This window comes from Camelus bactrianus, chromosome 27, assembly GCF_048773025.1.
Source record: "Camelus bactrianus isolate YW-2024 breed Bactrian camel chromosome 27, ASM4877302v1, whole genome shotgun sequence".
NCBI lineage: Eukaryota > Metazoa > Chordata > Mammalia > Artiodactyla > Camelidae > Camelus > Camelus bactrianus.
Genome location: NC_133565.1, coordinates 19,433,271 through 19,505,359, shown reverse-complemented (window position 1 = coordinate 19,505,359; position 72,089 = coordinate 19,433,271). Strand labels below are relative to the sequence as shown.

At 39.1% G+C, this 72,089-nt stretch overlaps 1 long non-coding RNA gene across 4 annotated transcripts; it reads left to right on the top strand.

Moving 5' to 3' along the window:
• The first annotated feature begins 48,048 nt into the window (after window positions 1-48,048).
• On the top strand, window positions 48,049-70,804 carry LOC123619086 (uncharacterized). 4 transcript variants are annotated; one of them, XR_006727624.2, is made up of 4 exons: window positions 48,049-48,143; window positions 56,110-56,177; window positions 56,531-56,617; window positions 57,693-70,804. It is a non-coding gene; the product is annotated as an uncharacterized LOC123619086 (long non-coding RNA). The 4 variants fall into 4 exon arrangements; XR_012502689.1 differs by having other exon boundaries at window positions 56,110-56,181; XR_012502686.1 differs by having other exon boundaries at window positions 56,531-70,804.
• The last annotated feature ends 1,285 nt before the right edge of the window (window positions 70,805-72,089 follow it).

Genomic DNA, 72,089 nt, shown 5'->3' with positions numbered 1-72,089 from the left:
CGTGGAGGGAAGGGGGAGCCTTCATGTAAATTTCTTTTCCATGGGGTTCCGCTGTAGAGACTTTCAACAGAGCACGCGTGTCTTTGGCACCAGATGTGTTATAGGTCAATCTGGTTATTTACCTGGAATTAAGTCTACTTTGTCTTTAGATTTACTTTTAAATCATCTCATTTTCTCCCTTCCCCCTTCCATTTTTTCCCCGCCTTGGGCCAAAAAGTTTGTTTTTTTCCATATATCTGCAAAGGTCTGTATCTTTATATGGGTTATCAGAAAAAAAAAAAGCAATTGTGTGGCTCAGTTTTTCACAGAGCAGTACTTGGAGACTCTTTGTAAAGGAAAGGAAAGGAGGGGAATTTGGATTAACCATCAACAGACACAAAGGGCTTATCACTTTGGAAAGAAAACATGGCAACAAGTTGTGATGGTTTGTTCTGTGGTTCTGTCCCAGGAGGCTGGCTCTACTTGTGAAGGAAGGTGGATGGCGAGATCATGATGCAGTGAGACAAGGCTCGTGGCCCTTGGGATGTGGTGAGAGGAAGAAATCAGGAGATCTAGAGAGAAAGATAAGAGCCTTCAGCTTCCACTTGAATAAGGACCATTACCTTCAAGCCCTTTTTTCCACACCGCAGGCCACATATCATTTGGACAGCAGCCTGAGAAATGTGTTCCGGCTGCTCAGGGTGAAAGTGGAGGACATAACTGAGGCCACCCATCTTTCTCTCAGTTTCTGTCCGAATTCTGCGCAAATTGATTTCTCAAGAATTTGTCTTGCACAGTCTTAAGCAGTTGCTTCTAGACATTCTTCATGGCAATGCAATCTTTTCTATTTTTTTTTTTTTTTTTTTTTTTTTTGCCAAAGCAAAAGAAGTAACTATGGATTCAAGGAGCACCAACACATAACCTTTGCTGGCTAATGGCTGGGCAAACATTGCTTACCTACATAGAATACAATTAAGAGAATATCATTAATCCAACACAGACAATTATTTATTGTCCCTTTAATATCAAACTTTTCCTCCAAAGAATCCTCCATATTATTTCATTGAAATTTTTACTTTTCAACCAGTAATTACAACAAGATATGAAAACAAAGTCCCCATTCACTTATAAACGAGAATACTTACCCAAGAATTAAAACTGTAGATAATGAAAAGGAAAATGCTTTTAATGTATTGATCATTTTAAAAACAAATTATAAAATAAAATGTGACATGATTCTATTTTGTGTTCATAAATTTACACATTTATATATGATTATATATATATGCATACATATATGTTTATATTTTACCACACTATGAATAAGTGAATGACTAAATGTTTAACTTTTGTCACCTTCAAAGAGATGAAATATTAGAAGTTGAAATAAGGGGAAAGTTATAGATATTTTTGTTAATTTTTGATGTCACAATAAGTCATCATTACTTTTAAAATAAAATAGAAAGTATTTACATCTTGTCTCTCATTGCTTTACAAAAGTGAACAATAAATATAAAAAGAACCTTTTAAACAGTGTTTGAAAAGTGCTTACTTTTTCAGACCCATTTGTAAAATTTTCCTTCCCAGAGCATTTCTTGATATTCAAAGATTGTCAAGTAATAAAAAGTGGTTCTTTAAAATGACAATAAGAGCACATTGTGGTAAAAAATGTATCTGAGCTAAACTTAAGGGATGGGAAAATCTAACAAACATGCTATTTTGCTTTTTATATCTATTATTGCAATTTACCTTTTTACTTTGCCCCTATAAATATATTATTTGAGATTTTTATTCTTAATATTTTTCTCTACAAAAGGAGAGTTTTTTTAATTTTATTATTTTGTAAATAAAATCCATACTATCCGAATTTGAAAAAAACCCAAATTGCACTTAGAATACTAAATGCATTTAACAGGAAATGACTCTTGTAACTCAAATGCCTGCTAAGGATACATTCATGTATATTCTCCAGATTTTTTAAAATTAGAATTCACTCATATTGGCCTGAAATGCTCAGTGTTCAGCCTCCTTGAAGGTATAATGAGAGCTACTCCCATTTGAGAAATCAAGTTGCATCCTAGGAATTAGGAGGAAGTCTTAAAGGAAAAGGTTTGAAATCTTCAAACTGAGAATAAATGTAACTAACATTCCTAATCTCCAAGTAGAGGAGGTAGAATTTTTTTATGATCCATGATGTTTCATGACATTGAGCAGTGTGGAACCCCTCAGCCCAGAAGTCAGTTTACAACACATCCGCACATCCACACCATACATCAAAGCAGGGTGAGGGGCAGACTTGATCCATTTAGTTCACATTCTAAAGTGGCATTAATAGGGTTTCCAAAGGAACCTAAATATTGCTTAATCAACTGGGATGTCTATTTCATTTTTGCTTATCAAATCAAACTGTTCACATTAATTAAAATAAACTCTTTATAATTAAGCTTATATAAGTTAATGTGTACAAATCTTTCTAAACTAGATTTTCACCAATTAATTTGATGAATTTTAGGAAATCCAGAGGATGAGTTTTGAGGGATAGATGAGGAAAAGGGGACAAATATCTTGATCCTGCTAAATTTGAATGGAGCCCTCGAAGGGTTCAATTTCTGCCGTGTTCCTGCTTTCAAATTTAAAACTATTTAATGAGTATTTTCTTATATGTTTGGCATTCCTCACATAGTAATACCATATTTATTTTTAATTACCCAAAGTATATTAGAAAAACAGAAATGAGATTGTATAAAAAGATGTTCAGTGTAGCATTATTTATCCTGGCATTTGTTTGTAAAGCATCCAAACATCTGAAAGGTTTGATTAAACTTTGTTACATTCATCTGAGAGAATATTAGGTATTTATCTATATCTGTATCTATCAACCTATATCTATTTATAGTATTTAATGAGAAAAAGGATAAGAGAAATAAATAAAAGCATACATGCACTTAACTTCAATTTCATAAAAAACGAACACAGAGATTAAGAACTAGGGAAAGGAGTGATCATCCTCAGCTGTGAGGATTAAGATATCATTTTTTTCTTTTTGAAATACATTTCTGCATTCACATATTACTTTTATAAATTAAAAAAAATAGCTAATTGTTACTCTGTGCTGGATACTGTTTTAAATACTTTACCTAAACTAACTCATCTAATTCTCACAACTTTCCTTTGAGATAAGCATTATTTTCACTCGATTTTAGAAATGAGAGAATTAATTCTCACAGAGGTTAAGTCATTTGCTCAAGGTCACAGAGCTGGTTCATGATGGCACCAGGATTTGAAACCAGGCCGCCTGACTCCAAAGTCCATGCTTTTAATACACTTTCTAAATAAAACGTTGTCCAAAAAATTTGTGGTTACATAGTTCTTTAAATTGTTATTACCCAGGAGGATAGTGTGAACTCAGGCAAACCCAAGTATAAGATATCTAAATTTGAATAACAACAAGCACATTAACATACATCTGATGTCAAGGTTCAGAGCTGTTTAATTTCATATAATTGAATTTTCTTTATTCTAATTGTAGACTTTGTTAATAAGTTTCGTAGGCAATTTTGACCTTCTGTTTCCATGCTCAATGAGGGCATAATATTAAAGACTGGTCTCTTGGAAGTATGTCTATATGTTATCATATAAAGTGGTGGTCTTCTGGTTAACAGACCATTGATAGACTAAATATTCCAACAGTCCAGAGGAAACAATTTCTCAGCTAATGTCCTCAAACAGATTACATAGCTGTTGAATCTCCACTTCAGTTTGAAACGTGTATATTCATGATAAAAAAATAATAACCTGCTTTAAATATGTTTCTTATTAAAAAAGAAAAAAGCTTGGTTCAAAGAATAAAAGTTGTTTTCCCTTGGCAGCTTCCCGTAAAGCTCTAAAATTCTAGAATTAAATATGCCCCCACCAGAAAATTTACTCCGTCATCCAGGGTTCAAAGCAGACACAACAGGGAATAGTTGCAAATCAGGCTCTCACCTGCTCCATAACCCAAGACTCTGCTCTTCCCTGCCCCCTTCCCTAATCAGAGCCTCCCTTCACCCATCTCTTTGTTGGACCTTTGATCATCAAATGGCCATGAAGCGCTCCTGAGCCCTGAATACTCTGGGAAATTCTCCAGGCTTGCTCTTTGACCCAGTCTTGCTTCCCAGCTCCCTGCCCAGAGGATGGGAAAGGGAACTCAGCCTGTTCTCTGTCTTTCGTTTTTCCCAGTAAGGTCATTCCACCCAAGGTTATTTTGTTCTCACTTCTGTCCTCCTCATCTCATTCCTTCTCTACTTGCCTCTAGATCACATCCATTTATACCTCCGTCCCATTTTCCTTCCCCTTGGGGAGAGAAAAGTCAATATATATATATTAAAAAAAAAACCCCACCATTTATGCCTGGTGAGCATGCATGCAGTTCTCTTCTGTATCCAGTGAAAAAGAAAGCCCTGAATCTTAAAATTAACCATGACCAATATCAGCAAACAATGAGTTCTTAAAAATGTCCTCAAAGAGCCCTTAAAAATCTCCATCACAGCTTTCCCCTTCCTAATTTGACTTGTTTTCTTTAAATAGCAAATACATACATGTCTACATACATAGTTCTTATTAAGAATGTTTTATCAATGTTGCAGCAAAATGGCTCAGCATTTCAACCAGTTTAAAGGTTTTGTTTTGAATTAGTCTGGGAGCGTAGGTAACATTTCAGCATTTTTCTATGCAATGCTCTGTTCGAGATTTCAAAGGCACAGATACATTCTTTTGAGCCCTACCTAAATCTTCAGCAATAAATTCACAGCTTCATGACTCTCTTATGGGTTCTGGTCGAGAATGTATGTCTTTACATATTTGCAGATTCGTGGGTGAAACTTAAGATGCGCCTTCGGGAGCTGTGCGTTAATTATAAAAGGGAAATCAATGGGCCTGTGAATCTGCCTTTTCCTGGGGTTGATTAAAATTCTAGAAAAATTATGACCAAGTTAAACAGAAAAACTACATAGGTGGGAGAAATATTTACCCTCTACACATCGCTCTCTCTCAAGCACATACAAAATATATTATTTTTGTTTTCTTTCATGGAAGAAGAAAGATATTAAAAAATCCGGTGACTGATTTTGCTTCTTGAACCAAATCAAATATTTTCTTGTCAGAGCGCTCATAACTGCAGCCTGCAGAGGTCACGGCCTTAACTTTCTCCTTCAGATGGTCTGTGAGTGGAATGTTCTTGCGATTAAGGCGCCTTTTGTTTTCCTTGGGACGGTTTTGCTTACCCTGGCAAGCGCCTGAGACGCACCAAGGTTCTCTAGACTCTGTTTATTAGATTTTTATCTTCTTATCAGAGTCTTCCTTCTTAAATCATGTCAGCATTTTACCCCTCTTCAGGGATTCCTGGTGTTTTATTGTCTATGAACTGCTTGTGGGGTGGTCGGGGAGCGAACTAGCTTAGCAAATACAGCATTTATGTAATAGTAGGAATGAGGAAGATGCGACACGCTCTCATTATCCCACGCTCCCCGGGAGCCCCCCGGGAAGTCCATCACCGCCCCTTCCCCTTCTTCTTGGTCAGCGGAGTGACCCGGCTTCTCGGTGGACAGCCCACTTTTACAGTCATTTTGAGTGGCTCTCTAAACCCATGTGGACTTGCTTCAGCCACTTTCAATCATCCAGAGAGACCAGTGGGTGAGTGGGTGATTGCTTTGAACCTAAGCGGGTGATTGGACTTCAGTCACAGGTGGATCTGGGTGCAGGTCCATTCGCCCATGCCTCCCCTTTCTGACCACAGAGGACTGAAACTTTCAAACAACCTCGTGAGGAAGCATCCAAACTTCGTAGTCTTAAGTAGGAAAACTTGCCCGCCTTCACTGAGGGTGGGGTTTTGTGGGACAGTGGAGGGAGGTGGTGGGAAAGCAGGAAACCCAGAGGAAGTCTCACTGCTGGGAAAGTGAACCAGCCCCTTTCCCCTTCACCGAGTACTCACATGACTCAGAGGATTTTTTTCTTTCAAACAATACTCACAGTATCATTATTTGTTTAACCATTAGGTGATCTTTCTTAAGTCACCTGTGCTTCGTTTTCTTTTGTTTTCAATGTAAGTTTCAACCAATAAGGTTAACTAGGGGGAAAAAAAAAAAGAACACCTTGGCAGAGAGAAGATTCATCTCTTTTCATTGGGGTCCTGAAGCACGGTTACTGTGTTTTTGCATATTGCTTTCAGAATTGGTTAAAATTTGCAAGACTATTAGAATAAAATGTTAACATCTAAAGAGGGTCTAAGGCAGGTTAGGCTGATACGCAAATCCTCTTGAATGTGAGTTGATTTTATTTCCCGTACACTTGTACAAGGTGAGAATTTGATCAACCTTGGGGGAATGAAGTCATCAGAGAATATTCATGTTTTTTCTAATGTTCATCTAAGCTTTTGAAAAATATTTATTGAGTGCTTACCTGCATGAAGCATTGCTGATCTTGGAATCTCCAGTCCACTGGGGAGTTGGAATAACTGCTGGGTGTCCAGGCAATGAGTGTGTACTCTGGTCTTGCTCTGCTGTGCCTGTGAACAAAAAAATAATCTTTCTCCATAGATAAGTAGCTGCTCTGCTCCAACCCTTTGGTGAGACCTCAGGGCACAAGTGCTGAATTCCGTGGTACAGGAAGTGTGAATTCCATGGACAACCAAGTAGTTTATTTTTTTTTTTTTTCCTCTAATGCATCTTCAATGATTATTTTCTTTTTTTCCTTAAGAGCAGGTTTCCAACTTATTAAAGCCATAAGTCCCTGTGGAAGTGCTTAGCATAACAGTTTCATGGCCAGCTTTCCCTTCCAGCTGATAACATTGCAGCAAAGGAGAAGCACAAAGCTTGGAAATTTGGGACTAAATACAACAAACATATTTTTTTAAGATAAAAACAAATAGCGATGAAAGATGTTTGAAATTATACCATGAAGATTTATGTCCACTTTTCAGCTGATTCTACTTAATTTTTTTCTCAATTCTCTCTCTCTCTCTCTTTTTTTTTTTTTTTTTTTTACTTGTTATTTTTTGTAGTTAGGAGAAAGTAATTAGGTTTACTTATTTTTTAGAGGAAGTACTGGGGATTGAACCCAGGACCTTATGCATGCTAAGCATGTGCTCTACCACTTGAGCTATACACCCCCCCTACTCTCTTTTCACTCTAACTCAAATTTGAGGATACTCACTCTGTTAACAAATCTACACACTCAGACTTCTTCTGCAAAACTTTCTACAATTTGAGTATTCTGACTATTTAGGAGTTTCCTTATTTCTTCAGCATCATATAGTTTTCACCTTCATAACTGATTTACCTCTTACGGAAAAAAAAAATCTTTTGAATAAGAAGCCTGTTTTTAAATGGGATGTAATACATCATTGCTAACACAATACAGTGGAGCAGGAGATAAGACCATTGGTCTCCACAAAGCCTCAGCTGCGGACTTTCTAAAACCAGTGAAATTATATTAGTTATCTCCTTCCTGGTGTCATTTTAATCATCTTTCACAGATACTGTGGTTGATACAAGGCCATTCATTCATTCATCATTCTTTCAGACAACATTTACTTATTATTACCTTCCCTACCTAGTGGTAGGCAGGAGAGGAAGGAAGAATTAAACATTATGATTGTTTTTGTTATAAACTCCTCCTTGAATGCCTTCAAGTTGCCCTGAACTGTAAGCAAATATTTACCATACAATAGATAAGTTCTGTTGGCATCACAAAGGAGGGAACCGCTGGTGGCCTGGAGGATACCCAGACAAGCTCCGAGTTAGGGTTGCTAAGGAAGCGTAGGAATTCAGGCGAGGGATTTTTACTGCAGGGAGAAAAGCGTTAGGCTGGGACAAAGGGAACGGACTAAGCATGCATACCCAGGGGAAACACACAGCTCCCCGCCTAAGGGCACAGAGCAGCGATGGGAGGTGATCAAAGTTAAAATAGGATTTTCTCCTGAAATGCTTCTGTGTCATCCTGAGGAGCTGAGTGATGCTTGCCCCATCCCCTGTCCCCTCGTTAATGGAAGGAAAATTAAGTTTCAGACAATAGGTGATCACTTAGCCGTGTTAGTCCTACCCTAAGTAGTATTACCCTTATGAACTGCAAACATTTTAGTATATTTTGTGATTTCAGCAGGAGACATTAGAATATCCATTTTATCGGTGACTATCTTGTCAAACGGTTCATCTATATTATAAGAAGAACACAGCCAGCTCCACCTCTACAACCAGCCAGGAATCACGTCAACCTCACTCCCCTGACACAGATGTTCTGGCAACGTTTTAAAATATTCACCTCTTGGAACAATCATATAAACGCATGGAAAAACAACAACAAAAACATAGATGACTTAGTCAACAGACCACAAATGTCTGATTTTCTACTTCAGATTATCCAGCTTATGGTAAAGTTCTTGGCCCTGTTAAGAGACAAATTGCTGCACAAACTTCTGTGTGTGTACGTGTGTGTGAGCTACAGTTTGTGATGTTTTTGGCATTTATTTAATTTATTTCAAATGTCATTTTCCTTTGAAGCTAGAGGTGGACCTACTTCAAAATGATACCTGCACCCCAGTGTTCACAGCAGCACTGTTTACAACAGCCAAGACATGGAAACAGCCTAAATGTCCATCAACAGATGACTGGATAAAGAAGATGTGGTATATTTATACAATGGAATACTATTCAGCCATAAAAACTGACAACATAATGCCATTTGCAGCAACATGGATGCTCCTGGAGAATGTCATTCTAAGTGAAGTAAGCCAGAAAGAGAAAGAAAAATACCATATGAGATTGCTCATATGTGGAATCTAAAAAAACAAACAAACAAGACAGAAATACAAAACAGAAACAGACTCAGACAGAATACAAACTTGTGGTTGCCAAGGGAGCGGGGGGTGGGAAGGGATAGACTGGGATTTCAAAATCTAGAATAGATAAACAAGATTATACTGTATAGCACAGGGAAGTATACACAAGATCTTATGTTAGTTCACAGAGAAAAAAATGTGACAATGAATATATATATGGTCATCTATAACTGAAAACTTGTGCTCTACACTGGAATTTGACACAACATTGTAAAATGATTATAAATCAATAAAAAATATTTTTTAAAAAAAGAAACTACAGGTGGACCCACACTCAAATCATCATTTATTTTAGGGGCTAAAGATCAAATGTAATATTTTAGATAGTGTGAAAGCAAACTATAAGATAGAAGCAACTTAAGACCCAGAAAACAGTGCAGAATGCAGTGCACTAAGGAGCTGGGGGCTCATAAGAAAAACAGCTCAAGGCATGAACGTCTAGATTTTGAAATATCAGACAGATAGACCCATGCCTGAAAGTCACAGAAACGCTTTGGTGACATGATGTTCTTCACATGTGCCCTGAATGCAGCTAACTCACAAGGTATTATGATTCTAAGTAAGATTAAGAAAAAATGAAAATGTATGATTAACTAGAAATGCAATTATTTTAAAATTTATGACAAAAAGTCAGTGGTGACGGACTAGCCTTTAAGAGACTAGATTCAAGGGGAACTTGCGTTTATTTCACAGTTCAAGGTAAACAATTCCATGATTTTTCTTTACTAATGAGCATGTACACGCCGTCAGCTGTATTTAGGTAGCTTTTCTGCCCAGATCTTCAAACGGCCATATCTTTCTGTTTTTAACTGCACACATAATTATGCAAACTTGGTTAAATGACTCTCCTCAAAAATAGAATCTATTTGGAGGAAAGACTTTATGGAAAGGCAAATGGAGTAACAAGTATTATTACTTTAGACCTACTGCAGTCAAATTCGGTGTTTAAACTAATTTCCAAGTGATCACACACTGTATCTTCAGATTAAATAACGTCTGTGCCTCATCTCTGGTCTGTTTTTCTCTCTTTCTTTCTTTCTCTCTTTCTTTCTTTCTCTCTTTCTTTCTCTCTTTCTTTCTTTCTCTCTTTCTTTCTCTCTTTCTTTCTTTCTCTCTTTCTTTCTCTCTTTCTTTCTCTCTTTCTCTCTCTCTTTCTCTCTCTCTCTTTCTCTCTCTCTTTCTTTCTTTCTTTCTTTCTTTCTTTCTTTCTTTCTTTCTTTCTTTCTTTCTTTCTTTCTTTCTTTCTTTCTTTCTTTCCTTCCTTCCTTCCTTCCTTCCTTCCTTCCATCCTTCCTTCCTTCCTTCCTTCCTTCTTTCTTTCCTTTCCTTTCCTTTCCTTTTCTTATTTTTTGGTCTCAAACTCTTCAGATTGCTTGAATGATTTTTTTTCTTTTATTTCTCCTACTTTTCCACCTCTTTCCCAGTAACTCTGTATCACCCACACTCACGCCTTCAGACACACACATGCACCATTTCACACACGTGTATACAAACACAGACACCCTCATGCTCCATCCCACACCCCATCACCCCTACCTTTTTAATGTTTTGTTTTTTTTTACTAGTTTCTCTACTCCCTCAGCATTAGGGCAATGGCTATTACTAGTGTTTGAAACTGGAAGTATGTGGAGCAGGAAATCATGAGGGAAACAGTGAAGCTGAAGAGTGAAATTACTGACAGCATGTGCCATGTGACCCTCCCTCTTTCCTTCCACGCTTGATGATTTCACAGAGGCTGGTCGGACCTAGGAACACTTCCCCAGAGAGATTCATGCCAAGCACTCCCTGAGTCCAGCCTGGAAACCAAAGCAAAGGCAAGAGGATGATGAAAGGAGAGGATGCACGGACTGAGGACCATATGTAGAAACTGGTCCTTTAATTGTAGCGTCTCTACAAGTTGGCACATTGGAGCTTCTGTATTGAGCATTTTGTTGTTGTTTTTAATTCTAGACTTAGAAAATAAAACTTAGAGACTAAAGGAGACAAATAACTAGTATGAATGTCAGCTGACACATGCTTTTTTATAAGGCAAATTGACAATCTGTATCGGAAGTCTTTAAAATAGGATGCCCACCGTACCAGGAATTTGAGTTTTTAAAATACTTTTAGAAGACTTTCTTTGGACCAAGAAGGTTACCTGGAGCAAAGAAAGAAAGTTTCACGCCTGAAGTCCCATCATGATCAATATCATGTCATTTATAGTGACAAAAATCTGAGTATAAAAAAATATCCAAAAGGGAAATGGTTAGTACATTATGAAATATCCTTATAGTGGAATGAGAAAGTAAATTTCTGTTTATGAATTGTTCCTAGTAACAGGGAAAATATACATGGTAAATTGGCAAGTGATAAAGCAGAATTGAAAATTCTCTCCTGAATGACATTAATGATGAAACAGAGGCTAAATAAATAAATTTTAAAGATTGATATCAAAATACCAGTAGAAATCATCTGTAAGTAATATGGTTGTGGATAAGTTTTCTTTGATACTTTAAACTATTTTTCAAATTTTTCACAATGAAAATTGTGATTTATAGTAAAGTAAATGAAATAAACTTTATTTTTAAGAGGCAATGTCATTGATTAGCTCTATGTTATTATCTCTATCAGTTTCCATTTTCCTAGTGGTTTTATTATTTAAATTATATTATGCATTGAATGGAATTCAAGTGCCCTTGATACATTTCAAAAAAAGTATTTCTTAAAAAAGTATGGACGCTAGGAAAAAGTATATTTAAAACTTGTGAATATTTAATATTTATTTAAATAGAAATATTTCTTATAATATTCAATATCTGTATTTCTGAGAGCTGGCATCTCATTTCTGGAAAATGTGGGATGCTTCCATTGCTATTTTTTCAAACTTCAGATCATCTGGGATATTATCAAAGTTACTCAAACTTCAATACTAGTAGAAAATTAAAGTGAACTATTATTGAATTTGCATTTCTTATCAAATTTGAAATATGGAAAATGAGAGTGGATTAATCACCTATTTATAAATCACTAACATGAACAGAAGATTTTATCCCATTGATTGGAGGAGACAAAAATTTATTAAGTGCCTGGTATTTCAGGACATGTTAGAGCTGCTTTATTTATTCTTTAAAAAACATTTTTTAATTGAAATATAGTTTATTTATTTATTTATTTTTGGTTTGTTTTGGGGGGAGGTAATTAGGTTGGCTTACTTACTTATTTCTTGATAGATGTACTAGGAATTGAACCCCGGACCTCATGGTTGCTAAGCATGCACTCTACCATTAAGCTATACCCACCCTTTGAGCTGCTTTAAATCAGAGGCTGGATGTATCCCTGAGATGAAGAGCTCATGCCTACAGTGAGACAAACGAGTTTAACTCTCAACTCCGGCACTTACTGTGTGACCTTGGGTAATCCACGTATCCACACATCATATGTCTCATCTACAAAAGGGGCATAATAATGACAGTGATTTCATTCGAGACTGAGGAAGTAGTTGGTACAAAGCTCCCCTAGAAACATAGTGTGGCCTGTTCCTGGGCCTGTGAATTACCCAGTGAGACTGGAGGCTCAGGTACAGGTGGGAACAGCAGACACAGGTAGGCGAGGTTAAGTTGTCCAGAGGCCAGAAAGCACTGGATTTACTGCCTACAGGTTTTGACTTTATCCTAAGGGCAATAGGGAGCCACTGACTGAAGGGAGTAAAAAGGAATACACTTTTTAAGCATTTCTGGAATTCCAGGACAGGGTGTTAAAAACCACTCTGCCTCAATGGCCGGTAACTCATGCATCTCCTCAGTCATGTTGGCATAGCCTGGCATGGTTCATAAAAGGTAGAGGACATCTTCAAGGCAGCCTTGTCTGACCTCCTGGGTTTTGGCAGCAAGGGGGAAAGGGTCCTATCTCTGGTTTTCCTGTGGAAGGAAGGTCCCAGTGGCCAAACTATCCAGTCCCCTCCCCCGCTCCCTTCCCACCAGGGATGAAGCAGACTTACATGGTGGATGGATTTGGAAGGAGGAACTGAGCCCACATGGTTTGGTTACTTTCTGCCTGCCCTCAAAGACTGCAGTATCTTCTTAAATCTCACAGTTGGCTTAGCAAAGAAGGCTTAGCCCACCTGACTGGGAGCCCCCTAGTTCCCAGTGCTGTCGGTCACAGGGTATCGAATTGAGTTCAAGAATGCACTATGGAAAAAACCATTTGGCTCCCAGACCTAAAGCAATACTTCCCAATCTACCCTGAATAACCATCATGTTTTGATCTCTAATTATGCAATTCCTATCTTTTTCAGCTAGCTCAGAATTAGCCCCCTACAAGCCCCAACAATGCTTCTAGGAGGAAGCTGTTTGTCTGCAACTTGCATTCATAGGGTACTCAGTGCAGAATGAACATGTTTAGCCAGTAAAATAGAACAGCTTTATAATATTGGTTAGGGAGAACTGAACAGCTGCCTCATATGGTGGACAGATTACAGTATGGTCATGTAATTGTATTTCAAGGGACACGATAGAATTCTTTTTCCATCTAAATCCATGTAATGAGGAGCGACGTTAGCATACGGTTCTTCTGGACATAGGAAAATACTAGTGGGCAGAGCTATCGTGTTCTCGCCTGCCATTAAAATGCTATCCGTTTGTAACAACAGGATTGCTAAAAGCCCCTGATGTCATCAGACAGCACGCTAGCGTCAGCCAAGGAATCTCACAATTTTGGCCATAATGGCCGCAGTGTGTTTGCTGCTGTAAAAACAAAAAACAAAAAACAAAAACCAACAACAACAAACATGCTAGAGCTTGTGGAATTTTCACTAATATAATTATGCTGTTTGCTCCGAATTAATACCCAGCGGATGAACAAAAGACCAAGTTACTGCGCCAAATTCGTAATCAGCAATGAAAAAGTTGCCACTACTTTGAAACTGTTACCAAAGTTGCTCGGCAAAGCGTGACATTAGTGCTTAATATTGTTTCAACCATACGATATTTCACCCACGTCAGAAGGTGATGTCCATTTTACAAAGTTACGCTGCAGTCCTCGTCATAAAGTATTTGGGGGTCATTTAGAGAACTGAAAATCACTGAAGGGAGTTTGGTCTGTAGAATGAGTTTAGCGGCATTGGAGGAATAAATGGACCGAATAAATCACTTTGAGAACAGGACACTTACACCAAATTTCTAAACTATTTGCAATTATCACATTGAATTTCTATGCTAAATAGCAAACAAACAAACCAACCAGTAAGATTTCAGTGACTCAGGGACATTCTAATTCCCTAACCTTTCACGAGAGATTTTTTTTTTTTCTTTTTCTTTTCTTTTTTTTTTCACGTCAGTGGGTTTTATATTTCTACGTGACATGGTGTACCACATTAAATTGTCATTATGTTCCTGGCTTCAATCCACCAAAATTAGGGAGAAGAAATTCTATGCCTTTTTTTTTCTGCCTGTTTAACTTAGGGATTTCTGAAAAAAGTCCGTTGGTCTTCTATTAAAAGATACAATAATACATGCATACATAATTTAAACACATACATGCTCATGAAAAGACACATTTAAAAAAAAAAAAAAAACAGAAAAGTTATCTTTTTACCCATCTCTATCAATTGTTGAATTTTGCCATTACTATAACATTTCATAATAAAAAACAGTCTCAAAACAGCTGCAAAAGACAGGGACACCTACAATAACATAAGACTGTGTTTCAGTAATTCATCAAGGGTATGATTAATTCAGTAGTGGCACTACCAAAAGAAAATGAGCAACAATTACTCTTTTATTACAAATACAAATGGTTGTCTGTCATCCTTATTAATTATTGTTATTATATTATAATAAGAATATCTGATGGGGACTAGATGGTTAGACAATGAGCTGTACTTTTTCCCTCATTCAAATACAGCTGCCTTCTTTCTCTGATAGATAACGTGCATAGAGCTTATCGCGACAAAATCCTTTTGTGTACCTCTTTTACAATAAATACACTTGCTTATACGTAGAAAAATTTTCACTGCTATCCATGTAGTCCACACATTTTGGAAGAAGCTATTGGATTCTTTGCATTTCCCCTAGATGATGACCGTTCTTCCTTGTAATTTTGCACATTTGGTTCCGTCACCCTAAAACACTTTCCTTCTATCTAATTTCTTTTGGACTAAATAACTTCTAACCTCCCTTTAGGTATTAGCTTAGGTATTAATTTCTCTTCTTTCAATTGATTGCATTAATGTGCCTTCATATTTGGTCTCAGAGCATCACTGCTGTGGGATTTGCACAGTAATTGTAGTTTTTGTTGCTGTTGTTGTTCTTGGTACTCATATCTAACCATCACTCTCCCTGGAAGAAGACCCTTCTCATGGTTTTCTTAGCATATGTGTCAGATCCGAACAGCCTCACCCGTGTCCTGGGCCTTTGGCTGTTTTTCTCGTCTCGGCTAACACTGGGAAGCCCAGTTCTAGGAAGACTCCGCCCAGCATCACAGAGGCACAGCCCCAAAGCGCTTCACCTCTTACTCATCATTTTCCAAGGCGTCGCGATTGTGGCTGACGCATGCGCAATCCAGGAAGTGAACGCGCAGTGTGTGTGGCAAGTCTCGGACCAATAGGAGACCAGAGCAAGTGGATGAAGCCTTATTCCTTCCTCCTTCAGGATGGACTGTGATGAGTCCCAGCCGTTTAAACGATCTCTTCGAAAGCAGTGATGCAAGATCTGTTATAACATGGTCGATGGCTCAGTGAGAAACCTCACTGGGGCTCTTCCTTTTCCCTCCCTTGGTCTTCGTTCCCCTCCTTTTTGCTTTCCTGGGATCGTGCTCCCAACCAGAGAAGGAGCACAGCAGCTGTTGTCTCAGGCTTTGCCTCCTGGCGAACCCAGAATGAGTCAGACGCTAACTAGCTCGTAGTAGTTGTTTAATAAATTGTTATTAGTTGAATCAATAAGAACTTTTTCAATCAAAAATGTTAAAGACATACCCTCTTCAATAGTTTCCTGCCAGTTTAAAATCTTACATACACCGGGGGAAAAAATTTCAGACTTACAGTTAGTGAACATCAGATCTGTAAATGTTACAACTAAATTTCATATGAAACTACCGTGTAACTAGAGAGAGTGTTTTCTCCACTGGCGATTTACATGGGAAAAGTAGTTAATTCTGAGCTTCCTCTGATATTGTCCCCAAAGGCTTGAAGCGCTGGTTAGCATAACACTTGGCTATCACACATATGATAGAGAGCAGTTTATTGGCAAGAGAAGAGGCTGGGAAGCAAATAATCAAATTTTAGTCACATGTTAACTCCTTACCAGCATGAACTTGACATGCTGGTAAGCCAAGTCAACAGAGTATTTTGTTGAAATGTGGTGTCCTCGTTGACACAGTGAGAAACACAACTCTCCGGTGTACTTATGAAGTAAATGCACTACCAAAATCAAATCCCAAACCTGGGGTAAGAAGGAGAGAAAGATGGGATACGAATGACTGAGCTGTAAATTTCCAAGAGGAGTAGTCAGATAAGAGAATAGTTACAGAGCAGGACACACTGGCCTCACCAGATATTTGCTTGGAAATATCAGACAGGAGGATGACATGGGTTCCTTTCAGATTCAAAGTTCCTCAATTCATTGGAATACTTCAAAGAAAAAAAATGTGCTATGTACAGGCATACTTCAGAGAAAGTTCTGACCACAATTGACTTTTCCTTTCATGAATGATTTCCATTCAGCATGCATTGCTGTTCAGTAGCTATTTACCAAGGGTAGACTTCTTTCAAAATTGGAATCAATCCTCTCAAACTTGGCTGCTGCTTTACAGCTAAGTTTATGTCACATTCTAAATGCTTTGTTGTCATTTCAACAATCTTCACAGCATCTTCACCAAGAGTAGTTTCGATCTCAAAAAAATGTCTGTCTTTTGTCATCCATCAGAAGCAACTCCTTACCCCTTAAAGTCTTGTGATGAAATTGCAGCAATTCAGTCACATCTTCAGGCTCCACTTCTAACTCTACTTCTCTTGCTATTTGCACCACTTCTGTGGTTACTTCCTCCACTAAAGTCTTGGACCATTCATGTTATCTATAAGCGTTGGAATCAACTTCTTCCAAACTCTTGTGAATGTTGATATTTTGACCTCTTCCCATGAATCATGAACGTTCTTAATGGCATCAAGGATGAGGAATCCTTTCCAGAAGGGTTTCCTGTCACTTTGCCCAGATCCATCAGAGGAGCCACTATGGTTGCCATAGACTTATGAACTATATTTCTTAAATAATGAGGCTTAAAAGTCAAAATAACTCTTTGATCCATAGGCTGCAAATGGATCTTATGTTAACAGGCATAAAACAACCTTGATCTTCTGGTCCATCTCCATCAAAGCTCTTGGATGACCAAGGGCATATTGTCAATGAGCAGTCATAGTTTGAAAGGCATCTTTTTACTGAGCAGTAGATCTCAACAGTGTGCTTAAAGTGTTCAGTAAACCATGTTGTAAACAGATGTGCTGGCATCCAGCCTTTCCACTTGTAAAGCACAGGCAGAGTAGATTTAGCATCATTGTTAAGGGCCCTAGGATTTTGAGAATGGTAAATGAGACTTGGCTTCAACTTAAAGTCACCAGCTGCATTAGACAAGAGTCAGCTTGTCCTTTGCAGCTTTGCAACCAGGCAGGCATAGACTTCTCCTCTCTAGCTATGAAAGTCCGAGATGGCATCTTCCTCCAATATAAGGCTATTTCATTTACACTGAAAATCTGTTGTTAGTGAAGCCACCTTCATTAATGATCTGAGCTAGACCTTCCGGACAACTTGCTGCAGCTTTTACATCAGCACTTGTTTCACCTTGCACTTTGATGTTATGGAAAAATCTTCTTGCCTGAAACCTCATGAACCAACCTCAGCTAGCTTGAAAATTTTTTTTTGTTTTTTGTTTTATTTTTTTTTCCTGCAAATTCTTAGCCTTTCTCAGACTTCATGGAATGGAGGAGAGTTAGAGCCTTGCTTTGGATGAGGCTTTGGCTTAAGGGAATGTTATGGCTGGTTTGTTCTTGTATCCAGACCACTCAAACTTTCTACATGCAATAAGGCTATTTTGCTTTCTTATCATTCTTGTGTTCACTGGAATGGTATTTTTAATTTCCTTCCAGCACTTTTCCTTTACACACAACATGGCTAACTGTTTGGTGCAAGAAGGCTAGCTTTAGGTCTATTCCAGCTTTTGACATGCCTTCCTCATTAAACAATGATAGTTCTAGCTTTTGATTTAAAGTAAGAGACATGCAGCTCTTCTTTTCACCTGAAAAATTAGAGGCCATTGTAGATTATTAACTTGCCGTATTTCAGTATTGTGTGTTTCAATGTTCATGGCCTGAGTTCATGGGAGAATGTCCATTCAGTCGGTGGAGTAGCCAGAATACACACATTTATCAATTAAGTGTATAATCTTATACAAGTGCAGCTGGTGGCACCTCCAAACAATTATAATAGTAATATCAAAGATCACTGATTACAGATCACCATAAAAAATATAACAGTAATGAAAAAGTTTGGAATATGGTAACGACCAAAATGTGACATAGAGACACAACGTGAGTAAACGCTATTGGGAAAATGGCACCAACAGACTTACCGGAGGCAGGGTTGTCACAAACCTAAATTTGTAAAATATGTAATTATGTGCAAGCACAATAAAGCAAAATGCCAAAAACAAAGTATGCCTGTACTTTAATTGGAAAGAGTCAATTTATATAAGTAAAAAAGAAGTACAGAAAGGAAACAGTCAAAATAAATGTAAAAGGAGAAGAGAATGCAAACCAAAAAAGTCTAGTACACCACAAAGACTGTTTCAAGTGCTTAGCACACAATCAAACGCACACACAACACACACGTGCACATTCTTACAAGAGCTGATGTTCTTACCAAGTCCTTGTAAGAAACGAAACCCCCAAAGGTGGTTGGAAGAGTAGATTAGACACTGTAGAAAAGAAAATTTTAAAATTGGAAGGTAGAAAGAAAAATATCACAGAGGCATAAAGTGATGGAAATTATGAATGGGGAACTAAGAGTCTTTGGAAGAAGAAGAAGAAACCCAATGTCATTTGAGAGCAGTCCCAGCAGTAGAAGCTAGAAAGAAGAGTAGAAAGTCAATATTCAAAGAGATAAAAGGAGGTATTTTCAGAAAAGAGAAAGACTTCAAGTATTTAAAAGTTCTGCTAAATACTAAATAGGATAACTTAAGTAAGTTCACACTCAGATATTTTATAGCAACTTTGCAAAATCTCGAGGATAAAGGAAAAGGTAGATCAATTCTAAAGGCATGACAGATCACCAGCATAGTTCGGACATATCCCTAGTAGTTATGGTGGGCTGAAGTCACTGAGGATCCAATTTTTTTTTTTCTTTTTTAAGTGGGAATATAGCTTCTTCCTGCAGTAGAAGGGCTGTCTTAGCAGTTAGAGAGCGTGCGGTCTAGTTTCAATTCAGCCCCTACTGGAGATCAGTACTCCTGATACTGCTTCCATGTTTGTTTTCCAGAGGGTGGGAGTACGACGTTGCAAGTCAAGGGTCCTGCAACTTTGTGGTTTCCTGGACTCCTTTCTTAATGTGTATCTTTTTCAGTTGACACCCTCTGCCTCCCAGATCTTCCTCCATCGCATCTTGCTGGTCTTATGTCTTCCATTCACATCCTCCAAGAGCTCTAGGCTCCTCTATGCTTTCCCTTATCTGGACCATGGCAGGAAATATAGGAACGTTTGACGTACCAGAGCAGGAGCAAGTGTTGGTCTTTAAACTACTTCCAAAGTGTTTGCATCCCTTGCCCCATCATCACTAACAAAATAAAAGCATTTAGCATTTCACAAATAAAAATGTATTCACAAATTGGACTTACCTAAAAAGTGAAAAATTCAGTTTGATATCTTAGATACCCATTATGAAAAGGCCTAGAAATAAACACATACACAGGCACAAATAAACACTGATAGAACTAATTCTAAAGTCAAAGGATTTAGTGTGTCTAAAATTTGGTATAAGTGTATATGGACACATGTTAATTTATGGATTTTTCTGGTGGAATCATCTATAGATTTCATCAGGCAGCCAAGACAATATATTGGTTATATCCAAATATATATAATATCCAAAGTATCTCTATTTGTACAACTAATGGATACTTTTGCAATTAATTTTTATAATTCTCATTCAATGTCTCCCAAATGCAATCAGACTATCCGGTTTCCTACATATTTTGTTACAGCATAAATATCATCTAAATTTTCGTACTAATGAAAAGTTCATCATCAGCAGGAAAGGGTTCACATTTTTCTTTCTTTACCTATACTAGAAATCTTCAGCTTTCACAAAAAAGAAAAAAAAACGGAGCTTAAACTACAAGCTGTTGGTTAGCATCACAGAATAATAGCCATTGTTATTTCTTTTTAAATATCAAATGATTAAAAACTTCCAACTAAATAAATGAGGATTTTTAAGATATTAAGTAAATTGTTGTTACGGGAATTTTAAAAGTCTTATGCAGCGTGAAAATTCATCAGGAGTGCAGAAGCCTGCAGTCTCACTCTGCAAAAGTTAGGCGACCAGAAAACAGAAGTCTTGGATGCCAGAGTTCTAGTAACTGCCATGAGTCTTACCACCTCCCAGCAAGGGCTTCGCAACCTACCTCAGAGCTGCGGGCTTCTCATTTTCCTAAACAGCTTGTGTGTGAGGAAAGTAAGAAAATCAGACTCCTCAACAACATAGTAAACTGTTGGCTTGTTTGTTTAAACCCGCTTTCTGGGATTAGCTCTATCTTACTTTGTGTGTTTTGGGCTGAAGGTTAGACGAGGGTCAAGTAGGAGATTTCAACACATCTGATAGAGGCTTGTTCTTCACGAGAAGAGGAAAGCTTTTCACCAGTCTGGCCCAGTGCCCCCCTTCTTAAATTCTGTACTATTTGTATGTGTAAGGAGTCTCAGGGTGGCACAGGGCAATTTAAAATCCCAATGCACAAACCCATGACATTCATCATTATCTATCTTTCGGAACTATTAATACAGCCTTAAAGCTCACTGTTCCAATATGGCCGTTGCACTGACATTTAGCAGGTCACACTGGGTTGCATGAGTGGATTAGAAAACAAGTGAAGTCATTTTTTTTTTTAACAGAAATTATCACAGCTAAATAATTGCGAAAGCAAAACAGACGAGTATTCTCAGATATTTAAATGCCATGTTTACTCGCTATTCTCTTAAAAAAGTCTGCAATAATTCTAAATATTTTTCTCACAGATGACTGTTCATTCTTTAAACATATTACTGTTTGTGTACGGGAGTAGATCCCAGTTTCAAGTACTTTTATAAATTGCCAAGAATGGTACTAAAAGTTTCACCTTCCTTAGTGCCATCACTGTTTCCACAACTGTAGCAGAGAGAGAGAGAGAGGGAAGAAGAAGAAGAAGAAAAGTTGTAAAGATGGAGGATGCCTGACCCCTGACTCACACCCTCAAAGTTCACAGTGTGAACTGTAGCCACACCAAGGAAATTGGGGAATGGGAGAGGGTGGGGAGACGTCCCCATGTCCCCATCCCCAGGCCTTTGCGTTGACCTCTACTCTTGCCTCCCAGTCTTGGTTAAGAGACTTTTTCTGAATGTCTACTGCATATTTTTAACATGCACTTATAACTCTATGCTGAATCATCTGTTTCTTGTCCTGTCTCCCTTGTTGGCTACAGTCAACTTCTGTTTCATTGGCCTCCCTGTCCTTAGAGCTTGACACGGTTTCAAGAACAGAGTATGTGCTCAGTAAATATTTAACAAATAAATAAATGAACACCCAAGTCACACCTATTTGATGGTGAAAGATGAACCCTTCACCTCGCTACACACACTTATAAATACATAATATTCAGTGTCCATACAACTGAATTTCACATATTGAACTAGTAGCGTTGACTTTTAGACACAACACTCCTGTCCTTCAACTGTGTCATGGTTGAGTGCTACCCAGCCCTGCTTTTATAACTTCTGTTACTTATCCTGAATTGTAAAATCCATGTTAAACAGCTGGCAATAAAATCTTTATATTCTTTCTTGTATTCCTTACACGAGAGCCATAAGTGAAAGAGGAAACTATTTTTAAAATAATGCAACAATATCACAAATAAGGTCAAATAGCATCCTATGGACTAAATAGATGGTAAATAAAATCAAGGTAGCCACTGAAGTTGTCCAAGCCCCAATATAGAAAGAAAACAAGACAAAAGTGTTTGAATTACATGACAAGTCAAATTTAATGCAACTGTATTATAATTTCATAATGAAGCATTTTCTTTTACATTACATTCTAATTAAATCCCAAAGCCTATCACATTTTAAATAATCTTCCACCAGTGTGCCATAGCATGGAGCCTTGCCCTAGAAAACAGTTCATGATGTTCTTAACCCCTTACATTGTGTTTTATTTTAAAGTTGAAAGATCAATGTTAATACTGCACATTGAATTTTTCTCACACACTGTGATTTTAGTAGATAATTATTTGGAATTAACCATGTAATTAAAATTATAGCAGCCAACTTATTCTATTAAAGAATAGTTACAAAAAAGGACCTGAAAGAAATATGAGACACAGTGGGTATGCTCCTATAGTTTTTTTTTTTTTACCTTAGGATACTGTCACCTTCTTACCTTATATTGTCAATAAATAATCTTGTTGCTCATTATACTTTTGTCAGTCATTTTCCATCCTTGAATGCAGGATTAACTGTTTCAGTGGCATTGAGCACAGATCTTTTATTTCTTAGCCCTTCTTACCTTGATCTTAATTTTACTTTTAAATTTCACATTTTCTCTTCTCAGTGTTCTCCTTTTATTCTTAAAGATCAGAGTCAGAATGGAAGACAATGCATTTACCTGTGATATTTTAAATAAACTAGACTTTTCCCTTATTGCAGTTCACAAATACCTCTTTTGGGAGCCTCATTCTTCCTAAATCAGATTCCACCTTTGTTCCCCATGGCTTCCCAAACTGAAATATTCTTCCCACTACTCTACATCCATTCAACTTTCACTGTCTTTTACTTTATTGAAGTATAGTTGATGTACAATGTTCTATCAGTTTCCAGTGCACCTCATACTGTATTCCTCTTCATATTCCTTATCACTGCAGGCTACCACAAGATCCCGAATATAGCTTCCCATGCTTAACAACAGGACCCACTGTTTATCTATTTCATATACAGTAGTTTGTATCTGCTAATCCCAAACTCCTAATTTATCCTCCCTTTCTCCTACACCCCAGTAACCATAAGTTTGTTTTTTTGTCTGTGAGTCTCTTTCTCTTTTGTAAATAAGTGCATTTGTGCCATTCTTTTAGATTCCACATAAGTGATATCATATGATATTTGTCTCTCTCTGTCTGGCTTACTTCACTTAGTGTGACAATCTCCAGGTCCATCCATGTTGCTGCAAATGACATTATTTTATTCATTTTCATGGCTGAGTAATATTCCATTGTGTGTGTGTGTGTGTGTGTGTGTGTGTGTGTGTGTGTGTGTGTGTATGTATTTATACCACATCTTCTTTATCCAGTCATCTGTTGACGGACATTTAGATTGCTTCCATGTCTTGGCTATTGTAAATAGTGCTATTATTAACATTGGAGTGCATGTATCTTTTCAAATTAGAGCTTCCTCAGGATATATGCCCAGGAATGAGATTCCTGGATCATATGGTAACTCTAGTTTTAGTTTTTTAAGGATTCTCCGTACTGTTTCCTGTAGTGGCTGCACCAAACTACATTCCCACCAGCAGTGTAGGAGGGTTCCCTTTTCTCCACACCCTCTCCAGCATTTATCATTTGTGGACTTTTGAACGATGGCCACTCTGACCAGTGTGAAGTGGTACCTCATTGTAGCTTTGACTTGTATTTCTCTGATAATTAGTGGTATTGAGCATCTTTTCATGTGCCTATTGAGCATCTATATGTCTTCATTGGAGAAATGTCTATTTAGATCTTCTGCCCATTTTTTTGATTTGTTTGTTTTTGTTATTGAATTGTATGAGCTGTTTGTATATCCTAGAAATTGAGCCCTTGTCAGTTGCAGCATTTGCAAATATTTTTCTCCCATTCCATAGGTTCTCTTCATTTTGTTGATGGTTTCCTTTGCTGTGAAAAAGCTTGCTGTCTTTTAAAATCTGCTCTTGTCCTTTTTTACTTCTTGAGAGCTTCTTCAAACAAAACAATCTTCCATGATATATATCTTCCTGGGTTAATACACAATTTTCCACAAGGTACCCATTTATCAATTGATAATACACTCTATTTCTTTGTTCACTCATGATTTTATGATTATTAGAAGTAGTTATCCAATGAGCTCATAACAGAGGTTGTAGACTCTTTTTGTAAAGGGCCAGATAGTAAATACTTCAGATGTTGTGGGTCATACAGTGTCTACTTCAACTAGTGAACTCTGCCATTGGAGGATGAAAGGAACCACAGACCCTACGTAAATGAATAAGAATGGGTGTGTTCCAATAAAATTTTATTAATTAATACTAAATTTTAAAAACTTTTTATTTTTTCTTTTTATTTATTTTTTCCATCTTTTTTGGTGGGGGGCAGTAATTAGGTTTATTCGTTTTTTTTTTTTTTAATGGCAGTATTGGGGATTAAACCCAGAACTTCAGGCATGTTAAAGTATGCACTCTACCACTGAGTTATACCCTCACCCTGAAATTTTAATTTTATGTAATTTTTATATGACAAGAGACACAATTCTTTTTTTAAATGGTTTTCAACCACTTTAAAACATAAAAACTATTCTTAGCTCACAGACCATGCAAAAACAGGTGGCAGGCTGAATTTGGCCCACAGGCTCTAGTTTGCTGACCCCAGGATCATAAAGTTCTTGAAGGCAGAAGCAGGTCCTGTAATTTTGTGTGTCTTCCATGGAAACCAGAACTGTAACAATCTCTTCTTTGAGAACCCAGCAGTTGCTCCTCATTCACATAGCTTAAAGCTTAAGTTGTTCATAGTTCACTTAGCAATTTTAGCTGTCCAATTTGGGAACATTAGAAGGGCATGTAGGAACTCATAAAATAAAAAAAAAAAAATAAAAGAGAGAGAGGGAGAGATTTTCAGAGGTTGAAATTCCCAGAGAAGAGGGAAGCAAAGCCTCAACTTCCCTCGCAACTTTGCTGAGTTATCTGGTTGTATATGTTCAAACACCAGTATTTCTTTGAACTAAGCAGAATCTCGGAAAGGGCAGAAGGGAGGCTCAAAGCTGCACATGCCATTTTGAATGCAAGCTTCATATGGTCTCCGTGGGAGTCTGTAAAACCCAGAGCTCTGCTCTGTGGGAGTTCCTCACTTTTAGCGTGATGGCTCTGTATTTAATTACACTGTATATTTTCTTCTTTAGGGCTGTGATACAGAAAGACAGAGACGCAGAGAGTGCAGGAGACAGGGAGAGAAGAGCTGTACTCCAGCCCTGTAGATAAGGGGCACCCTCTGCATCCAATCCACAAAGCTCACTCAGATACTCCCCCTCGACATTATTTATCTAGGATGCTCTCTTTGAGTTATAGTACCAAAGGAGGGAAATACCCATTTAATGAACAGAGAGTTTGGTCCAGTTTAAAAGCTATAATTTTGTATGCATGTCAGAAAAAGCACATAATCTAAACAACAAATTCACCCAGCCAGACTGAGGGCCCACTTGCCACTGGAATCTGTTTTTCTTTTTAATATAATGAGGCGACATCCCTTTCCTTGGAGAGGAGAGTTCAATAGTTTAATTTTTGTTAACTGAGATCCCTTGTACGAAGGTAAATTGCATTGCCTTTTCTATTACTAGCTCTGTTAATTGTCAAGCAATCAGCGCTTATGCACTCATCCAAGACAGCGGAGAATTTCCCATAATGTTACAAAATAAAACCTGACAAAGCACAATAATCTTTAGTTTATTGATGTCCTACCAGGCTGTCGAAAGCATCAGATCAGTAATGTGCTTTGGTTAGGAAATTGGGGTCTAGGGAGAAATATTGGGAGTAGCAGAGAGAACATCATGGCTTGCAGAAAAAATATATTAGGAGTTACAAGTGAAAAAAAGAAATGTTTGTGATGGGGTTTTAGATTTTGTGACATAAACACTGAGAACTTGTAGGGATTCTGAAGGAAAACACATCTGGGGTGGACAGATGAACTTTGACACTTGTGGCCAAAAGGGATTTATTTTTTTGGTTGGGGGGAGGTGCCGCATATCACAGTATAAATAACACACACAAATGCTGGACTTCCAGAAAAAGCACACTCTGAAGATATTTACTGGCAATGAGAGCGTCCACATTACAGTTTAACAAAAAATTAGGTGGTCAGAATAGCAAAGCTGAATCTAGAAATGGCTAAACAGGTTAAAAGTACAAGCTTAATAAAATGTCCCAGGTGTTTTTCTAGTCGCCTTGGTAATCTGAACCTCCAGTGCTGAGCAAAAGAATTCAACATTTGCAACGGAAACAGACTCACAGACACAGAAAACAAGCATGGTTGGCGGGGCGGGGGAGGGAGAGTGGAGGGATAAATCGGGTGTTTGGAATTTGCAGATACTAACTATTATATAAAAAATAGGTAAACAACAAGATCCTACTGTACAGCACAGGGAACTACATTCAGTATCTTATAACAGTCCATAATGAAAAAGAATATGAAAAGGAATATATATACGTGTAACTGAGTCACTGTGCTGTACACTAGAAATTAACACATTGTAAATCGACTATACTTCAATTATATATGTGTGTGTGTGTGTGTGTGTGTGTGTGTGTGTGTGTGTATAAAACATTTGCTTGGAAGGCTTTTAAGACCTGCAAAATCTATTCTTGGAGGACAATTGCCATCTCCTCATGCTCTTTCCTGTGCTATATTCTGTTCTATGTCCTATAAGGGATCCTGCCTTGGACCTTCCACGCCAGACACCCTGCAGAACTTGCAGGTGTTAAGTCGTGGAGAGGCGCTCTGACTGCGTTAGTGACAGCTGAAGGACGATGGTCGTGCCGCCTTTCAGGCTGTGTTTCCTCCTAAGTGCTTGGAGGGTCTGAATTTCCATTTGGAAAGTTTGACTTTTGTATCTAGATTGACTCTAGGAATTAAGATTTGAGCCACTGTATTAAATTGTTCACTTAGAGGGGGATATTAGCTCTCAGAAGCTAAATACGTTGCTAATTGACGGAGAATGAATTTGGGAAGCAGATTTACATTAACATTGTAATCATACTCAAACTTATTTTAAGAGTCAAAAGATAATGTAAAAGATCTCCAATGTAAGAAATAAAAATGTTGATTAAGTAACTATATTCAAAACCCCAAATTCAAGCTAATTAAAGGCCCCAAAAACCAGATTATAAATCTCTGATTTGGCAGTTTGATATTTAAAAAAAAAAAAAAAAAAGATTGAGTTAAGTGCAAGAGTTTGGGGGTATGGGTGGGAGGGGTGTGTGTGTGTGTGTGAAAGAGAGAGAGAGAGAAAGAGAATAAGGGATTGAGATTCTCTACCTTGCAATAAAAGATGGCAAGGTGATAAATTAGTGCTCTCAACTGAAATTGATTACTTTGTGTTCCCATCCAGTTCATATGGCAGCCACACAGATGCTCTGCAACACCTTAATGACACATTGGAGAAAACTTCTCAAGTGGGCCTCATGCAGTGTTCTTTCCCCTCCTCCCCTCACTGGCTCCAGGAGTGAACTGCTGTATACGCTGCATACATTAGGGGACGAGCCATGCAGACCTCCCCTGACCCCCTCCTGCACAGAGATTTCTTTATTTTATATAATATCAGGAATCCTTTAGACGATCCTAAGAGCCTAAATGCTAAAATGACAAATTTTCGTGATTTTGTCTTTTCAATGCTTGGATATCTCTATCCCCAGCTCTCTGGAGAGGCGGCATGTAGAGTCAAAAGACAAGCAGCACGGGCCACCTAGAGGCAATCTTACCCAAGCCTGCCCAGCAAAGCCAAGCCAAGGAATGAGGCTTACTGCCGTAGCTGTAGGTTAAATGAAACCGCCTAGTTTACCTGCAGAGATTAAAAGGCACAAGTTACCAATCTACTTGAACTAAAGGAGTGCTCCACAAGACGGAATCATTTCAATCAAATCTTCAGTTTTAAACAACTTAAGAAATCTCCTGATGGCAAAATTCCTAGTGGGATGTGTTGATAATTCCTGAAATGTAATCAATTCCACTCTGTTGCACTTGTGAGGATAGTTGATAATCTAAGAAATGTCAAAATATTCAGAAATATATATATATATAAAGATTCCAGGATTTTCAATCAATATTCATTCTCAGTTACTGTATGAAATTATTACAAGATAAAATTGAAAAATAAGATTTTGCCACTTGAGGACCTTACAGCTTTGAAAGGAGACCCAGATTTCAGAAAATTTGGGGAAAAGGCCAAGAGAGGAACGGACCTTTCTGAGAGCATTGACTGTGTCCAAGAGAATGACTGCCAGGATCCTGCTGAGGGAGGTGACCTCTTGGCAACAGAGCATCTTAATAGGGGCTTGCGGGCTTTTGTGTGTGTTTGGGGAGTAGGCTGTATGCTTTATCTCTACAAAAAGGAACTTGCACCACAGGTTTGTCTCTCAGCCACTGCAGTGTCCTACATTGACCACCATCCATCATCAAATCACAATTGCTTTTGTGGCATCGACTCAACGTTTACAAACCAGCAAGTGGAAATGAGCATTGGGGCCTGCAGAATACTAACGGACAATTAATACAGATTCAGAATGATTAAGCCTATAGAATTATTAGACATAGATACAGATTATTAATCTGATAGAGAATGAATGAATGAGTAACTCATAGAATTTTGGCAGTCACTTCCTGCTCACCTGCTGCAAAAAAACAGTCCTCAGAACATTCCTGAGTGGGAGACTAGGCGAAATCGAGGTCGGTGTCCTGATGACACCATCTTCCGGCTCAGCTGGACGGGAGGCATTCCTGACCCCTCCCGCCACAAACACTGTGCAATACGTAACCTACTGATCATCACATAAGCACGTGATCCTTCGATATACATATATTTCCCCAAGAAAATCCTCAAGTCGATGTTAAAAAAAAAAAAAATACCCGTTGTTTGCCAAGTAGAAGTAGTCTCTTCTTAAGTAAAGTGGCTGCTTTCAAACTTCTCCCAGCCTTATTCCTCATCATTTAAAGCAATCACTGCTTGAATTCGGATTTTTTTTTTTAAAGCTGCACAGTTAAAAGTTTCTAATAAAGGCATCGACAGGGATCTACAGGTCTTTAAAGCCCTACTTAAGCAAAACAAAATAAAATGTTCCCAAAATGTAAAATGTTGCATTTTGTCTGAGGTTGTATACCAAAGAGATGTGATGAGCTTAAGAAAAGCAACAGGGATGTGGCTAGTTCTACATATTCTGCTTTTCAAAATAGTTCCCAGATATGATCTCAGTGGATCTTCTCAAGGTAAACAGTCCAGTCCTTGCTCTTTACGAAGACACTGAAAATCCAAAAGCTCCAACAACTTGCCCAGAGTGACAGGTAACTGAGGCTGGCCGGGTACAGCTAAATTCAAACGTGAGGGCTGAGGAGGTGGGAAATCTGGCTGTGATGTAACCAGTGTCTCCAAGAGAACTTTACAACCTGACACGTTTTCCACTGGAGCAGAACAAATAAAACTGTGTCCTACGTAATTCAATTTACGTAGAGCTGTTTTTAACACTGTAATTCTGACAGTGTCAGGACATTTCTAAAGTTCTGTGCTTTGCTCCTTATGGGAAGTTAGAGGTCACAGGAGCCCACTGAGATCCTTGGTGTACCACCCAGCGCCAGAATAAAGCAGTAAGCCTCTGGCTCCCACGATGTCCCTGCTGTTAAACAAACACAAGTTTGGAGATTTTTTTGAGGGAAGGGTAGAAGAAAACTGATGGAAAGAGAAGGCACCCATCTTTGTACAATGTTTTGTTCATTGAGACCAGTGCATCCTGTTTTGCCTAAGGAAACAACCATATTCTGACAGATGGTTGTCAATTTTTTTTTCCTTAACAATGGAAACTTTTCATAAATGAAACCTTGAACTGAGTTCTTCTTTTATTAACAGACAAATGCTGAGCTTCCCCAAATGAAGACTCCTTCTTGCTGCATTTTAGTGCCTCGTGAGGTACTCCCCCGAACCCTAGAACTCTGGAGAACCTAATTTGAACAGATTTCTCCTAAACAAATCACATAGAAAACACACATCCTTTTTTTTTTTTTAGAAACACAAGTCCTTGAGCAGAGACCTCTCCCTAACTGTATATTTGTGAGTTGATTCAATCTTCCTTGTTTTCATTCATTCTTTTCGAGATATTTCTCCCCATGAGCCCAACCAAAATAGCTCTTTTTTTTGTGATTTAAGTATTTCCTCACGACATTGACAGAATTCCCTAATAAGCTCCCTAACCTTCGTCTAGTTCAGCCTCTAAGAACACCTTTCCCATTCAATAATCATTTATTGAGCACCTTGTATGTGCCAGGTACTATGAGCTCTGGGGATTTGCATTTGGAAGGCAGAAGATTCAATCCCATCGCAAGTCATCCTGCCTCACTTTGTTTCCTACTTAACAAACCTCAACATTTTCAGAGATACGTAACCCAAAATGGGGAAAAATCAGGTAGCTAGGAAGAATGGTTACCTCCTTGGGAGTCCTCGATTTAAAAGTAACGGTACAATTAAGACAAGCGGGAAGTCACATACAATTACACTCAGGGAAGTGTAAGCAGACTTTGTAAAACCGTTGTTGCACTTCCTTGCCATGAATAAAATAATAAATTATTTGAATAGTTCTATTATCTGTCCTTAACTGAAACATACAGCGCCTGTCCTATTTCTTCAAAAAGCTTGTTAATATGCAATCACCGAGTACAACTGCTAAGTTTTTAAAGGTCACCCATGTTTTATTCATAAAGGGTGGTTTTCTGGAGGGGAAAAAGGTTACAATGTCATGTAATACCATATTCTGATGGAAGCTTTGCTTCCCGAGATACGTTCTAATGGATCAGATAGAGAAAGGGTGAGATTTTTAGGACAGGGAAGTGAATTGTTTCAGAGATGTCAATAAAACTTCATTTGGAACCAAGAAAACTCTCAAATAGGGGAGGAAGACTTACTCTACTTTTTAACTCTTAGCTACGGCATCCCGCACTATTTATGTTCACAAATATTCTCCATTTTCCCTGAAGACCTGCTAAGTGAAAGTCAGTATTTCCCAGCCCCCTTGAAGTTAAGTGGCCATGTGGCTAGTTCTGGCCAATGAAATGTGAGTAGAAGTGAGTAGAACTCTGTGCCATTTGCAAATTGCAGCATTTAATTGTCACCGTTGAAACCACCAGCTCCCTCTCCTTCTTTCCTGGCCACTGGGGAGGACATGTTTTAAATGCATAGATTAGTGTCTGGATCACTGAGTTACCATGTTCTGTGTTCATCGCCCTTTTATAGATGTTAATTCAACTTTTCAAGGTCATAAGAATATTCTAGGGACAGAGAATAAAAAATAACTCAGGTATTTGTCTTCCCAGTCCAAAACTCTTTGTAAAGCAGGTAGCCTGTGTTTCAAGAGGAACTTGTAGTTGATATTCCCATCCTTGGAAATACTGTCTTTGTACTACTTTAATCTGCATTTCTACATAGAAGACAGCAAAATTAGGGCCTCTAAGTATTTTCCCTTAAATTTCTCAAAGTACCTTTTTAAAAAATTTTTTCTGTTTGTTTTGTCTTTTTTGGGGGGGAGGTGGAGGTTATTAGGTTTTATTTATTTATTTATTTTTTAATGGAGACACTGGGGATTGAATCCAGGACCTCGTGTATGCTAAGCTCACACTCTACCACTGAGCTAGACCCTTTCCATCAAAGTCTCTTAAATTCAACCACCAAAAACACAACATCACTCTCCCTTTCTAGGGTCTGTGTCTTATTCATCATCACACCCTACAATGTCAAACACATTTCTTTGTATTAGAGCTCAATAAATGAAATGAAAAGTTAATTTTTATTTTTTTCACCTTGATTAATCTGCACTCTTTCTAACCACGAGAATTAAACAAGGTCCTCTTGGATTCCTCCCTCTTCTTCAACACAAAGAGCCAAATGGCCACCAAGACCTTTCATGCCATTTTCACTCTGTCTCCAAAACCTATCCTCCTTTCTCCTGACCGGTACTTCAGCCCCTCGTCTCTCAACCTTACCTACCTTTCTCGTTTTAATCTCTGATTATTCCAACTTCCATACTGATCCTAAAAATTAATCACATTTCTTGGCTTCCCCTCTCTTTTATTTGTACTTCCTCCTTAAAATTTTTCTTCTGGTCATAAAGGACAGTTTTTCTGGAAAGAGAGAGAGAGAGACATAGTGTAGTGTTTTGGTTAAGAAAATGGGTCTTGTGGGGAGGGTATTGCTCAAGGGGTAGAGTGCGTGCTCAGCACACAAGAGGTCCTGGGTTCAATCTCCAGTACCCCCTCCCCAAAATAAAAAACAAACAAACAAAAAAACAGAAGATGGGTCTTGGAGCTCAACAGATTGGAGATTGCATTTGGAACTCGGGCTCTGTAGTGTAGTAATGGGCACAAGCCCATGGACTAACCAGTCAGGATTTCTGTGCTTCAGTTTAATCGTATCTACAGTTGGGGCCCTGTCTTAACAGTCACTTTTTTCCTGTTCTAAGAGACCTCCTAATAAAACCTACTTCTACACAAACGCACTTACACGTCAACACACACACACATGACATTGGTGAGGATTGCAGAAGTGATGAACTGTTTCTTAGGGAAGCTGAAGAAAGGTCCTACATCACACTGCATCCAGAAAACCCGTCTCCTGTCTACCACTGCCCACTCACCTCTGCTCTCTTCCTGATTCTGTTCTGAGCTTTTCCTTCTGTTTCAAATTCCTTGTCTTCTTCTTTATGGAGAGCCAATTAGTAACCAGAATTTACTTGAGATTTCACCCTTAATGTGAAACAGTTTATAGAAGTGCATTTTTTCCAAACGTACGAATTGCCCAACCAAGAGAGATTCTCGTTTAAAGTTCCCTTCCCATCATCAACATGGGATAACGTCACTGACCTCACATTTTGTGCGTGTGTAATGTTTAAATGTATATAAACGCGTAGGACAGATTTTACCACTTCCAAGCACTCAATACATATTGGATATCAAGATCATTAATATAGAGATCTGGGTGCCGTATTTGCTCTGGCATTTGCACATGACCATCACTCCTGGTGCTTCTGGGACCTATATGAATCAAGATGAACATCAGTGGCTTAACACAATGAAGAATCATGATTGTCTCAAGTTATGTTCTAGCTTTGCCTTGTGGCAGGCCTCCAAGAGGCTCTCCTTAGAGCAATAATCCAGGGACCCAGAGCCTTTCCCCCTTGGGCTTCCATGGAAGGAAAAGTGCACAGGAGCTGTATGGTCAGGTTAGAAGAGGCTTGCCTCACTCTGCCCACATACCATCGGCTGGAGTCAGTTCTGTACCTGCAAGGCACGCGGAAAAATACCATTGTTTTGTGCTGGACGAGGAAATGGGATTGGTAATTCAGTCTTTGCCATAAGGCTTGTGTTATTTCTAATGTAAAAATTATGGCTAAGCAAATTTCAAGATAACAAATAGGAGTAATATTTTAATAAATAGTTGGTACTCAATGAAATTCAGATCAGATATACTGACATGATTTGAAATGAGACACAACTTTGCTTTACCATTTTGTGCCTCCCTGTTTGTGATGGGCTGACAGCAAGATGGTCCCCCATAATTCATTCTCACCTCCTCATATTTGCCTCCTTGTGTAACCCTCTCCCCTCGAGTGTGGACAGGGCTACGGATTGCTTCTAAGCAATCCCATACCCCAAATGTTTTGGGATTTCATGTCTGTGATCAGATTACAAAACACGGAAACTTTCTTTCGCTTTCGAATGCTATTGCCTTCCAGATTCCTAGACTGTAAGAAAGCAACCATGCTGTAGAGGCCCCCGGGGCAAGGAACTGAGGACCTCAGTCAAACAGCCGTCCAGAATCTGAATTCTTCAAACAACCTGAGTAAGCTAAGAAGGGGCTCATTTCTCCGACGTAGGGCTTTCAGATGAGATGCCAGCCCCAGTTAACCCTTGATTGTCGCTTAGTGAGAGACACTGAAGGAGAGGATCTACGCAGGTAAGCCACATCCAGGCACCTGACCCACAGAAACTGTGGGATAAACGTATGTGTTATTTATATTTTTTTGTGACTTTCGCTGTTGTTGTCAGACAAAAACTGCACATATTTAATATGAAAACACCAGTGAAACCATGGCCACAATCAAGGTTGGTTGTTTTTTTTGTTTTTTAATGGAAGTACAGTCAGTTACAATGTGTCAATTTCTGGTGTGCAGCACAATGTCCCAGTCATGCATGTACATACATATATTCATTTTTCATATTCTTTTGCACTAAAAGTTGTTACAAGATTTTGAACATAGTTCCCTGTGCTATACAGAGAAATTTGAGTTTTTTTAATCTATTTTTATATATAGTGGCTAAAATTTGCAAATCTCAAACTCCCAAGTTTATCTCTTCCTACCCCTTTTCCCCCAGTAACCATAAGATTGTTTATTATGTCAGTGAGTCTGTTTCTGTTTTGTAGATGAGTTCATGAGGTTGTTTTAAATCACTGTCATAATCTGTTACACAATAATAGATAACTAATATACAGTTCTAGTTAGTGTTACAATTGCTTAGCTTTTATATATATATTAAATATTGAGTTTATATGTGTATGGATATATTCCAGTTTGAACTCAACAGTTTTAGAATTTAGCCATAATTTGTACAGAGAGACAGAGGTTTACAGATTGTCAGAGAACACTTGTTCAGAAAGTTGAACCAACACGAGTCACCATGGATGCTAAAAAACACAGGTTTATGGTAAAACAGAGAAATGGACAAAGCTAAGTTTAGGTTAAAATAAAAGCACTTAAAATCTGTAAATATTGGTAGTGCTAAACAAGAAAGGTGAAGCAATGTCAAAGTTTAGGAAATATGTGACATACTGTTAAAAAAAAACTGAAGGTTGAAGTATCTTGTTTGTTTGTGTGTTTTCCCTGAATGCAGCTTAAAAAACAAACCAGTTTTGGTAAGTCTTTTTGTTTTTTTTTTAATCTACATCTATTTCCATTTCTTTTTAATCAAACTCACATATTCCTTCAGTTTCTATTTAAATGAACCGAACTCATTGTCTTGAAAATGACCCCTTCCCACATGGCCCCCCTTCTCACTCTTCTAGAAGGTTCAGCTAGAGCCCAGGATTCTATTCTAGGTCATGAGGTACAAGTTAAACGGTGAGGAAGTTGTACAAGGTAGAACCTGCCGGATGAAGAAATAATATACAATACATTGCTTTAGGGGCTGGCTTTTATTTGCTATAGCTTTGCTGTTATATTTTAAGAATATATCGTAATGAATAATGATTTAATTATACTTCGACCTGGAGGCTTCGCACAAAGGATGCAATTTTAAAATGCAACAAATCAATTAAATGGCTTGTGTGTGTCTAATACACACCCATCATGTGTCTCCGTGTGAAGCCAATGGTGAGACCAGTGATTTGATCGTTGAACTGTGGATACCAGAATGTTCTACGTGATCTCATTCTATTTTGTTCTCGTTAGCATGAAAAAAGAGTGCCAGACAAATTTAAATTGAAGTTTGGGCAGTTTCAGGATTTCTCCTTTGCCTTGTTAATAAGAGAGAGAGTGGGCAAATGGGCTATTTTCTAGTTTAATAGTGGCCACACCACCACCAAAATTATCCAGATTTCAATTCTTGCCCCCAAAGGTCCAGTTTTAACCAGAACATTTGATTCTGTGGCAAACAGGTCCTCCTGAACTGCTCTTACATACACTTTGGTGTATAAAGGTCTTTTTCTGTGTAAATTGAGAAGAGGAGGAAGGACTCCAACCCACAAGTACTCAGATGACTCTGTCCAGAAATTTTGGGTTGATTAGTTCACGGTCCAATTTAAAAATGCAAACATACCCAGGAGAGACTTACATGTCGATACATTCATACTTTACAGTGGATGAGTTTAATCTAAGATGGATCTCTGCACAGCATAAAACATCTCGACACGGCTGGCCAGGTGTGTAAAGTCCCTGAAGGTACATACCCTAAAGGCACGTTCTTTTAAGACAGAAGGCAACTAATAGGCCCCTGGGAGAGAGATTTTGTTTTGGCCAGGCTTCACTGGGGACGATTTTTCAACCTCATTTGGCTGAAGGCAATGCAAAAGCCACCGACTCAATGATCTGCCTGTGTTTGTGTTGGGGTTTTATTATTACCGCTTTATTCAAGCCTGAGGGACGTGACTCTGAATTGTAAGCAAATGAAGCAACTCTTTACCTTTTAAAAGTAGCAAGTTCTTTGAAGTTATTAAACCAGTGAAGAGAGTTTGTTCCAGGGGTTTAGTTTCCAAGCACAGTGTGCGGACGAAATAAATTTCGGCGTAAATAAGGTTCTAACGCTATGCATTCACTAGGACTGCAGACCAGCAGACACATTTCTTCGACCTCTCTTGGAGTTTCTATGTTGCTCTTTTAGTTGCGATCTTGAAATTAGGAGAAAACAGTCAGTGGTCTCTACTCACTTTACAGCAGCCACCTTCTACACCAGGGGTGATGTGACAAGTCTTAGGAATATGTGGGTCACGACAAAGGGTTGGAGGAGGTGGAAACTGAGAACATTTGGGGAAGGAAACGTTTTACTGCACCGTGTGTTTAATTGTCACACGATAGCGTCATTGTGTTGCGTATAGATAAACTTCAACCACCTAAGTTGGAAAGAGTAGCTTTCCTCACCCAGCCCCATCCTCAGGTCTCATTATCTTACACCTGTCAGAGGTACATTTATTTTACTGAAAACTCAGTAAGTCAGTGTCAGAGCTCCTCTTCCATTTTTACAAATGGAGTCATACATCAACTTTCAATTACCAAGGATATCTGGTAGACGAGGAGAATTCACAGATTCATCTTGAATCTTAATTTAGCAGTGGTTTCAGCCTTCCTTTCTTCAGGATGATCTCAAGGAGCAGCTGGGAGTCTAAAAAAGTGACTGAACTGTGTAATAATAGTATTAATATTAATAATATGACTTTATGGTTTTCAAAGTGTTTTCACATCCATCATCTCATTTGGTTTTCATAAATGCTCTGTGGTGGAGATAGAAAGTGTGTGCTTTCCGCTGTCTTTAAAGATGAGGAAACAGAGAATGAAATTGAGATGACTTGCCTGTGAACTTGTTTAGCTGGTGGCTCTGATTCTCTCTCTACGATATTAGGAAGGCAAAGATTTAACAATCATAGTGTCACTCTGTTATCGGTACAGCTATGTATGATGAACTAACAGTGAGCTGATGAAGATTGAGGATATGAAGAGATCACTGAGACTATAAAGAGAGCAAATCTAGTTTTTATAAGGCACCTTAAAACTTCCCTAGGATTCCCTCCCACGATCTTAAGAACTCAATTTTGTAGATTTCATGTTCATTGCCTGAATTTCCAAAGCCCACCTTTCTCTTCCCTTATCTCTTTGTCTGTGACAGTCTTCTTCTAATGAGCAGCCTTGGCTTCTAGAACAGTAAGCCCCAAGTTTGATTCACTAAACAGGCTAAAATACAAAGCATCATGTCCCATGTAAAATGGGAAAACAACCCTATTGTTCGAATGAAAGTTTCCTACTGAGCTTGTGTGTGGTTCTAGCCTGTGCTGTAAGTTTTACAGTCTAGAGTCAAACATATAATCTAGGAAATGAAAAGTTCCTCAGAGAATTGCATATCCTGCCTGAGGTCTTTTCACATCTTTCTACCATGTATAAACGAAAGAAAACATTTTTGAGGCATGAAACACTGAATCTAATATTCATTTGTCCTCTTATCATCGTCTTGGTTTCTTCCTGCTCAAGATTCCAAAAAACAACCTCTATTCCTGGGGTTGGCAGAAGATGAGAAGCAGAGAAAAATGAAATGGAAATATCGGTCAGACACTACTTGTCCTTATTATATTATTTTTTCCTAAAACTAATTATGTTGGCTTGAGAAGGAAAAGAATAGCTAATCAAACACTCTGTGAATCTTTACTTGGTGTCAGGTTTTGCTTCGAGCCAAAATATTAGGCAGAGCTTAAGGGAAACTCCTATTAGTTTTCTTGATGTTAGGCACAAGTTCAAACCCTATTATGTGGTCATTTTTCCATTAGATTATTTCCATAGGATATATTCCCCCTTTCAAGTAAAAAGTAAATATTCTGATTTAGAAACAATAAGTTGGATTTTTCACTTTTAAAATAGAGCTAAATTTTAATTTAAAGGAACATGGAAATTGATATTGTCAAAAATGTGAGCAGTCACACTCCCCAGCTTCTACCCCTATCATTTATGCAAATGGCCAATGAAGATGTTAAAAGATGCTTGACATCATTAGTGATTAATTAAATGCAAATCAAAACCACAATGAGATACCATTTCGCACCCACTAGGATGGGCATACTCAAGAAGTCAGATAGGATCAAGAGTTGTTCAGGTGATGGACAAATTAGAACATCCACACTGCTGATGGGAATGTAATATGGTGCCCCCATTTGGAAAGCAATCTGGCAGTTCTTTAAAAGGTTAAACACGAATTACTCTTGACTTGGCAATCTGCAGCTGGGTATATACCCACGAAAAATGAAAGCATATGTCCACAAGAGCACTTGTACATGAATATTCATAGCAGAATTATTCCTAATAACCAAAAGGTAGAAACCACCCAGACGTCCTCCAACTGATGAATGGTAAACAGATGATATATCTAAACAATGGACTATTATTTGGCCATGAATAGGGAATGAAATACTGATAGGTGCTACACCATGGATGAATTTTCAAAGCATTATGCTAAAGGTGGCAATGCCTACTAAAATAATGTTCTAGGCTGAAATACTTACCGACTTGGGCTATAACTGCTATAGAGATTTATGTCACCAAAACGCTTCATGAAAAGAGGGGCCCATAATTCAATCAGCATTGGAAAACGTGACTACTTTTGGCAATTTGCAGCTTACAGGAACCTCATCAAGGCTTTGAGAAGTCCTGAAAGAAAATAACTTGTTGAACTTTGGTTTTGCCATTGATTCCCAAATGTATTTGATCATAAAGTTTCTCTGTCATCCTTTAAAACTAATGCTTCCTGAAAAACACAGATTCTGCAGGAAAGAACTTGGAGGCATTGCACACCCATTTCCCATCTAGAACAGACTAGGAACAGTTCCTAAGGAAGAATCTGGTTCTTCTAGGTTAAGGTGGGGAAAACATCTGGCTTGTGACAAAAGGACTTTGACATCCTGCTGCCCAGAGTCAGTTGTTAAGCACTATGATGCTCTTTTAATTAGCTCCACATGTACCTGCACCCCAGATTCTTGCTAAGGATTATTAACTCTCTGCTCTTTTATCCATACCAGGTATCTAAACATGAGTTGCAGTCCTCAGAAGGCTCATGTGTAACACAGATCAAAGACGACAGTTCTCTGTGTTGGGAATGGGAGCGTATACGCCCACCCTCCGGATTTCACTAACCACCACCTCCCCCGCCCACCCGAATTATCACCTCTGTGTAGTTTGATTTGAATGTCAGTTTTCTAAATTCTACCCTTGGTAAATGAGAGATCATAAGAGAGCTGCATTTTTTTTTTTCTGACAAGGTTTTCTCTTCATAGACTTGCTTTTTATTGTATTTTACATGGGTGTGAGGTCACTGGTATATTTCAAGGGCTATGAGAAGAATTGTCACATCCAACTGAATATTTTAATTATTGGATGGATGTTGGCAAGCTTCCCACTCATCAAACAGTACAACGTTCTCTAAATGAGAATCCATGGGAGAAATTTCCTCTTATCTCAATATCTGGAAAATCTCTCTTGTTTGGTTTTAACATATGGCCTATTATCCGGTAAGTCTTTATAACTGAATGTGTTCCCTTCTTTGCTTTGATCACTGGGAAGTAAACTTGAAGCCAAAAGTTTGATTTATTTTCATCAACTTCACATCACCTTCTAGAAGGCATGACTTGTTTGGTAATCGTATCCTACCCTAAATTTTTCTATTATTCTGCTTCATTTATTTACATCCTGAATTTGCACACACACACATATATGCACACATAAACATATACCTCTGTGTAAAATACTTAAGCACCGTCACAAATCCTTTGTGACATGGGCAGGACAGAAATATTCAGTGTGTGTGCCTGCATGTGCGTGTGTGTGTGTGCACTGTCCTGGTGTGTATTGACACAATCCCTTTACACATGGAAGGTGCTAGATAAATATTTCCAGATTAGTACCTCACGAGATGAAATTTACTTGAAACATCTTCCATGTTAAATTCTTTGGTCACTTTATCAACAGCAGCCTTTATGTTGTATCCACCCCGGAAAGACATTTCCAAAGCTTATACTTTGTCATCACTTACTTCAGAAGGGTTCCTGCTGGTGTGTAATTGTCCTCATCTCCCAACGGTGGCCAGAAACACAGCACTGAGAAGGCATCTGAGGCTGATCTGAGGGTCCCAGGAAATAACGAGGTTGTGAGTGTTGTCTGCATTGGACAGAGGACAGTGGAGGTGCGAGTGGAAGCAGACATGCCACATACACATCATTTCTACCTACCAGTCATGTCCTCAGCAGAATTTGGCCACCAAGATGATCCCCGAATGTTCATTTGCTTCTACAGTTGTTCCTCCAATTGGTGTCAAAAAGCAATGGAGGAAATAGTCTTTAGCTTGGCATAGTTTTAATTCTGTTAGCACGTTAATTTTCTGTTGCCCAAAAGGTTTAGAATATCACTAAAATACTTTCCTGTGGATTCCCACATGGATTTTTTTCACACAGGAAGATTGAAAGCTATGTAAGCATGTTTCAGAACATGCTGGTATAAAAACAGGGATTAAATTTTACTCACCACACTCCTAACTAAATTTCACAGATGCTTTATGTGAATTAAAGATTGTAAAGCACTTAGAACAAAAGAGCAAGTGCGGTGATTACCTTAAACTCAGTTTTAATGCCAGACAAGTTATTGCGTCGGTTACCAAATGGAATTTCAAATTAACAAATCTCTACAACCTGTTCATACCATTAAATGGAACTCTGATATTTAAATGTCTAAATTGTAAAAATTTCAAGTGATAGGCACGAATTAATTTGTTTTGAGATTTAATACTTGTGTGGGACTTCTCTACTGGGAAGAAAGCCTTTACAGAAGACAAATTATTTTCCAGAATCCCAGCCTGCCATAGTTTTTAACAAAATCAGGTGACTCCTCGAACTGATTTTAATATTTTGGTTCAGTGCCCACAGGATAAGCTGCCCGAGGCTGTTTCACGTAGAGTTAGCCTATCACCACCAATAATTCATTTACAAAACTGTCTAAAATTGTAAATTGAAAAAAAAATAGAACATACCTTGGTAGCAATTGTTTTCTGGGGAACGGTTTTATTTCTGGATTTCCAGGGCGTTACTTTTTTCAGATATATCTCAGACAGCTATATGACCTACAAAGTATAAAATTAAGTAGATTTAGATAAATTAGACTAATTAATAGGTATGAACTGGCCTTTCGCCCTAACAATTGTAGACAAGTTCAATCTAAGGACTTAAATCAAGCTGCTGTTCTGAGCCCTAGTGGACATCAATTCACATCATATAATTTGGCAGAATTGGCCCAGAAATGAACTTGTCATGGACTTGACCCTCCCAGTCATAGACAGGGCAGCGCAGGGAAAGGAAATAAAGACACACATGCACAGCCACACACATGAGCACGTGACACACAGGTACACACACACACACACACATACACACACACACACACACACCAGAGCATGGCAGTTGAGTTTTGTGCAAAATATCAAAGGTGCCCCTTTAAAGGGTTTCACTTGAATTCAGTGGTTACCAACGAAAATCATGTAAAATAGCATGATTGTTCATCATTCATCTCTTCACTGATTTCGAAAGAATAATTCCAGTTAAGACTCAGAAATAATGTTTATTTATATCCTCATGTAAACCCTGAACATTAGTCCTGTAAGGCAAGTGGAATTTGAGGCATGCAGGGATCGTCAACATTGACATGACTTCCTCGGCAACTTGATAAAAAAAATCCATAAAATATAATACAGTAACTGTTCCCCCAAACAATCCATCTTTTAAAGAAACACATTTTTTATTTCGTGTATCAGCTATAAACTCTTTGCAAAGCAATGTAAATATATATCCGCAGGTGTGTGTGTGCGGATGAATATTATTTACACACTAACACACAGGATTGCATTTTTGTGAGTCCCTCACTTTTGTCCAAAAAAATAAAAAAAAAATAAAGTCACAGAGAACGGCCCCAGTGGTCAGAGCTGTCAGTCAGCCCAGGACAGAAGGACAGAAGGTCTCCGGAGAAAACCCTTTGCCAACCGAGGACGGCAGGGTTTGGGGCAACGGGTCAGCCAACCAGGGTGGGCGCCAAGCTGGTTTGAGTCAGAAAGCTGTGAATGACAGGGCGGCGGATGGATTTCAGGGCAGCCTTCTGCCAGGGCCTCCATGCCAGCATCGCCAAGCGCTGCTCCGGGCCTTGGAGGCCGGGGTTGCTGTTAGTGAGAATTTGTACATTTGGCAGTGAGAATATTATTTTACTGTTAAGACAATTTTCTCAATGTTTGGTGGCTGAAATATGCAGCACAACCTTTTCTTAAAGGTCACATAGCCGAAAAAAGAAACAAGTAAAAGAAAGTAATGCAATTCTCTAAAAACAAAATATCCTTTTGTTAAAAAAAAAAAAAAAAAAGAAAGAAAAGCAAAACTATGTAAACGATGTGAAGTCTGTGCCAAGTCTGATGAAATTTTAGCTAAAACACTTAGTCGTCCGTAGCGAAATGCAAAACTTAAGATATATATTTTTAAGTTCTGCATGCAAAATCCATCTGAATAGATGTTTGGGGCCTTTAACTGAAAACATCTACCTCTAGTGGTAACGAGTTGCTGATTGGGGTACATTCCAGTGCCTTCCAGTCTGATTTTGCTTGCTCAGTTAAGCTCTGCCTACACTGTACATTTTTGTTTTTAAGACATTTCAAAATCTGCCTTTTACAGCAACAGATAAATGGATACCAAGGTGTACTCATGTCTCATTAATAAGAGGATAATCATTATATGTGGGGTATTCTGGTTAACTTTCCCTCGTAATAACTTTTGGGATTTTCCTAAGATTTATAGCTGATGACTGAATGATTTGGGAAGGGTGAAATAGAAATTATTAGGTTATTTTCCAACTATTTAATGTTATGAAAAGTCCAATTATGCACACATAGCAATGAAATTTTGGAAATAAAGTACAGTCCCATATTATCTTGTAATTATCAGCTAACTATGCATTCTGTTTCTGATCTGTGATGGCGCCAAAATAAATAACTTGTTTTAGTTTGCAAGCTCATTTCTATGACTTCTCTTAGCGACTCCCATCCCATTATTTTTTTCTCCCCCAAACTTCAGTGGGATTTAAGCCATCTTTGTATCGTTGTTATTAAGAGTGAGAAAGAGAAATCGTAAAGATTATAAAGATCAGTCATACAGATTTTTTTTCCTTTTAACGCATCGCTAAAAAGACTTTCTGCATCAAAGTGTATGATAAGTTCATTCTGATGAGAAAATTAGAAAGTTGGACGTATTTATACCAATCACGGGAACGCGCGTGTAGTTAAATAGGTCATTTCCAATTTTAACAATTCCACCCCCGATTTCATTCAGCATCTTTGACACAGAAACCCAGTTTAACTTCTCCTGGGACAGGTGAAGCCCTTGAGCAGCGGTTCCTGCGTGGGGCTGCACATCTCTGGGATTTCTCCTTTACTTAAGGAGAGCTTCTCCAACGTGCGTGCTGTCCCCTGCGGACGCGCTCGGGGTACACCAGGGAAGGGAAAATTATTTAAAACATAAAGGGAAATTCATAAAATGTATTAACTGTGCTGGATGAGGGAGACTAAAATGAAACTAGTTGTTAAAAAGGAGTGAAACAAAGCTACCCAGATTTGAGCTTGTGTGTTTTCATTCATCTCTGAGAACATTTAGCATTCTACCCAGAATGGCTGTATATCGCGTGTATATTGCACGTATATAGAGTGTCTGTTGCAGCCTCCAGGATTTCTTTGTAAGATTCTTTGACGACTGGCATGGATGCCAATGACGAAGTTTCTTTTCACTGGAGAAAGTCAAATGGTTTGGTTTCTGGTTGCTTTCTGCTTACGGAAGCCAAGATTATACTCAATACGCTTTTCTCTCTGTTTACCAAAGGCCAGAGACTCCAAAAACCTCTTGCCAAGTTTCTCCAAGTTGCAGCTGAAGTCATCTTTAACTGCCTGCACAATTTGGTGGGAATACACGTCCAGGGAATAATGCATGTTGTAAAAACCTTGAGAGGAGTAACAATGGTTACTGATACAGGGGCTGATGGCAGAATAAATTGGGTCATTGACCTCGAACCTCTAAAGGCCTGAGGTTAGATCTGGATTAAATCACGAGTGAAATGATCACAGAGGTTTTGCTTCAAAAATTAGCACTCAGGTTGATTCACTGTGACAGGAGGAGGCGAGGATGCCAGTGACTAAGTTAAATAGAATTAGATTGTTATGCCAAAGTGGGACATCTGTTGAGGATAAAGCTTTATTCTCATCCATCTTAACCTAATGAATACCCAAGTTGGATCCCTTTTTTTAATAATACATGGTTTAAAAATAGTTTCGAGATGGCATAAAGGATATCACGATGGCACAAGAGGCTGAACATGCACAGTGGCCGCACTAATTTGACAAAAAAAAGTTCCTTAATTAATTACACAGTTGAGTTCCAGTCCTTGAAACCTAGTAGATACATCTGTGTTCTCTAAAGTCTCCTTTTAAATTTATATCGTCTCCCTCTTCATCCAGCCTCTCCCCAGTATTGGCGAGTATGTGGGACATAGTATCTCAAAAGAAACATCTATTTAAAAAATAAATAAACAAAAGAAACAAACCTGTATCTAGTACTAAGTTCCATTTACTTAATAAGTATTTTGCAAGTCCCATAAGTGTAAAATATTTTACATTTATTATTTCAAGGGCTTTCCGAAGTACAGCGTAAGATAATTTCAAGTGGCATAAAGACAGGAGGAAGAATGTCTCAAAACATGTAGTTATAAAATCAATGATTTTTCCATTGTACCACCTCAAAAATTATATTTTATCTATCCTTTGTATAAGTATCAAATTCATTTGCTTCCGAACTCATAAATTCACACTGTGAAAACCTCTTCTCTTGAATTTCTTATTTAAAAAAAAAAAAAACCTCTTCTACCCTTGTGTTCCAGCCATTCATTTCTCATCTTATAAGTTTCTTGTCTATCTGTCTAAAGATGTTTTATTCAGATAAAATAAATATGTGAATATATATAAAATAAATATGCATGTGTGGATGTATATATAACATACATTATATTTACAGGGATGCAAATATACTGAACTCACTGTTTTACTTTTCACAATATCTATTTTAAATAATTTCATATTGGTAATAAAGAGTTTTCTTATTCTTTTATTTAGCCACATAATATTCCATCCACTTGCCTTTGAATCCTTACTCACATAGAGGAGGAAGTGCTAGTGTGGCGCCAGTACTTCTGAAACGGCTTTTCAAAGTGTTCTAATTCCCCTTTTCTCCAAAAAGAAACTAAACCTCAGTTACACACTCTTGAGAAAATCAAGGCAAAGTCCTGCCATAGTCTAAACAGAGGGCAAGGAATTCAATAACATAAAATGTGGGGCTACATATGGTGAGGATATTGAAGGGACCCCGGCCAGCGTGCCCAGCGATCCCGCCAGGAATTCTCAGGATCTCACTGCAGGATTCAAACCCATCCATGTCTGGGGACTGCTCATACCACCTCACAGCACCTGTCAGTCAGGATGATTCTCCCTCCAGGAGCCACGTGGAGTTTCCAGAACAATGGCCGTGATTCCAGAACTCTTCTGTTTAGTGTCCATTTTTTCCACCCAATCCAGAGAGGTTGGGTCAGAAGACGACCAGGGAACACACTTCGTGCATCCTAGCTTCCCAAGACCAGATTATCTGCTATTTCTCTGCCTAGTCTTGCCTTGGTTCCAGGTTTCACTACCCTCATTTTTAAGATCAGAACTCTTTGACCTGCGAAGTCATCTAAGATGCACATCATCCCTGCACAAAAGTATATTCTCCACATGGTTTAACTGGGCAAACTCTATTGATAAAATGTTCCTGCCATCACTATCTGATTGCTGAGCTCTTTAGGTCTGTCTGTGAAACAGCTGAATAAGGATGATAGAGACATAGAGGTGTGGTATTGTTTACCAATACAATGCTGCTAGACTCAGGGTGTCCAGACACCTGGGTCAGCACCATTGTTTTCAATCCCTGTATCCTTAACATTGTAGGTGTCTTTCCCCAACCGGATGAGGACCTCCACGTGACCATGTCTTCTATAATCATATCCTGATGAGCGGGATTTAAACATAATGACATAATATATGCTTATCCCATGCTTGTGCATAGTTGGTGTCAAATAAGTATTTTCCTCCTTCCTCTCTTCCTCTCTCTCTCCCAAAGCATGGGTTGTAAGGCTGAAGTCCCCCTCACTAAATAAACATGGCCTTTGTTGGCAAGGATCAGGTGCCTGGCAAATAGCAGGCACTCAACATATGGCTCTAAACCCCAATAATTTGAGTTTGAATCCACCATTTGCTGGTCTTTACTAAAACTCTAAATTGTAACCTGTCATCCTATAAAATGGGTATTATAAGTACTTGGAAGGAATAATTAAGAAAATCTCCCTTAGCAGCTGGCGCATAGGAAGTGCTCAAATAACTGTGGTTCGCGTGCTCACCTTCTTCAACATCTTGTCTCTGTGTGAAGCTGTCTCCCTTTTCCCTTTTCACTCTTTCATTTATAGGTCTGAATCCTTACCCTCCAGATCCCTGGGGATCTGTTCAGTCCCCCAGTTCATTAACATTCAGCAGGTACTAAGCTTGGATATGGACCTGGGGAGCAGCAGGATCATGAATCAAGAACCCCAAGCTCAGGGATCACGACATTGTCAATGGTACCTATGGACCCAATTTACTTACCTCACAACTGCTCAAGGGAATCCCCAAACCTGGCACAACATTTTAGTTAATAATATGCAGCAACCCTGAAACTCATACAAACCAACAGGACATCAGCTTCCCTTAGATAAATTAAATTAAAAAAAAAAAAAAGCCTGTTACTGTCACATTGATTACAAATGAGTATACAGGAAACTCAGGGGATAAGAGAGTGTACGCCCCAGGTCACAGGGTGATTTAAGAATTCACTAGTATCCAAAATGCACAGAAACAGCACTGTCCAACTTTTTATTTTGAAACATATTCAAGCCAAGGAAACGGTGATGAATACAATGAATACCACTGCAGCTGGACTGAAAGGTTATTTTGCAGAGTCACCTGAGCGTAAGCTGTGGATATCCAGGTCCTGAGCATCTCAACACTTCATCAGGCACCTCCAGGTAGGACGGCGTGCTCCTGCAGCATCACCAAAGCGGTTCTCCCACTCAAAAAAGTTAACATCGATTAAAACTGCGTCAGAGCTGCATGTTAAAACCAGATTCCTAAGTGTGCTTGACCTGGGAGATTTTCCTCTTGGAGGAAAACTGCTCTATAAACTCTGATGATAGGTGGTCAGAATCCCACCGCTTAGTGGACGCAGAAGGACAAAGACTTACCAACAAAAAACAGTCTTTGGAGGTACACAAGCGTGGATTTGAATCTAAGCTCTGCCATTTACCATCCCAACCAAACTGCCACACAGTAGAAGAAGAGAAAAATACCTACATCATTGGGCTCTTATGAGATTCAACAAGGTAAGTTACGCAAAGAGCTTGAACAGTCATTGATCCCCAGTAAACACTGGTTTTCCTTCTGCGTGTTCCATACCAAACAAACAAACAAACAAATCTTGGAATTTTCATAGAAAAAACTCTCAAAAAAAAAAAGAAAAGACAAATAGCAGAACAGAACAAAATAAACAACAATAGCAATAAAAATAAGCTCTTCCTGGGTTTTTCAAATGAAACCCAAGAAAGAGCGAGAAGGAGAGAGTTTGCTCAGCTGTCGGAATGACAGTGACAGGCAGCGGGCGGGATCTCAAGCTGGAGAATGGCTCAGGATTTTAGGAGTAAGTATACAGATGACTATTTATTTTCCTTAAACAGTTTGTCTAATCTTAATAAAACATGGATAAAAGAAATAGCAGTGGTCCAGATTAGCAGGAAAACCTGAATTTCGCCTGTTTCTGTTCCAGTCAGAATCTTACTGGCCAACAGAATCCCAGCCTGGGTGAGGGGCTTTATCCGAGGATGCAGCTGTGTCTCTGAAAAGCTCGTCTTTTTAAGGATGGTCAGACCCACATTCTGAAGGGAGGACAGAAAAAGGGAAGATGATCAGCAAAGGGGTTCACATTTTTTAGCCCATTTTAGGGGTCAGACACCATCCAAACACTTGATTAATGTTTTTTTTTTCCCTATTTTGTAATCTGATTTTTTTTATTTGACAAAAGTATGGGCTTCTGTCCATCTTTCTTTCTTTTTTTTTCTTGTTCTTCTCTCTCTCTCTTTTTTTTTTTCTTAATAGACTTTATTTTTTTAGAGCAGTTTCAGGTTTACAACAGAACGGAGCAGAAAATACAGAGTTCCCACATCGCCTTCCCCACCCACACATATATACCCTTCTACCCTCAACTTGATACATGTTTTAAATTAATTCTAATAAACATCGTGTGTGCAGTTGTGATACCACCTGATTTGGTAGATAAGCAAAATGACGCTCAGAGGAGTGAGTATGTTTTTTAGAGTGACTTAGCAAAACGATGTTTGGATTCTTCTTTAAGCCTTTTGAGGAGACATTTATTTCTACTCTAACCCTCTATTTAAATTATTTAAATACATTCATTATAGAAGTTATAAGATGGTAAACTTTTTTTTTTTAATTGGCAGAAGAAGTCACTGAAGCTAGTGCTTCAATTAAGCCCTCAATTAAAAATTTTAAAAGTTCCCACCCCGTATCTCCCAGTGACTGACTGTCTGACCTTGGGAAATCTCCTATTCCCATATAACTGTGCCCTTATTCTTTTAAATGAAAATGTATCTTGAGTAAAGAACTGAAGTGATAGCATACTTTTAAGGAGATAATAGATGATATAGGGTTTTTTTTTTTTTCCGTTACAGGAAGACCAGAACATTAAATATTTTTGAAAGTCAAAAAAGTGCCACTGTGACTTTCAATTATGTTCCATTTCCATGCTGCCTCCAAACTTCCTGATCCCAGCTGGGATGGTGATCAAAAATGCAAAAACATATGTAGAAAAGTTATTCTTGGGGAACATCTGACCGGAAGCAGGAAATGCAAGCTATCTCACGGGACTGCCTATTATCAAAATATACCCAGGCCAGCCCAGCAGAGGCGGGAGGAGTCTGTCACCCAGATAAAGAGACTCATGGAGAATTTCTAGTGTAGAGCCATGTGAAAGGAGAGCAGGGAGAAGTGTCCCTCATGTTCCTGTCCCTGGTCCACTGCTGTGTCCAGGTGTGGCCTTGGAAAGTCTCATTTAACCACTGCCAGCCTCACCAAACACATCTACAGAACAAATCTTAATAAGGGATAACTTCAAAGTACGTGTTCTTCAAAACACTTGTCCATAGGAAACGTCCTGTAATTATTCTCAACTGATAAATAGGAGATAACGTATGCCCAGAGCACTCTGCTAGAAAATTACCAAAGTAACTTACGCCATCCCTATGCATACACACACACCCACAAACTTTGCTAACTGAATTTAAAATTAAACATTTAATTGTTCCTGTAAGTCTTGAAAATATTTATTTGAGCTTTCCCAGTAAAATTCAATTTCATGAAAACATGTATTTTAATTACATGGTGATTAAATTTCTTCCTTTTTTTTTTTTTTTTGGTAAATAAGATCTTCAAGCATTCTAGCCAGGTATCCTGAACTCATCCATCATAAAATCAGTGGCACACAGCAGGCAACTGGAAAAAGGATATCTTTTAACCTCAGCTGGCATAAACTGTGTATTTATTTTTAAGAAGTGGAATATAAACAGACATGCTGAGAGCCAAGTGTTTTATGAATAAAAAAAAATTCCATACACACACACACACATAAAACTTTCCCCAATGGGCCACCGAGGATTTATGTGGATGTGAACTCTATTTACTGTTAGTATTAAGGAAATAGTGGCTTTTTAACAAGTTACTCATGCCTGGAAAAAATCCCAGTTTTGCAAGTTATCCAAGATTCTTTGCCAACTGTCCGTGGGAATCACTGGGATGGGAAAAGTTCAAATGTGTTTTAAAAGAACTTGCTTAATGGAAAATTAAAAAAAAAAAAAAAAGTCAAAGAAAAGCAGCAATCCACTGTGCTAATCTTTTGGTTAAATAAGAATAAAGGATGGCCTGGTTGCTTTAGTTTTTGTTAGTATTATTTTAAGAAAAGGAAAAGAAAACTTTTTTAAATGTTCCATTTTTATGTTACCCATAAAGTCACATTTAGGACTGCATTTCAGTTATCCAGGGACATGATGACCTGCTGGCTTGGGTTAGCTTAAAACTGTCCCGAAATGGGGCAGGAGGACCCTCAGTCAATGCTGTCAAATTAAAAGCTTGACTTGACTCTTCATTATCTGCCATTTTCATAAAGCTCTTTTATGTTCTCGTCCAATCAAGCAGTGGTCTGGTTACGTTGTCGCTGTCAATTTTGAAACTACGAAGGACTAAAAAAAGCCAACATGAAAAGCTGAGGGATGTACAATTTTAAATTATAAGGACTCTTTTACATACAACTACAACAGCAAAATCCTAGAACCTGTTGGCTGACAGGCACCGTTCCAAGGGTTTTTATACCATCGCTCCTTTCAAGTGACACAACCACCTCATCAAATAGGCACCTTTTGATTGTTTGCTTTTTATTCTCCTTTTACAGTTGTGGAAACTGAGGCCCAGGGAGATTACATAAGTTCCATGCATCATGCAAATCCTCACGGGCAAAACTGGGATGGGAATGCAGGTGGGCGGGCTCGAGTTCTTGCCTTTAACCTCTTATGCTGCTTCTGAGAAAGTCTATTTCGTGAATTCTTTTACCAAGAGATTTTATTAGGCTATATCACAAATTAAAGTAGTTCTAATTTGATATGACAGGACCCACTTTTCATACAATAGGGAATGGGAAAATGAAAGCTCTGCTTTTCCATTTGTGATAAAACAGATGTGAAAGTTACCTTGTACCATCCACCCGAAGCCTCTTCTTGTTTCCCTCTTCAAAAGGACACTTGGGCAGAAGCATCAGATGTAGCCAGGCTTATATCTAGAGACAGATCTTATCTAAGCCAAACAAACAAATAAACAAAACCCCCTATTTTCCCCCAAAGTAAACCTAGATAGTTCACTGTCTAGAAAAGAAAGGTAATAAAAGGAATATTCAAAATATTTTCTATTTCAATGCCATTGTTGACAATTCTTACGAAAGCTGGTTCTTCTGGGGAGACGCTTCATTAAAAAGAATTTTTCACTGTCTTAATATTTATATTTTTAAAAAGGAATAGTTGATTATGTTCTGGAGAGCCTGCCCTGTCATTTATTTTTAGCATTCATACCCTTATGGAAAAATAGTAAGTCAGGTTCTTTTTTTTTTTTGTCTGCATTTATATTCCTTGATTTTTTTTCAGAATTTAATATCTAGGTGATTGCTTTTACTTGGCACTACTGGGAAACACTGCCAGCCCAGATCTAAATATTTTCACATACAACTACAACAACAAAATTGGGCTCTGCCGAGCTCCTTTGATTTATAGAGCTTCAAAAAATGGATTTCAGATGCGATTTTTGCCAAGTTGTAAACCAAGAAGTCTTAATTTAAATTTTTCCTGACAGGAACGCTAATTCTTCATCTGAGATAAAGTATTTCAGGATTTTCACACACATAAAATAAGGTCTCTAAATTGCATTCAAGCTGGTATTATTCGCACTATGGCTCTTTTAATACCTTGATAGGCAACATAAACGTACAATATTTTCACTGGGTAGAGTCCCATTGGAATGACTAGAAGAACGTTTATGCCACGAATGCTGGTTATAATTTTTGCGGTAAAAATACTAGTCAGCATTATTTTATATTAGAGCTGAGGATGTCACTTTAAGTTTATAAAAGAAAGTTGAACTTTCTAATTGATATCACAGAATTTTTTTTAAGGACCATACATTTCATGGAAGTAGGAGGCCCATACTTACAGTTTTAAAAGGTGAAATTAGCAATAATATCTACCGCAGTCACAGAATTTTATGTGTGTTGCTTGATTTCTTCTCACTATGCTATCAAAATACACCTGAGAAAGGTGGCATTTCAAGTCGAATAAGGAAGATTAAATTATTCAGTAAATCCTCTTGGACTGAAAGGCTATCATTGGGCAAAAAATAAAGTTAGATTCCTCCTTTACATCATTTACCAAAATAAACCCTGATATAGTAAAAATTAAATGAAGAAAAGAAAAGGCAAAAGAGGAGCAAATGAATGATTATTTTCATTTGATTGACATGCAAGCCTTTAATAACCAGTTACAGCTTTGGCAAGGGGGAGTGATTTTTAAGCAGGATACCAAAGGAACCATGATTGGTAAATACCATTACATCAGGGAAAGAAAAAAAAAGTTTCACATTGAAAGATCACTGTAAGCAGCATAAAGCAAAGAAAACCTGGGTGCAATATTCAAAATATTCGACTCATCAAAAGATAACATCCTTTATAAGTGAAATGATCTCACAATCAATAAGAAGATGACTAGCACCTTGATAGAAAATTAGGGCATTTGTCATCATAGATACAATTTTGCAGGTTAAAAAAATGTGAATTATAAGAATTTGTTACAGTTTTCACTTTTGAGAGTGGCATGCCTTAGCGCGGTGAGTGATAACTTGTGTCAGGTTGTATGGTATAAGAGATGCAGGCCCTCTGGAGGACAATATTCTTGAATTTAGAAATTTCACTTTTAGGCATTTATCCTATGGATAAAAGAAGCATGGATGCCCACCAAGAGCTAAGTTCAAGGACAAGAAATGCAATAATATTTATAATAGCAAACGTTTGAAAAAACTTCAATTTATAGACATACTCGATTATTTGAAGAAGACATCGACTCAGTGAAATATTTAAAAACAGACAAAGTACCACCTAAAAAGTATATTAAATGGCACGAAACGTTATCTGTGTTGTAATTGTTACGTTAAGTTAAAGACCTAGTCGCGAAGCAATATGAATAGCGTGATTACGTATTTCTGTATATCTGTGTGTATGTGAGGACGTAATCCCTCCTTCACACGCCAATTGATAGGACGAAGTTCTGTGTTGAATACTTTCCTCTCCTTTCCTTCACTTTTACATTTTCTGTTTCCTTCCTAGGATTATACATTGCCTTTTTTTTTTTTAAGTTAAACGTAATTGTTTACTATTTTACAGAAATGAGTACCTAAACACTGTGAAAGTCCAATAGGTGTGAAAAGTTGTGATCACATATTTTGATCAAAATTCAAAAGAACAGTAAAGCCCTCCCGGGGGCTACACACTGATATTTTAATGTCCTCAGAGTACAGGTCTTTCATTTTATACCATAGGAATGACAGTTTGAGAGACATGCAGGTGAATGGCCGAGAGTCAACTCTCACGTCTCTTGTTTCTGAGCTCTGGGAAAATAGAAGCCAATGCTCTTCTTAACGGTGGAAGTGACACATTTATGAAAACCCAGGGCAACCATTAAATTATCAACTACACTTCTGTTGTGTTTTTCTTTAGAGGGTCACAGTATTATCTTAACCAAGGTTAGCTGGGATTTTTTTGTTTGTTTGTTTGTTTTGCCATTGTTGTTTCCTGGCGTTACATTGTTGGTGTGGGAAGTAATTTAAACTTTATGGTCCATTTGAAGCAAGATTATTTACATCTGCGTGGCAATACCTGTGTGCCTGCATGTAATTTATACTTCACTATTATTACTTCTCAAATTCCTCCTTCTTGGTTGAATTTATTACCATTGTAAGCTTGCTGTTTTTCACTTTGGTTAGTCAGAAATTTGAAACTTTTTTTTTTTTAAGTTTTCTAACTAGGGACTAACAACTGTTGTCTGTGTGTGTGTGTGTGTATGCTTGTTTTGTGCCTTTTTTCTTTTTTTTTTTTTTTGGTATGGCATTTAGCATTTTAGTGTTTGGACCTTAGCTTTTCTTAGGTGGGAAATGAAGAATCCACAGTGAGTATTGTGAGATTAGATGTGGTTTTCATGAATGTAATTCAATATTAGTTTATAAAATTACACCAAAAATATTCTTGAGGATATCACAGGCAAAATATTCCTTTGAAAAAGTATAGTTTTAATCAATAAGGCAGCAGTATGTGTATAGTTCAGATTAGAGCTTCATTTCTTTAGTACAAATTGGAAGCCCATCATAGTGATTTAAATTCTGGACTCTTGAGTTCTAGAATTTTGGTTTAACATACTATAGAACAAGGAGAAACCTTCTATCAGCAGTTAAAACCTCATGCTTAAATAAAGTCACATCTCCAAACAGAAGACCATTAAAGATCCCCGGATGCTCCCCTTGAGAAAAAGGATGTCTGTGACAGAATGTTCCCTGAGGTCACTGCATTCTGTCTGAATGAGTCCTGACAAAACTGTGTGTCGTTTCCCGTGAGCTGGTGTGTGTAGCTATGAAAGACTCTTTCAAGTGCTATTCATCTTCAGTGTCTGTGATGATACAACGTGTTTGAAGAAAAATTTTAAATGAGCCTTTAAGTCTTTAGGGATGCACAGTATGACCAGAAAATTCACACTTCTCTCCTCCCCAAGTCATAAATTTCTGTCTCCATGTGGTGTCCTGGTGGCGGATGTGTGACCATTGATCAAGGATGGCTCGCTCCTTTCTTTCTTTCTTTCTTTCTTTCTTTCTTTCTTTCTTTCTTTCTTTCTTTCTTTCTTTCTTTCTTTCTTTCTCTCTTTCTTTCTTTCTCTCTTTCTTTCTTTCTTTCTTTCTTTCTTTCTTTCTTTCTTTCTCTCTCTCTCTCTTTCTTTCTTTCTTTCTTTCTTTTATGATGTATAGTCAGTTACATGTGTCAATTTCTGGTGTATAGCATAATGTTTCAGTCATATATACACATACATACATTCATTTTCATAGCTTTTTTATTATAAGTTACTACAAGATATCCCAATTTTTCCATAATTTTAGAAATTCCATGACCCTCTGTTACTCCAGGCCCTTCTCTTCTCTGCACTTGCCTAAGATTCCAGTTTCATCCAACGATGAATTTTCCATCTCCACTGCTCTCTCTCTTTTTTCGTTCATTAAAATAAAGAATAAGGGTAAACTATTCAAAAGGGGAAGTTGAGGGAAATCCTAATATTCAAAGAAATTGTGGGAGAACAACCAAACAGAATAAAAGGCTTATCCACTTCCTCTCATCTTAAATCTCTAAGGAAATAGGATAACTCAAAGGTCTAGTGATTCCTGTCTGAGGTCATCTTTCTTTCCAGTAGGAAGGAGAGGATGAGGTTAAGTGGCTTGCACAGAAAAAATGACCAAAAGTGGGGTACAGGTTGGGGCAGCAGTGAAACACCTCCTTCTGCAGAAATAATAACTGGCCCTGCTGTGTGGTTTTAAACAAAATTCATTCTGGAAGAAATCTTTCTTTTTTTGTACTTTTAAGTGGCACCTGATCCAGGTAAGAGAAGACCTCAATCTAAATAAGTTTTTTGACGGTGACACTAATCGTTGGCCTTTATTTTTTCATAAACTTACATGAAACTTGTGCCTTTATGTGTTTTGTTCCTATTGACAACTGAATCAGGCAAATTTTCTACCAAAAAAAAAAAAAGATGAAGAACAAAAATAGAATGCAGTCTTAAATAGTGAACATTTATCTTTTTGCTGTAGACATGTCGTTTCTTTTAAGATGTTACAGTGCACTTTATATAAACGCTCATGCTGTAGGTTGTAATCTTGGGCTCTGAATCAGGAAATTTCTTCCTCAGCCTAATTCAGACTCTCAACCACATTGGTCATTATTATCTTTTTTTTTTTTTTTTTTAAAGCTGAACCATTGTTCCTGGCTACTTGCTGTTAGTTAAACTGGGCGATAACATATCCATAGGAGGAGTTCGTAAGTAAGATCATACAACATTCTGTTCTCTAGAATGAACATTTGATTATTTGGAGCTAGAGAGATTCCCAAAATAAATCCAGTGGGAGGGGAGAGGGTTGGAGAGGAGAAGCTATCAGTCTACAAATGCATTTGCAGGGCATTACGATTAAAATTGATATAATGTTCCATCTATCTCCTTGGCACCTGTTGAATTGTTGTACTTACCATTAGTACTCCATTTAATACCAGACGGCAGTTAATAAATTCTTCCTTCCTGTGCAGGAAATTGACTAAAAGACACAAAATTAGCTTTTAAATTTTAAAGAATTAAGATCTGGATGGCTGACTTCTTTTCCTTTTTTTTTTTCCAGCTACCTTGAGAATGAGCTCTGAACGCTGTTCTTTGCACAGCCAGCACCTGTGAGCTCCTCATTCCTTGGACTTTGCTTCGAAAAGAGGTAATGTCTGTGCTCTCCCAGATCTGCCCTGCAGCCGTTCTCAGGAAAAATCCGGGCTTGGGTAATTGTCTAGGCCTCAGGCCCCAGAGGCCAGAGAGGTCAGGCTTTTGTGTTGGGATGTTGCCTGGACTTCTGTAGATTCTTTGTCTGGAAAAAAGATAACGAGGGCTTCCTGCACCCACCACACTCCATCCTCAACTGGATGCACACCTTCCAAAAAAGGGGACATCTTTATGGCTTCCGTGGGGACGTTATATAGCTATTTTGAATCTAAGAAACAAAAAGGCACATTGTGCAAAAAATATAATGCAGCAAAGTCCCAATGTGAGAACAATGCATAGATTGAAGTATAAAAATCAAACCTCTTACTTATGGTGAAAAAGAATATGAAAACGAATATATGTACATTCATGTATGATGGAAGCACTGTGCTGTACACCAGAAACTGACAGAACATTGTAAACTGACTACACTTCAAGAAAAAAAATACACAAAAAAAAAATCGAACCTCTCAGTTGATAAAATTTTTTGAGACTTTTCAAAAAATCTATTTTGATATATAGTGGCTAACATTTGTAAATCTCAAACCCCCAGATTTATCCCTTCCCACCCCCATTCCTTGATAACCATAAGATTGTTTAATGTCTGCGAGTCTGTTTCTGTTTGTAGATGAATTCATAGTGGCTTTTTATTTTTTTTAAGATTCCACATATGAGTGATATCATATGGTATTTTTCTTTCTCTTTCTGGCTTACTTCACTTAGAATGACGATCTTTAGGTCCATCCACATTGCTGCAAATGGCATTCTTTTATTCTTTTTTATGTCGGTTGATAAAATTCTTATGCAGAACAACGTGTGAAACTTTATATAATAATAAGACCCACATAAACGTCTTGAATTGGTATGATGGACACTAAGAGGAAACACTGCTAGTATTTAGAAGAGCAATGTTAGGATGGCAGTGGGTTTTCATTGTTTGTTGTTGTTTAACAGTTTGTGTCTTCATTTGTTTATTATGTCTGTTTAGTTCATGAGAAAAGAGAAATATTTATTATTCTTATATGTCTTCACAGGAAGGTCTGAATTCTTTGTCTCTACGACCCCATCTTCCCTCAAAACCTTGGTAAAGAAAGCATCTGATTAGAAAAATCCAACAAAATTAATCATTTTTTTTCTCTGACATCAAGAGGTCTCGTAAGCTTCCCTGGTGTCCTGCAATGGTAGTGGAATCTACCAAAAAAAAAAAAAAAAAAAAAAATTCCTGCACCTACTTTAGAACAGGAGAATTTATATCTTCCAAACAAGAATGACCCATTATCATCTGAGACACCCATAAATTGTGGAAGAACCACAGAAGAGAAGGGCAGGTGTTTTCTTTAAACCCTCCTCAAGGCAGCCTTCGCCCATCTGTTGAGTATTTGTGTGTTCGGCTTTTCAAAAAAAAATTCTCTATATAGAGAATAGATGTAGGATGGGGGTAAAAAAAAAAGAATAAAATTTAAAAGCTTTCCTTTTTTTTTTTTCATTTTAGTTTCTGCCATTTCTACTGTACAAGTCTTTTTTTTTTTTTTTTTAAGTCTTCTAGTATAATTGTTTTTATTTTCTTTGGGATTTTTTTTCTTGAGAAATTACTGATTGCTACTTCTACCACCCTTAGGAGATTTCCTTTGACATCATAGTGGTGCATATATAAGAAAATTAAATTTCTCTTTAGTAGTGGTGACACATTTTTCAAATATTTAAAGAATAATCCATTACTGTTAATTATCCAAAAATCCTTGCCTCTTTGCATTAAACGGTGCTCCAGCATGCAGTCATTATTACTATTTTTTAAAATGGAGGTACTGGGGATCATACCCAGGACCTCGTGCATGCTAAGCATATGCTCTACCACTGAGTTATACTCTCCCCACCACCACAGGGGTCATTCTTTGTACCTTATTCTTTTGGTTTGGCTTTTGAATTTCATTTCTCCAAATTGACTCTTTTATAAAATAATGGGAAAAGCTGTTTTCTAAAGCTAGAACCACTTATCAAGTTTCCAGTGAGCCTAAACTTAAAAGAATGTTTTTGAAGTTTGAGAGATGCTTACCAAGGCATCCATGCTACTGGGCAGCATTTTCCAGGTAATTATTACTCGAGTGGGAGGGACATTGGTAGGGTAAAACCAGAGCTTTAAGAATGGGCCCCTGGGGGATGGTGCAAAGCTTTCTGCAGTTTGCACAAATGCTTTTGAGCACTGAGCCCTCAGTAGACTTTCTATCTGACTACTGAAGGCAAACTGAGTGTCCAAGATTGAACCATTGCCTTGAACTGGGCCCAGCTACAGCCAAGGAGTCATCAGATGCTACACATTTTGCCACCTAAAGAAAGTTCTGGTCTTGGGACTAAAGTGCCCATTGGACAAGATTCTAGATGTTTCCTCAGGCATGCACATAACTGCTCACGTGCAGCCATTACCAGGCTTTCCAACATGCCATGACTCCTTGCCCTGACTTGGACTCGGCTATTCAGCCATTCAAAACACATACTGAGTTCCCACATTATTCTAGGTACTGTATTAAATAATGTGCCTACCATGCTTCACAAAATTGATACACTTATTCTACCAAGAGATGATTAAAGAGTATCAGCTCTCTGCCTAGCGCTGTTATAAGAAGATATAAGAAAATCAAAAGGATTCCTCTGCCTTTGTGTACTTTCTTTTGCTTGAGGAAAAAAAAAAAAATTCACAGCCAAAACTCTCCTGAAGCAATGCAAGATAACATTCTTTTCTCCATTCTACACAACTTCTCTTCCTTTCCAGAAGTTAAAAAACGTTGTACTCAACCTCTGTGAAATTAAATGTTTCTAGGACGATGCAGAGAATGGAAATATCCTAGATCCGGAGGAAATCTCAAAACTTTCTCTTTGACACGAACACTGTTCTTCCTCATGCAGCTGAGAGAACCTCTCCTACTCTGGTTATTCTAAGTTTCCCTAAATGTTCAGACTCAACTGTAAACCAACATCTTTATAACCAATGATTGTGTTTTATTTTTAGAAGCATCTTTTTTTTTTTTTTTTTTTTTTTTGTGGCTTCACCATGTTTTGGAGAAGTCATTGAAACTTGGATTAAGCTGAGTTTCTGGCCCAGAAAGAGGGCACCTCAGACAGCATGAGTTCCGTTCCATCAGATGGATATTGGATATTGTCGAAACAGGGGCAAGATTTGAGTGTTTCTGAAATGTTTTAGTCTGTCCTTTGATTCATTTTCTCCTTAGATTTTATATTATTTCTGAGCTTGTCCTGGACTTGTCACTGTCTCATCAGAACATATCTCGTACTTTTATCTCTGCATCTCACAAGAGGAAGTTTAATATTCTGCTCAATTTTTTCACATTTGGAAATTGCGTTTTGTCCCGATCTACGATAAAACGCTGGGACATCCAACTGCCAGGGCCTCTTTCAATCAAAGCTTGTTGGAAAGCTTATTTCGTCTCATCCCTGTTTTCTTGGACACAGGGGACAGGAGCATGGGAATGTTCTTCTGGCCGTCATGTCCACGGACGGGATATTTTGTTCTCTTGTGTTTAACCACTGCAACGCTGCCCTCATCCTTCCTGCGACTTGAAACAAATCTGAATCCAGAAAATATTGATTTCATCACTGCCGTGTTGTTGAAATCATAAAACTACACAACCAGAGTGCAGAAAGCCAAATTTTATAAACACCCTAACGCATGGCACATGACTAAGTGATAAATCTTGACACGTTTACCAAACAAAGTGAAAATCTTCATTTGTCTTCGGAAAGAGAAGCACTCCCATGTGTTCGGACATCTGTACAGTCAACATGTGGCAATTACTGTGCGAAAAATAGGATCACTGTGACTGCTGCTGCAAATTACGGCTACATTGATTAGTATCTTGCTCCCCCCTCAAACCCTTCGCTTCATCACAAATAAGGAGGCACACAATCTCAAGGCCTTTGAAGAGATTTTCCCCAAACCGTTTTAAAATAGATTTGCTCCCAGCAGGCTCCCTTTACGCCATTACACAGTCTGTGCTTTTTGCTTAAGGATGCCGTGCGTATTTCTCACACACCGTTAGTGTATGTTTACTTAAGCACTAAAATTAAATACACATAATGAAGCCATCTGTGGCAAACAGAATTAATAAGTGGAATACCATATTGCTGTGAAGATGTGGAACTTGGCATTCCTCACGTGTTGCTGAGGAGTTTTGAATGAGGCCCAAGTTATTTTGGTGTCTGGGAATTGCATACTGAGGCTGGAAGCCTCCCCAAGAAGCTCATCTCATCAAATGTTTCCAATTCCTCGTATAAGACTTTTCGATCAGGAAACTGTAATGTGATACACACACGTTATGATGTTTGGGAAACTGATCAAAGGAGGATTATGAAATGCCAATTGCTACTCTGAAAACGACTTTTCTTAGCTTTCCATTCTGTTTTCCCTCCACGTTAACCAGAACTGGTTTTGGGTTGATTATTTTTCAAGATATAGATGAAGGGACATTCCCAGATGACGTCAAACTGACCCACTACATCTATCAGAATTTCCTGTGAAGGTAAAGAAATAGAGTAGGAGGCAATCACCCATGAGCCGCACCTGGCTTCTATATAAATATACGAGGGATTGATTATTTATGCCATTTCTGTCAAGCCCGTGTTTGTCTTTATTTCACAAGCAAATTTCAGATTATGCTGGAGATGCTACAAAGCCTGGCTAAGGCAGAGAAATGGAATTTAGCCTTTGAACCTGTTGCAGGGGGAAGTTAAACTGAATTTCAGATTCATTTCCTTCATGCCGCCCCTAGAAAAAAGAGGGCACGGGCTGAAAGGTATGCAGCAGTGAACCTGGCCTCAGAAAGGGAGGACGGCACTGCCGAAGGAGGCACATCACGTAGAAGGCACTGGGTAAGCAAATGTGGGCTTACCCAGGGCTTTCTTCCTGCTGGCACAGCATGGCTGTCCTAGGAAGGTGGCTCTGCCAGAGGGTGTGGCTGGAGAGTCACTAGGATTACTCATCATTTTCATGCAAATTTCATTACCAAGCCAGCCTTTGATTGGTACAACAATGAATTCTGTAAATAACACGCAAGGGGGAAATCATGGGCCAACCAGTTTGGCCAGAACTTGGCACCCCCATTTTTCTGATCTCATAAGCAGGTAGCTTGAGTCTCAGCATCTCCTCGGGACAAGGCTTCCTATTCCGTTTTTCATATCTCTACCCTCCTTCAGACGCCTGAAGGAAAGCTCAACCCTCTGGCTCCCTTGCCTTCTCCACTCCAAGGACGAATTCCTGGGGACAAAACCGATGACACCAAATGAAAGGTGAGTCTCCCCTGGGAGCTGCCCTCTTCTCTTCCCACCGTTTGAAGTCTCTGCCCAGTTGAGACGGCTCCTGACAACATTTCCCAAGTTCTGTTGGATCTATGGGCCCTCACATTTCCTAAATGCTGTCAGTAGTGTTTCTCTGGAGACACTGACTTATGTGAAGAATTTAATGTCTTCACTTTTCTTAACCTATTGCTAAAAAATGGAAAGACAAAGAGTCAGGAACAGACCCTGAGGAACACTCACCCTGTGCCGCCCTGAGCCAGGTCCTCACACAGACGTCCCCATTTAACCCCTCAGCTTCCATGGGGAGAATGTGAAATTTACAGACGTTGAAACTGAGGCTCAGAGACAACCAGTGGGAGACCCTAAACTTGAATCTTATATTTGTGTGAATTCAAAGCTCTCTCTTTCCTTCAAACTGCTTCTTCTTCTTTTTCTTTTTTTTTTTTTTTCCACTGGCTCTGCCTATATAGCTCATCACTGGAGAATCTTAACCAGCACAGTTAAAGCCTAATTATGTGGAAAATAGGCTGCAATATGACAAAATGCTCTAATGCCAGAAGTGATGTTGGCAATCAGAATACTGGGTGAGAGATCAGACTAGCTGACAAAGAGGTATATAAATCGACTCATAATTATTCTTTTCCATGACGTGCCTCATGTCCAATGACCTAAATGTAATAAACTCTATAAAGAGCTAAGTTCAGTGCTTGGCACCCAGAAGACACTTCCTTCCCTGTAGTTAGGGCCCCAATGTAGCACAGGGCTTCCAGTTAAATTTGAACTTCAGATAAACATATGAGTGACTTTGAGTATAAGTATGTCCCATGCAATCTTTGGGATATACTTGTTCTAAAATGTCATTCTTTTTCTTAAATCTCAAATTCAAATTTAATTGGGAATTTAGAATTTTGTTGGCAACGCTATTTGAGGGAGATGAATATTAAAGTCATGAGGCCTCAGATGGTAATCATATTCAATCTACAGAAGACAGATTCCTCTTTATAATACACATAACAGTACCTACTTCGTAAGTGGCCAGGAAGGCTACAGGTGACTGTGTGTAAAGCACTTAGTATAAGGTAGGGGTGGTGCAGAAAACGGAAATGTTTATCTCCCATTTGTATGAAGGTCTAAGGTCCCCTAGGACTGGCCCCAATGTGATACCCATAGGGAAGGGAAAGAAGAGCTAGCTGCTACTCCAAGTTGTCTCTGACCTGCGCTATCAACCTGACATGAATGTTTGTAGCAGCTCAGACCACAGCTCTTGAAAACAGAGAGCACGTGTGCATCGTGGTGGGCTCTGTTTTAGACGAGTGACATGTAACAAATCATTAATCCTCTCCATAACTCTATGAAGTTACCACCCTCAGTTTGAGAACCTGGAAATCTGAGGCACACAGTGGCCACATGACTGGCTGGGGGAGTCCCTCACTATACAGAACCAGGGCAGTCTGGGTCCAAGGCACGAGCTCTGGGGGCTTCCTGAGCGCCTGACTCTCTATTGGGTTCCATGGTAACCTGGTATCCGTTGCTTCCCACAGCATCTGAAGGGAAGAGGTACAAAAAACTAGATGGAGGGTGAGATTTTAGAACTGCCTGTAGATGGCAGATATGAGATCTTCCTTGTAAAGCCCTCTTCAGTGGTGGTCTGGGGATCTCTTTTCAGTTTGCTGCAGTGAACATCAGCTGTGCCAGGGAAAGCAGTCCATAGACCTGAAAGATGTGTGCCACAAAGGAGCCTGTGACACCCGGGCTGTGCAGTGCCTCGCACCAAACATCTGTGCTCACGTGGCTTCTAGCTTCTGAGAACATCCTCACGTAGTGAGGACGAGAGCATTTCCAGGTGGGCACTGACTGGCTCAGTAAGCCGGAACCGTCCCTGAGGCTTCACTGCAAAGGAGCAGTCACCCTCTGCCATGCCAACGATCAGCTGATTAACTGAGCGTCAGGGGTCTAGGGGGCCTCCTTGGACCCAAATGGATTTCAATTAGGCCTCTCCTTTATACTGTTAGAAAATAATGTTTATTTAAATACACCATTAAACAACCAGAACCACAAAAACATCAAATCAATACAGAGAGAGCAGTGGACGGACTTCGGAAGCACCATACACATACAGCGTCCTGGATTCATTTCCCAGGCAAAGCTCAGGCTCTACCTCAAGGTAGGGGGGTGATGTGTGATGCTTCCCCTGCAGTAGGACTCAAGGCAAGAGAGGAAGAATGGGGCTAAGGATGCAGGAAGGGCCTCCTCATGACCCTTCAACATACTTTACATTTCCCAATGGAAAGATCCCAAGATTTTGAGTTGGAGAAACTAAATTTGAGAAACAGGTTTGTGTAAGCTACCAGACAGGGGTTTCTTGACCGCATTGTTCTTTGACACGTATGGAGACCATCTTATTCATGTCTCCCCAAACTCTAAATTGCATCTGTCCCTAGGTCAACCCAAATCAAAAGAGGCTTGGTAATCAAATCACCCCAACTCTCTCTCCTCCCCAGGGAACTTTTGTCAACCATCGGCCCACATTGGGCATCTTGGAGGAAATAGTCCAGCGTTGCTCTTGCAAGGGGAGGCTGTTAGCAGGTTGCCTTGAACATCCTTCATGTACAGTGTCCCATATATGAGACCCTCAGGAGGAAATGCAGGTCTAAAATTAGTGCCAGTAATAGTTATGGGTCTCCAAAACACAGGTGATTCATTCTGGGGTACTAATAACTATAGATCCAAGAATATTTATCTTTTTACTTTGTCTTCTAGAAAACTGAGAACCAACTCGTGAATCTGTCCAGGGTATGAATTAGGGCCTCATGGCCAGTCTTGTTATTAGCGTCACTTTGCCACTGTATGTTTTTTTCCCCTTTGAGTTTCATTCATTTACTCTGTTATATTAAGTAGCCTTTACACTGGTCAAAATGCTACGTGGGAGAAGACATTAAGGGAAGGAAGAAAGGAAAGAGGGAAAGAAGACTAGAAGGAGGGTAACAAGGAAGGGAGGGAAGGAGGAGAGAGAACAGGTAACTTGAGATGATAATGGCTGTGAGAGTCTGATGCCAATTGTAGATTGCTATATAAACATGATGCATTTACACTATTAGTAGTAATAGTGCTATCTATTGATAGGATTGTTACTATTGCCATCAGTATTAGGATTCCTTTTTTACTCCGAAGGTGAGGAATGGTGGGAGGAAGAAGGAAGAAATGGTCATTAAGGCAGACCTGAGGCTAGCTGCCCTAGCCAGGTGAACAGGTGTTAAAGGCTGGTTATATAACTGAGATGGGAGGCCAGGAGGGTCACCTGCTCAGGTCCCACAGCCAACCCTGGGGCTGGTGTTGCCTCCAGGTCTGTCCGCCTCCATGTGTGTGTTCTTTCCAGCACCCTCTGAGTACACTAAAGTACCTCAGGGCAAAGACTGTGTCCTGGTTGTGGCCTCTCGAGTGCCATTTGAAAGTCACCAAGTAGCAACCACAGAGTTGAAAGAGAAAGGTCTGGGAGAGGAACAGACAAGCGAGCAAAGCAATAAAGACTTGTGGATACTTTGCAGAAACTTTTGGTTACGGTTTGGACACATGCAATTTACAGAAAGCCACGAAGACATTCTGGATGCCTTGGCAGACCAGGAGTTCAGCAGTGGAGAGACGAGCTAGGTGAAAACATAGCTCTGATCTTCAGACTTGGGAGCTGTTCAGACATGGAAATAAAACAGTAATAATTGCTAATATTTACTATGGGCTTTCTAGTTGCCAGGGCCTGTACTAAACGTATCTATCTTTGTGAGGTAAGCATCCTTGTTTTTATTTTATGGATATATAAAATGAAAGCTTAGAGAAGTTGACTGGCTAAGGACCACTTTACTATGAAGCAGCAGACTTGGGAGGCTAACCCTTCTTAAAGAGGAACAGCCCTGGACATTTGCTAAAGGTGGCAAGGCAGATTTTATTCAGACTGCTGCAATAGGGGAGATAGCATCCCGTATAAACTGAGCTCAAGATCAACTAATACAAAGATGACCGACATTTTTTAGAGAAGAACAGAGAGGGCACAAAAAAGGGTATGAGGGTTTGAAAAGGAGGAAGCCAGTGAGGGACTCAGTGGAAAGTTACAGAAGCGGGGCAAGTGGAGAATTACTGAAGAAGGGTTGGCAAAGTGGGTTGGCACAATGCATATTTTGTAGTTTGGTAGCATAGAGTTTTCTCAAGCAAAAATTCAGCATGGGCCTTGGGGTCACCTTTAGGGGCATGGCCTCGTGCAGGTGGAAGCCACGGTGAAGTCTGGCCAAGTCTTAGTCTTTTGTCCAGGAAAGTTCTCTAGGCTCCCTGGGAATCCTCAGTTCACATCCTGGCCTGGCTGACTTCAAAGACCTTGCCGTTCATCTTGATTCTGTATTATGGACAAAGGGACAATTAACAAACCATTAGACATTGATCAAGTGCTACATTAAGGCAATCCTGGATTGTAGGGGGGTGTCAGGTGGGTAATCATGGACGTGGAATCTAAAAAGATGCATAAGGAATGGCAAATGATTTAGTATGTGGCATGAGATCAGTTTGGGGTGATAGGCTACAACCAGGACACAAAGCTGCTTGAACGTCAAGCCAAGGCATATGGGTTTTCTCCTGCAGATCATGGGAGCTGTTGGTGAGCACTGAAGGTGGGAATAATGTGACCACATTTGCCTTTTGAAAGATCACTTTGTCATGGAGAGCTCTTTGGTATTATCCAGCCCTGGGAGCTGATTAAGATCTTGGCTTCAGCACAGACTGACTGTGTGATCGCGCATGAATCACTTAACCACAGACGCAACTGATTTCCCTTTAGAAGAGGGTGATCCTTCCTATGGTAAAGGACACTGTTGGTTCCCCCTGCATTCGTTGTACCTCTTCCCCACTGGGGGAAGCAGCCATCAGCTGAGTGGGATTGCCTCAAGGTTCAGTCCCATTCAAGTCTGAATTAGCCCAATACAATCACCATAATCTTGTCCACTTTGCCATGATTTTGATGGGTTCAGGGATGAGATACTGATCCAATCAGAATGAAGCCAAGGACACTGAAAATGGGGCAAGGATTCCTCTCTTCTTGTGGGTTGTACTGTGCATGGACGTGAATTCTGAAACTCTGCAGTCATTCTTCCATCAGTAGGGAAGCTGACCTGTGGTCAAAGCCCACGGACGGAGGAAGCAGAGTATAGACATTCGCCAAGGAAGGGAGGTAAGCTTGTGATCAACCTCTCTTCCCCATACCTGGGGACTTCCTAGTTGCACATTCCTCCTCCTGTTTAGAATAGGTTATTTTGATTTTTATCACTTGAGGCATAGATCATCAAACGTTATCTGCTTACCCACAGAGTTGTAGTAAGCACAGGAGTTTACATATTAAAGCAAGCAGAGGAAGAACTCAATACGCGTGTTTTGCCCTCAAATTGCATTACATCCCCATGGTGCCTTTCTGTAGTAGATTTCTCTTGTTGTTTCTTCCCATCAGAAATTCCATGATCTACCCTGCCGAAGCTTCCCTGATGTGTGTGCTATGTCTTCCGTAAGGCAGTCTCCAAAATCGATGAAGTTTAGTTAATTACGTCATCCAATGTGAGGTCACCATGTTGATCTGTGTCAAAATACCCTCCTAAAGTGTTGACTAAGATCTTGGCTTCAGCACAGATGGACTGTGTAATCTTGAATGAATCATTTGAGCACACACATAATTTACTCACCTGTAGGAGAGGGTGATTATTCCTATGGGAAAGGACACTGTCGGTCCTCCCAGCATTCATTGTACCTCATCCCTGCAACTGGCAAGGGCCACGAAGACCCTGCACTGCTTTTGGCGTCTTGGACAGTTGTACAGGTGAACGAGGCAAGCAGGATTCTGCCGGGAGAATCAGAACTGACCTCAGATGACTTGCCCGTGGATCCCACGTGTACTCTTCAAACTGGAAAGTAATTACCCTCTTAGCCCCATTCATCAGCCTGGTTAATCAATTCAAAAAGAATGTGAAATTGATTGCTGTTTGTCCCTTTGTCTCCCGTCCAGAGGTTGGCTCTCATTTTATTCCTCAGGCCACCCATCAAGCGAGAAAGGAAGCTGGAGTCAAAACACTTTGGAATCTCCTGATTCTAACCTCCATCCCAGGACCACCAGGCGAGGCTGCCTCTCCCTGAAAAAGCTATTTTAGTCAGGGAAGGCCAAACCTCAAAAAGTTGCTTGTTCTGTTTTTTTTTTTTTTTTTTTTATGAAGTTCCCAAAATTGTGGATGCTTATCTAAATGCTATCTGAACTATTCACATCTCTGGGGAGAGCATAATTGGACTGGAAATTTCCTCAAAACAAACTTTCTTGTAAATGGTTCAGGCTGGGCTGCTTTGGGTCAGGGGAGAAATATGCCTTCTGTATCCCTCTGTCCTGATTTCTGCATCTCTGCTGTTGATGTCAGTTAAGACTGGAGGAGTCAAGTCCCCGGTGAAGAATGACAAGTTAGTCCCAAGTCCCCCAGCACACCCCAAAAGTTTGATGCCGTGTCCCACCAAGATCTGAATGTTTTCCCATCATCGTAAATAGGTCCTTTGGGCATCTCTCCAGGTGGCCTCATTAGTGGAAAATTAAATAAAATCATCCTCGTACTTTTCGCTGCAGAAAGTAATGATATTTTAATAATGGTATGCCATTACTTTCTTAGGACAACAACCAGAAAGAGGAGTAGGAAGGGACATCAGGCCTCGAAAAGTGCCCAGAATATAGCATTAGGTGGCTGGCGATGGAAGAGCCATAGAAGGAAAACGAAGGCAGAGAACTCCATCGGACATAAAGACAGGAGAAAATGTGCACTTCTCACGTGAAGTCATTATTTCTTAGTGTCCGAAGCCTGATGAGTGATGGGTGTTTGACTATTACAAACACAGGCCTAAGAGACATTTTCACTTGCATTTTTTTTTCTCCTGCTTCTTATTGGGGTTTAGCCACAGAGAGACAGAAATGACTTCTTAGACCGTCATTGTCCTTTTAAAATGTAGATGTCAATTTTCCTTTTATACAGGTTTATTGATCACTTTCCAAACAAATGTAACTCAGAGAAAGCAGAGCCAGCCTCCTTTCACCGATAGTTGGCACTTTCTTTGAGGCTGCGGCAGGGAGCTGCGAAGTCGGCGGAGGCAGGAATTTTCACATTATTGTATCTGACTGTTGAGTGAAGTCTGGTGGGATTGTGGGTGATTTGTGACAAGCTAAGGAATTTCTTTCCCAGCCCGCGGTAAGCGCGAAGCACATTATTTAAAACCCACCTAGATCATTGATATATTGTCATCTTATGCTTTTAAGAGGTCCCTTTGCCCCATAACATATAATTTTCTGTATGGCCTTTAGCTTTTTTGTTTCAGATCTCACTCTTTGATGCTATGTTGCTTTTATCAAGATAAAGAGCCATTTCAAATCGTTATCCACGTATTAATTTGACTATAGAGGAGTTTTTTTGCTTTTCATTATTTTCAAATTTATTTCAGTAAATGTTTATTTAACTTTAATAATGAAGGTAATAAATATATAACTATCATAAATGACTCTTTTTTTTTTTCCCCTAGCTTATAGCTGAAGCTTTCTCCCAAACATTGTAGCTCACACTGATTCTATTCTTTGAACTTCTACAGACCTTAATTTTGTTTTCTCCATTTTGGCCATTTTATATTGTGGCGGCTGGTCTCCAGGGATGGCCCTCAATGGACCCTGTTTCCCGGCATTGGGATCTTGTGTGATCTGATCCGTCACCAGGTCGAGGCTGAGCCCAGCCTGTAACTTGTGTTAGCCAGTAGCCTGCGGTGAGGCCTGTTCCAGCGGACGTGGTCAAACAGAGTCAGCCTTTGGACTCTGAGGAGACTTTGACCACCATCTAAAGAAGATACAGGGGCACGAGAGGGTGGCTGTGTCCCAGGTCTCAGGCAAGTCCCTGGGGTGCACCCCATCAGGTGAGAATTCTTAGCTTACTGTAGGGAAGAATTCAAGAGTGAAACATAGTAGAGTGAAGGCAGATTTACACAGAGAGATGCACACTCTGTAGGTCGAGGGTGGGCTGTCTCAGAAGGTCAGAGGGGCCCCGAGGTACGGGAGTGTTTAAAGTAAAAGTAGATACACATTCATAGACAGAGCGCAGGCCATCTCAAAAGGCAAGAGAGAGGCCAGGGATGTGCGGGGTTGCTAGTTTTTATGGGCTCGGTAACTTAATATGCTAACAAGTGGGAGGATTAATCCAACTACTTTAGGGGAAGGGGCAGGGATTCCCAGGAACTGGGCCATCACCCACTTGTTGACTTTTTATGGTTGGCCTTGAAACTGTCACAGTGCCTGTGGAAGTATCATTTCCCATGCTGATGTATTACAATGAGCGTATTATGAAGCTCAAGGTCTACTGGGAGTTGACTCTTCCACCATCTTGGTGCTAATTTCTGTGTCATTCAGACTTAGGGGCTTGGTTGTGCCCTGCCCCTTTCCCTCCGATCTCAAAAATCCCGCTTCCCTGTTGCCCTACCATTTGGGGATTGTTGCTCATGTGGCCATCAATTTCACCTGGAGATAATGAACTTCCATTGCCTTTTGTTTTGTCTGGAGTTCAGAGACCTTTACAGTCTGTTTCTTTTGTATCTTAGCACGTAACTGAACACAAACCACAAGCTACATTGTAAATGAATAATATCAAATGAATGAGTGAATGAATCAATGAGCAGATAAATGATTTGGTGCTACAAGTAAGAAAAATCAACCACTGATTGACAAGATGTTTTATCTGAAATATCTGAGCACATCATTCAAGTTTTAATTTTCTGTAGTCACTGTGGATCCGATCCAATAAGAATGATGGATCTTTTACCTATCAACTCAATTACCCATCAGTTTATTACCTATCAATCTAAACTCTTGTTACTCAGACTGTGGTGAAGGATAGGAAGCCTCAGGATCACCTGGGGGCTTATGAAAAGTGCACCCTCTCAGGCCCCTTCCCAGGTCTCCTGAATCAGAATCTGCATTTTAATAAGAGCCCAGGTGGCCGAACGCACGATGGAGTCGGAGAAATGTGGCTCGAAGCCACATGCCTGTCTTTGTTCTCTGCGAGCCTACCAAATGAACACGCTGAATAAATGCTTAAAAATATATGACAATAAATAGGATTCTTTGAAGATATTATTTGTGATTGACTGTGTTTCACAAACAAGTGCATTCTGATGTCAACAACGTCCCCATTCTCTAAAGCCTCCCCGACTCAGCCCCAGTGTCACCCAGCTGTGACAGCCTGAGTGATTTCAAACACCACTGACTGACATCTTAAACGTTGCCTGGAAATGCCGCGCTCGGCAAAATCCTTCATCACGAGAACACATCTGCCTTAAAGTCGGCTGTCCAAATGGAGGGGGATTCCTCCAGAAAGCGAAACACCCGGCTTTCACCTCTTCAAAGCCAACCCGCATTTTTGGTACAAAGAGGAGTTTCCCTGCCTCTTCCCAGCTCCCGGAGTGCCCTTTCCTCTGGGGGAACAGCGGCCCGTAGCTCTGCGCCCTGCGCTTGGAACAGCCCGGTGGAAGGATTATGCAGACGCTAAGTCTCAGAGCTACCAAGCCGTGGCCCTATATCCTGGGATCATGTTGTGTGAATGGCTGACAGGGAAAACCCAGGGGGATCAGGTTACAGGAAAGGGCTGCCGTTTATTTATTTATTTTCCTCCCCTTGTAACTAATTCCGAAAACAGACCCCTGTTTGGGAGCCCAGAGGACGAGAGAACAAGAGGAATTCTGCAAAATTCTAATTGGGGAACAGTTGACTTAATTGGTGTCCATTTGGCAGACAATGGGAAAGGCTCCCCAGCTGGGCTGGGAGAGGCCCCAGGGGGAATATAGCCTTGCAAGAAGCCCGCACACTCTGGGGACCGATTGTTTCCTGAGCCAAAACCTGGAGACCAGAGCTGAGATTAACTCTACAACTGTCAAGCTCTATTAGGAGCAATCAGAGGAGACAGAGCATGGGTTAAACACAGGAAACGAAGCTGACGGTAGAGGCATATGTCTCTGAGAGCAGGCAGGGGAGACGGGCATCTATATGTCTAATAACCAACGTAAACATTTTTCTTTCAGGTTCAGATGGAGCCCTG